The sequence below is a fragment of the Dama dama genome, chromosome 32 (genome assembly GCF_033118175.1).
Source record: "Dama dama isolate Ldn47 chromosome 32, ASM3311817v1, whole genome shotgun sequence".
In the NCBI taxonomy this organism is placed as follows: Eukaryota; Metazoa; Chordata; class Mammalia; order Artiodactyla; family Cervidae; genus Dama; species Dama dama.
In genome coordinates, this window is record NC_083712.1 from 30,326,773 (window position 1) to 30,398,861 (window position 72,089).

The following is a 72,089-nucleotide window of genomic DNA, read 5'->3' on the forward strand; positions in this document are numbered from 1 at the left end:
GGATCATCTGACCTCGCGTCTCCAGCCAGGAGGGGCTTCGGCAGGGGCGGGGCTGGCGGTTGCCTCCTCCGGGACCCGGCCGCGGGCCGTGCGGGGGAGTCCCGGGCGCCGCCGCGCAGCCGGCCCCGCCCCGCGCCCGCCGCGCCCCGCCCCCGGGGCTTCCCGGGCGCGCGCCGCCCCGCCGTGTCCGCGCGCCACGCCCCCCTGCTCGCGGGCCGCGTGCGGAGCCGCGCGCCCCGGAGGCTCCGGGACCGTGGCGGCGGGCGGCGGCGGCAGAGCAGCCGTCCGCGGGCCATGTCTTCCCCGGCCGTAGCGAGGAGCTCCCCGGGAGGGAGCCAGGAGGTGGACTCGCGGCCGCAGAGACAGGGCCGGTTCTGGGAAGTGGGCGGCGGCGGCGGAGACCGGCTGGAGCGCGCGGCCGCGGAGTCGGAGCGCTGGGAGCTGCTGCTCCGCCGGGGCGAGCTGCTGGCGCTGGGCGGCCACCTGAAGGGCGCGCTGGAGGCGTACGCGGCGGCACTGCGCCGCGGGGCCCCGGTCAGGCCCGAGTGCCTCGGTACCCTGGTGGACTGCCTGGTGTTCAATTACCGGCTCCGCCACGGCTTGGGCTGGAGCGCGAGCCCGGCGGGGGGCGCCCACCGCGGCGTTAGCGCCGGCGGGCTGCTCAGCTGCCTGGGCTGCCGGGGCTTCCTCAGCGAGCCGGTGACGGTGCCCTGTGGCCACAGTTACTGCCGCCGCTGCCTGCGGAGAGAGCTCCGCGCGCGCTGCCGCCTCTGCCGGGACCGGCTGCCGCCCGCCGCGGCCGCCGATGCCCTGGGGACCTCCCCGCGGCCACCTCCGGCTGCCGCCGCCACCGCCGCCTCCGGCTTCAGGACCAGCGTCGTTCTCAACCACCTGGCCGAAAAGTGGTTCCCGGGCCAGCGGGAGAGAGCCCGGGCGGCCGGCCGGCTCGGGGAGCTGCTGCACCAGGGGCGCTACCGGGAGGCCCTGGCCGCCGCCTGCGAGGAGCTGCGAGCAGGTGAGCGCGCGGGCCCCGTGACCGCACCCTTCCTTCCCCGACGCGCGGGGCGGCCCCAAGCTCGTCTGCGCCCCAGGCCGGCTGCCGCCCAGGGCTTGCGTCTCGGGGTCCCGGGGTGTGTGTTTTGAGGGGGGTGTGTGTGGGAAGGGGCGGCGCCCCGAGGTGCTTCGGTCACAATGGGGATCGCCCTCGAGCCGACTGTGACGCGGCGCGGGGTTCCCTCCGCCTCGGCCTGGCGCTGTGGCGGGCGCGCCCCGAGCGGAGCGGCGCGGAGCGGGTGGCCGGGCGAGGCCGCGCGAGCGCGGGATGGGGAGGGAGTTGGGCGAGCCTGAGCGTCGGCTCGCTTCCTGCCGCGCTCTTTCCGGTAATTGGCCGCCCGGGCCGGGTCCGCGGCGGGGAGACGCCTTGCCGGGGCGGGGAAGAGGATCCCCAGCCGAGGCTGGGCGTGCAACGTATATACCTTGGTCTCCCGCAAAAGTCACCGGGGCAATTGGAAGCCGCGGGAGGCAGAATTGCATAAGCCGGGGTGGGTGGGGGTGGTGGAGGGCGTTGTGTAACGGGTGACGTCGGGTGGGCGTGGCGGGAGCTGGGCGCCCGCACCCCGCACCCGGAGGCCCGGCTGGAGCTGCCCAGGGTTGTCCCAGTCTTAAATGGGAACGCCCGGAGACTTGCTGCCTCTTGATGGTTTCCACCTGTCTGTTTCACAGCGTGCTTATTTCAGAAACGCGTGTGCTTCCTTTCGAATGCACGTAGCTCACGGTGAAGATAATAAAGATAGTCGCTGATGGAGTTCGTGGCCACGCTTGTGTTTGCCTTTCCACACTCTTGATCATGCTGTGGCGGGGAGGAGCCTCTGAAGATCTTCGGTCTGTTCCTTCGCCGCCAAGAAGCAGTGTCAGCCTGCTAACCTAGGCTAGCCACTTTTCTTAAGGTGGTTTTGGGCTGTGGAGACCTTGGCGGAGTTAGTTAGCTGTGTAAAATGAAGCGTTGTTCTTTAAATCGGTGGTTTTCTACTTTGGGGTTTCCCTCCACCCCCACCTCTGGGACGTTATCAGGGGCCATATCTAGAGACATTTTTGGTGGCCACCCCTTGTGCGAGTGGAGTGGTGCTGGTACAAATAGTGGGCAGAGGCCACGCAGGCTCTTCAGGATCCAGTGATGCGCCGGACAGTTTCCCACACAATGATCAAGGCCCAGTGTCAGTTTTGTCCCTGTTAAGTGTGAAATAAGCATATTTCAAGATATAATGGAATAATACTTGGAGAATTAATTACCAAGAAAGTAGGTATCCAGAAGATAAACTGTTGTGAGGTTTGAGGTGCATTTGTAAACTATAACTGAAAGCATCTTCTTGGAGGCTTTTTTTTTTTAAAACTCTAAGCGCCCAGTCATTTTGAAGTAGTCACTATGTTAAGTGGTTTAATACCTTTAGAATTCAAACCGCAAACTTGGCATGCTTTCATATGCTTTCAGTATCTTTATGGGGAGTAGCAGTTACAGAAGTAGCATGATAGACCCAGAACAAAACAGAACTATTTGGAATACAGAATTCCTCAACAGCTCAGTCTCTCTGGATGAATCGAGTTTGAATGGTCAACGAAGGACAGACCATCTAGGACACGTTCCTCAAAATGAAGAAGCAGAAGCTGGGGCAGTGATATGACTTGTCACCAGCCACACAGCCAGCTGATGTGTGGAGTAAACACTGTGTCCTGCATTTATTTCTCCTAAATGTTGGACCAGGGTTCATCCTACTGTTATGGCTCATCCGGTGAAAATGTGTAACATCAATTACCAAGGAAGCTTTTTGCCACTAGTGTGAAATAAAGGAGAAGCTTACTGACAGCCCTATTCATTATTAACTCTCACTGATTTAAATGGTTTGACCGCTTAAATTAGGAATTTTGAAAAAATTCAGGTCCTAATCCACAGAAGAACAGGGAGTACATTTACTAATTAAGATCTAGCTTAGCGTTCTATGACCAATAATCTTTTAATTAAAGAAGATTTGGGGCCTGGGATTGAGGATATTATTTTTAACAGGAAAAGACTGAAATACCTACTCGTTCTCCTTTTTTTCAATTTGCATAGACTACATGTGGGAATTTTGTCCATTCAGCTGCTTCATTCTACTTTTGCAGGACTAGAACCCAAGACTCCTTTGACCTCGTCCATTTTCTCCTCATTTTTAGGTCTTTGAAAAATCTTTTAATTCCATACTCCAAAATGTTTCTGATTGGTACTAATGAGGATAAGTTTTTTCATCCTTTGAATTTTTAGTACAGAGTAAGAAGAAAAAAATCTTAGAGCTAACAAATTATAGTTGATGGAGTGCAGATATTATGTGTTTAGCAGTTTACGAGCGTAAATAAAAAGGTTTAGTAGAGTTATAAATCTACTTGTGCAGTTAAGGTTTAACTTTTTGAGAGCTGGTTAGCTAGAAAGGCATTTGAAATGTGTTTGTGTAATTGGACAGCTGTACCCAAGATAACTTCATTATTGCTAACAGTGGAAAAAGACTATAATTTTTTCGTATAATTCTTAACAGTGAAACAAGTAAATACTATTAACTAGAAAAAATAATCAGTCTACAGTTAGCCCACACACATCCAAATTTAAGCCCTTTCAACAAGAAAGGAAAGCTAGAAAACTCTGCCAGAATCAGAACGTTCCCATTGAGATTACATAAGTTTCTGTTGAATTGAAATATATTTAGATAACATTTAATCCATTGATCTTTTGGTATTAACTCTCAGATGTTTCATAACTTTGTCTTTTTAGTATTCAAGGATATTATGTAAAGATCTTTTCTGCATTGGTTCTTTATACTTAAGACTCTTGAAATAATCCCACTCACCTATGCTCTTCTTTGTTTGATTTTTAATGAATTTTTACACTGACTTGTCACTCTCCCCACAAAGAAGACCAACAGAACAGTATAATTTATAATTTGAAATGGTTAGAAAGTAAATAAAAGTCACAGGGAAGAGAACATTTTATTTAAAATACTTGGGGAAAAAAAGTTTTATTTTTAATATTTAAAAATATATTTGGCTGTGCCGGGTCTTATTTGCAACGTTCAGAATCTTCTGTGTTTGTTGAGGCATGTGGGTTCATTTTTGTTTTGTTTTGTTTTTAGTTGTGGCGTTTGGAATCTGTAGATGCGGCATGCAGGGATCTAGTTCCCTGACATGAGATTGAACCTGGGCCCCCTGCATTGGGAGTGCAGAGTCTTAGCCATTAGACCACCGGGAAGTCTCTGTTTTAAATATTAATTGTGTATTCCTTGTCAGGTATTTCAGAATGTTTTATATCCTTTCATTGTCACAAAGAATCCTGTGGAGTACGATTATCCTCAGAGGGAAATTGAGGCACCTGGGGTGCCTCGTACAGCCTGGTAGTTAGAGCTGTGCATATTGGTGTCTAAGGACCTGGGTTCGAATCCCAGTGCAGTCTCCACCTGCTCTCAGGCCTTGGGCCTGTGTCTAACCTCCCTGTTTTGCTTTTCTTATCTGAAAAGTGAGCAGGGTGTCTACCTCATAGATAACAACCATAACAACGGCCTAGGGCTGTTGTGAGAATTAAGAGAGTCAAAACATGTGAAGTGCTCTGAATGGTGCCTGGCGGATAAATACCCAGTAAATATTAACTAAAATATTTTTAAAATGTAAAATTTGCACCCCAGCTAGAAGATGATTTAGCTCAAATTGAAGTCTAAATCTTATAATGTCAAGTCCTGTTCTTTTTTCTCTACCACATTAATATTACCAGTGCATGTGTGCGGGCTGTTGTTTCAGTCTTGCCCAGCTCTTCATGACCCTATGGCAGGTAACCTGCCAAGTTCCTCTGTCATAGAATCTCCAGGCAAGAATACTGGAGTGGGTTGCCGTTCCGATCTCCAGGGGATCTTCCCAACTCATGGATCCAACTTGGATCTGCTGTTTTGCAGGCAGATTCTTTACCATCTGAGCCACCAGGGAATATTAACAGAGTGAGGGTTAAATCCTGATTCTGGCCTACATATGTTAATTAGTAGAAACATTTTAGCATACATCAATAAAATATAGATGCTGCAAGGCTTTCCTACTAAAAAGATTAGTCAAATTATGTGTATGTTAGTCACTTCGTCATGTCCTACAGTTTGTAACCCCATGGACTGTATCCCGCCAGGCTCCTCTGTCCATGGAATTTTCCAGGCAAGGATACTGAAGTGGGTTGTCATTTCCTTCTCCAGGGGATCTTCCTGACCTATGCCTGCATTGCTGGCAGATTCTTTACCATCTGAGCCACCAGGGAAAAAAGATTAGTCAAATTGTAGGTAAATACTGAATACATTTAAAGAAAATGTAAAAGGTTTTTAACATTTTATTAGGTTAACATGAAGAGATTTTAATTTATCACCGCGAAGAGTCGGACAAGACTGAGCGACACTCAAGCTTCACTTCAAACTTATGTATCCCTTGGAGTGGGGCACGGCAACCCACTCCAATATTCTTGCGTGGAGAATCCCATGGACAGAGAAGCCTGGCAGACTACAGTCCATAGGGTCACAAAGAATTGTACACGACTGAAGTGACTTAGTATGCAAACTTATGTATGCCCTAACTTATTCTGCCAGATACTTGAAACAGTAAACAGTGACATTTATATGGTGGTTTATAACTTCATAACACATTTTCACTTCCTTAACTGAGTCTTACTAAAGATCATTCGAAATAGAAGAGCATGTGTTAGTACCCCGAATTCACAGAATGTAAAAGAGAGCTCCAAGAAAGTGACTTCTTAAAGGCAAGCAAGTAACCAAGTTACAGCTGAAAGCAGAAACTGGGCATGTGAATATTGCTTCTGAGACTGATTTTAAAATGATCATATAAAGCATAAATCTTAAGTGTTCTTGTTATTTATTTAACAAGTGTTTATTGAGTGCTTGCTATATACTAGGCTTTGTTTTAGGTGTTGGAAATACAGAGGTAAACAAAATCAGGTGCCTGTCCTCAAGAGAGTTTGTATTTTTTGTTTCTCCTAAAGTTGCAGCAAATTGGTATTTATTGAAAACAGTCAGAAAAGGGGCTTATTGCTTAACTGATTTCTAACAAACTGAGTGTATATCTGGTATATCTCTGATTCATCTTTCCTTTAATTCAGAAGTCCACTTTTAGGATTTTTGCAGTGCCTCGGGGTCACTATTATAACAGCATGTTCTCACTGTTATAGAAAATGAAAAAGGAGGTTATATAAATAACTCTTAAGTGGTCTGTTTAAAATAATTTCTATGTTTTTACCTTCTATTCATCAAGCAAATGATGAAAGATTTACCAGAGCTCAGTTAACACAGATTTCTCATTATTTGTATATTAAACTTTGGTTTACTCAGAATTGTTTTTATATTTAGTGAAATATTTCTGCAGGCTTAGATGTATTCAAGTATAATTTTAAATGTATTTGTATAATATTCTGCCTCTAATGGCTTCCCTGGTAGCTCAGTTGGTAAAGAATCCCCTGCAATGCAGGAGACCCCGATTCGATTCCTTGGTTGGAAGATCCGCTGGAGAAGGGATAGGCTATCCACTCCAATATTCTTGGGCTTCCCTTGTGGCTCAGCTGGTAAAGAATCCACCTGCAATGCAGGAGACCTGGGTTTAATCCCAGGGTTGAATCCCAGGGTTGGGAAGATCCCCTGGAAAAGGGAAAGGCTACCCACTCCAGTATTCTGGCCTGGAGAATTCCATGGACTGTATAGTCCATGGGGTCGCAAAAAGTCAGACATGACTGAGAGACTTTCACTACTGCCTCTTGCATTATAAAGATATTTTTCAAAATTGTCAATATGTTTTACTATAGAAGGTGAATGATTTAAGAGAACTCTAAAATGCTAAGCAGAAGTTTCTGTTCAATTTTTTTTCTCTTTTTCTTGGCTTATTAATAGAATAGGATCATTCTTTTTTGCTTTCCTTCCTTTTGTCCAACCTGCATTACTAATCCCTAAAGATATTTCCTCTGTACATAGAATTCTCCAAGTAAGAATAGTGGAGTGGGTAGCCATTCCCTTCTCCAGGGGATCTCCCCGACCCAGGTATCAAACCCATGTCTCAGGCATTGCATGTGGATTCTTTATCCTCTGAGCCATCAGTTCAGTTCAGTTCAGTTGCTCAGTCGTGTCTGACTCTTTGCGACCCCATGAATCGCAGCACACCAGGCCTCCCTGTCCATCACCAACTCCTGGAGTTTATTCAAACTCATGCCCATCGAGTCGGTGATGCCATCCAGCCATCTCATCCTCTGTCGTCCCCTTCTCCTCCTGCCCCCAATCCCTCCCAGCATCAGGGTCTTTTCCAATGAGTCAGCTCTTTACATGAGGTGGTCAAAGTACTGGGGTTTCAGTTTCAGCATCAGTCCTTCCAATGAACACCCAGGAATGATCTCTGAGCCATCAGAGAAGCCCAAAGATATTGCTTATCTGGCTAAGGTTTATTTGAGTAAAAGATGTAGAAAATACTCTTCTGATACCTTGTATTAAGAACTGATTTCATTTCTTTATCAACTTGTTTTGAAATATTTTGTAATATTAACAATAACTGTTATTTATTGAGTGCTTATGTGCCAGGCCTTGTGTTAACTGTTAACATACATCCCTTAAAAATTTTTTTTATTTATTTGGCTGTACCGGGTCTTAGTTGCCACACATAGGATCTTTGATCGTTAGTTGTGGCAGACTGGATCTAGTTCCCTGACCAGGAATCAAACCCATGCCTCCTGCATTGGCAGAGCAGAGTCTTAGCCACTGAACTACCAGGTAAGTCCCCTCACAACAGTCTTAAGATGTTGGTATCTTGAGCATTTTATAGATAAGGAGTCAGAGGTTCAAAGAGTTAAGTAAATGGTTAAAAGTGGATCAGAACCCAGATCTGAATCCAGTGGTTATGATCTTAATTAGTATGCCAAACTGCTATTCCTGGACTTTATTAATCGCTAATAACTTGTCAGTCAGCAGCTCTTAGTGAAACTGTGATAACCAAGTTCTATAGAAAAAATTTGGTATTTAAGTTAGCCATTGGAATTCTTAAACTAGCTGAACATATAAAAAGAAAAGACACTCAAGAGGGATGATAAACAGGAAATGAACAGGGAATTTTTATACTTACACATAAATAATTCAAATAGCCAATAAATAGTTTAAGGTCAAACTCACTGAGAAACGGTACACTAAAATAATGATGTTGTTTTTCATTTGTATTTTTAAATTAATTTATTTTAAATGAAAAATGAATATTTTTTAATGATAAAAAGTGCAATTCACAAAGAAGATAGATGTAAAACCATTAGACACCTAGTAACAAAGAAACAGGTGCATCAGAAGAAATATAAGGGAAAAGAAAAAATACATAATCATACTGAGATATACAAACTTTTCTCTAAGAATATTTTATGAAGTGCAGAAAAAATAAGAGAGCATCTTGAATGATGTCGTTAATAACTTGAATGTAATAGATTTATGTTTAATATATATTAATCTTATATCCTACACAGATATATTTAAAATTTTGTATCTCATATGTTGTTATTAGATGTCCATAGGAGATTTAGAAAAACTGGCAGAAAGATAAACATTACTAAATTTCAAAAAGTAGAATTCTTGGTGTGTGATTTGGTTATATATATACCCATATTATTTTTTCAATTTTCCATTATAAGGTATTGGCTATAGTTCCCTGTGCTATGCAGTAAACCTTTGTTGCTTGTTGCAACATGTTTTTAAAAACATGTTTTTAAAATTAGAAATCTAGCATTCTATTCATAATAAGTTGAACAAATGGAATCAAAATGTCAAAAAATCTTTTAATTAGGCCAAAATTCATTTTCTAAAATATGTTATACATATTATTTATGTATATGTATACAAAAGCTTTTCTACTGTGCTTGAGAAAGAACATTAAAAAAAAAAGGGGGGGGGGAGATGGAGAAATTGGAAATCATAAAGTAAATGAAATGGGAGCACTGAATATGAAATAGAAAAAGTAAAGCAAACTAGATAAAAGTAAAAGCTCCTCATATAGTCCAGTTGTTTTTAAACATGGCTGCTTGTTAGAAACATATCTGCAGCTCTGGCAAAAAAGAAAAAGCAGTATCTGGGCATTTTTTCCCCCCAAAATCCCATGATAATTCTGATATGCATCTGGATTTTAAAAAGTTTTTATGGATTTTCCTATTAAATGGTAGTTTTGGTGATCCAGAATTCTATTTTTCTGTTGACCAATCATGATACAGTGTTATTAAGTGGGTAATAGTTACATAATCACAATAGTAAAAGATGTTTATCAGTTCTCACAATCAACAGCCAGACAAAAAAGAAAAGATAATTACAATTGCAAGCCATAATGGAAACATGACTAACCTAACAATATGAAATAAATACATAACAATTTTGGGGGTCAAGCAGAGTGAAGTGGTAAGTGGAAGTGCACGTGTTTTCATCTGCTCAGCCAGTCTATCTCTTTTGGTTGGTCCTTTTAATTCATTTACATTTAAGGTGATTATCAATGTGTATGATCCTATTACTGTTTTCTTAATTTGGGGGGTTTATTTTCTGTAGATATGTCTTTTCCTTCTCTTGTTTCCTGCCTAGAGAAACAAAGCTGGTTTGGTGGTGCTGAGTTCTCTTTTGCTTGTCTGGAAAGCTTTTCATTTCTACATCAAATCTGAAGGAGAGTCTTACTGGATAGAGTATTCTTGATTGTTGGTTCTTCCCTTTCATCACTTTAAATATATCATGCCATTCCCTTCTGGATTATAGAGTTTCTGCTGAGAAATCAGCTGATAGCCTGATGGGAATTCCCTTGTAGGTTATTTGTCTTTTTTTCCCGTGTTGCTTTTAACATTTTATCTCTGTCTTTAATTTTTGTCAGTTTGATTACTGTGTGTCTTGGTGTGTTCCTCCTTGGGTTTATCCTTCCTGGGACTCTCTCTGCTTCCTGGACCTGGTTGACTATTTCCTTTTCCATATTAGGGAAGTTTTCAGCTATTATCTCTTAAAATATTTTCTCAGGTCCTTTCTTTTCTCCTTCTGGGACTCCTATAATGCAAATGTTGGTCTGTTCAGCGCTGTCCCAGAGGTCAGTTAGGCTGTCTTCATTTCTTTTCATTCTCTTTTCTATATTCTGTTCTGTGGCAGTGATTTCCACCATTCTGTCTTCCAGCTCGTTTATCCATTCTTCTGCCTCAGTTATTCTGCTGTGAATTTCTTCTACTGTACTACTCATCTGTTTGTTTGTTCTTTAGTTCTTCTAGGTCTTTGGTAAACATTTTTTGCGTCTTCTCAATCTTTGTTGCCATTCTTTTTCCAAGATCCTGAATCATTATCACTATCATTATTCTGAATTCTTTTTCTGGAAGGTTGCCTAGCTCCACTTTGTTTAGTTGTTTTTCTGGGGTTTTATCTTGTCCCTTCATCTAGGACATAACTTTCTGCTTTTTCATGCTGATTATGTGTTAGTCACTCAGTGATGTCTGACTCTTTGCATCCCATAGATTGTAGCCTGCCAGGCCCCAGGCTCCTTTGTCCATGGAATTATCCAGGCAAGAATACTGGAGTGGGTTGCCATTCCCTGCTCCAGGGGATCTTCCCAACCCAGGGATCAAACTCAGGTCTCTCACATTGCAGGCAGATTCTTTACCACCTGAGCCATCAGGGAAGTCCTTAACTTTCTGAAATATGGTTTTGTTTTACTTGCTGTGGAATTGTGGTTCTACTTACTTCTTCTGTCTGCCCTCTGATGGAGGAGGCTAAGAGGCTTGTGTAAGCTTCCTGGTGGTAGGGAAAACTGGGTCTTGCTCTGGTGGGGAGGCCTTTGCTTAGTAAAGCTTTAATCCAGTTATCTAGTGATGAGTGGGGTTTCGCTCCCTCCCTGGTAGTTGTTTGGCCTGAGGCAATCCAGCCCTCAGCTCTACAGTCAGCTTAATGGCTACCTTCTAGAGGGTTTACACCAAGGAAGACCTTCCTAGATGGCTGCATCCAGTGTCCCCGTCCCTGTGGTTAGTCCCTGCTGACCCACACCTCCACAGGAGACCCTCACACCAGCAGGTAGTTTTGGTTCGGTCTCCCGTGGAGTCACTACACCTTTCCTCTGGGTCTTGGTGTGCGCAAGATTTGGTTTGTGCCCTCCGAGATTGGAGTCTCTGCTTCCCCCAGTCCTGGGGAAGTCTTGTAATCATCCTGCTGGCCTTCAAGGTCAGATTCCCTGGGGATTCCCAGTCCCTTTGTCGGGTCCCCCAGCTGAGAAGCCTGATGTGGGGTTCCAGACCTTCACAACAGTCAGAAAACTTCTTTGGTATTATGGTTCTTCTTCTTCTCCATTCTGTGGGACTCACCTGGTGGGTGTGGGATTTGATTTTATCATGATTGTGCCCCTCCTACTGTCTTGCTGTGGCTTCGTTTTTGTCTTGGACTGTGGGGTATCTTTTTTGGTAGGTTCCAGTGTCCTCCTGTCGATGGTGGTTCAACAGCTAGTTGTGATTTTGGTGTTCTCACAGGAGGAGATGAGCACACATCCTTCTTCATTTGTATTTTTCTAGGAAACAAAAATAAACAGCTTCTGTGAGTGTAAAATTTTTATAAAAGGAGGATGAACAGAATATATTGAAGACTTTGTATAATACATCTACATAGCTTTCTACATGGAGAAGGAAATGGCAACCCACTCCAGTATTCTTGCCTGGAGAATCCCAGGGACAGAGGAGATTGGTGGGCTGCCGTCTATGGGGTCGCACAGAGTCGGACACGACTGAAGTGACTTAGCAGCAGCAGCAGCAGCTTTCTACATAGTCACTCAGCTTTCTAGAAAATAAGGAAATAAGCTGATATGTAAAAGCTTATAGATAAATGTTCTTTGCATTACTTTTTATAGTAGCAAAAGTTAGAAGTAATAGGGAATTTTACATAGATGGTATATATAATGGAATACTTTACAACCATTAAGTATCTTGTGCATATAATCACATTGACAAAAAAAGCAGATTATACACAGTATATAGGGTATATTTCATAAAACTATACATTAAAAATGTAATCTACCCACACAGATGAGTGGGTAGGTTATATGCCAACACTGGTTATTTCTTAGTTCATGAGAGCATGAATTGAGCTTAACACAACAGATTTTAATGAATTGCTTTGTGGTGGGAAAAGGATCTTTGGTTCTTAATTTTCTGTATTTTTCAAAGTTTATAGGTAAATATTTTATAACGCTTGTTATTCAAAACAAGTTTCTTGTGATGTGTACACAGCTCTTACTACCCATCACCTACTGGAAAACAGACGAGAAGTCCCCACTCTGGAGAACTCTCTTCCCGCAGCCCATGCGGTACCTTGGACCACTTAAAACTAGTTTCCTCAGATGTGTAGCAGAGTTTTATTTCAGTTGTTTTATTTACCTAAGTACTCACAATACCACTGTGTCAAAGAGAAGAGGGAATGAGGGCAAGAATTGATGAGCCCAAGGGGACAGATTTTAATGAATTTCCCTTGCTTCAGCGGACATTTATCAAAGCCAGGAATAGAGGATACAGGGACAGTAAATAATGGAGGGAGCTCAAAAACAGATTTTTTTTAATAATTAAATATATGCTACGCACATACAGGGATGGAACACAATCATAATAGCAAACACTTAAATAGAGCTTATAATGTACCAAGCCCTGTTGGAAGTACTGTGCATGTGTTACCTCTCTCTCGAGGAGCCCTGTGAGCCCTGTTAATAGCAGAGGCGAACAGCAGGGACTCTGGACTCAGGCGACTGGAGGGAGCATCTAGAATCCTTCACTTATGAGCTGTTTGGTCTTGGGCAAGATACTTAAACTCTCTGTGCTCAGATTCTTTACAAAAATGTGAACAATATTAGACCCACATAGGATTGTTCTGAAGGTTGTAGATCATTTAGAACAGTTAATAGTTTTTGTTGTTACCAAATAACTGTATTAACTGGAAAAAAATTATCATCTCACATATTTAAAATTCTTGCCCTTTGCTCCTTTGTGTGTATTTTTGCATTTTAAAAATAAAAAGTCTATTTAAAATTAGTTCAGTTCTTCCTTTGGGGGTAGTTTTTTTTTTTTTTAATTTTTATTTTATCAGCCATAAAAAGGAACAAATTTGAGTCAGTTGTGAGGTGGATGAACCTAGAGCCTGTTGTACAGAGTGAAGTAAGTCAGAAAAACAAATACTGTATATTAACACATATATGGAATCTAGAAAAATGGTACTGATGAACCTATTTGCGGGGCAGAAATAGAGACGTGGACTTGAGAATGGACTTGTGGACACCATGGGGGAAGGAGAGGGTGGGACGGGTTGAGAGAGTAGCATTGACAAATGCACACTACCACGTGTTAGAGAGAGAGCTAGCAGGAAGCAGCTTTATAGCCAGGAAATTCAGTTCGCATGCTTTGTGATGACCCAGAGGGGTGGGATGGTGGCAGGAGGGAGGTCCCAGAGGGAGGGAATACACGCATACCTTTAGTGGACTGACTTCATTGTGCAGCAGAAACCAACACAACATTGTAAAGCAATTACCCTCTGAATAAAAATAAGTTTTTATTTTTAATGGAGTTAGGTTGACAGTGTGTTAGTTTCAGGTATATAGCAAAGTGATTCAGTTATATATATATGTATTATTCTGTTTTAAATTCTTTCCCCATTTAGTTTATTACAGAATATTGAGCAGAGTTCTCTGTGCTATACAGTAGGTCCTTATTGGTTATCTGTTTCAATTGTGGTGGTGGTTTAGTTCTCAGTCGTGTCCAACTCTGTGCAACCCCATAGACTGTAGCCCGCCAGGCTCCTCTGTCCAGGGGGTCTTCCTGACCCAGGAATTGAACTTAGGTCTCCTTCATTTGCAGGCAGATTCTATATCTGTTTTGTAATAAGTTCATTTGTATCAATTTTTTTTTTTTTCCCATTTCACATATAAGCAATATCATATGGTGTTTTCTTGTCTTTTTCTGACTTCACTTAGTATGATAGTCTCTAGGTCCATTCGTGTTGCTGCTGCTGCTATATCATTCTTTTTTTATGAATAATATGTATGCTGAATGCATATGTATGTTCCACATCTTCTTTATCCATTCACCTGTAGATGGACATTTAGCTTGCTTTTATGTCTTGCCTATTGTAAATAGTGCTGCAGTGAACACTGGGGTGCATGTATCTTTTCAAATTCTGGTTTTCTGTGGATACATGTTAAGGAATGAGATTGCTGAATCATACGGTAATTCTGTTTTTAGTATGGAGGTGTTCTCCATAGTGGCTGTACCAATGTACATTCCCAGCAACCGTGTAGGAAGTTTGCCTCTTCTCCACACTTTCTCCAGCATTTATTGTTTTTGATGATGGCCATTTTGACTGATGAGAGGTGATATCCCATTGTTGTTTTGGTCTGCATTTCTCTAATAATTAGCCCTGTTGAACATCTTTTCATGTGCCTCTTGGCCATCTGTATGTCTTTGTTGGGGAAATGTCTGTTGAGACCTTCTGCCCATTTCTTGATGGGGTTGTTTGTTTTGACATTGAGCTGCATGAGCTGTTTGTAGATTTTGGAGGTTAATCCTTTGTCAGTTGTTTCATTTGCAGATAATTTCTCCCATTCTGTTTACACGTGCGCGCTGAGTCGTGTCCAACTCTTTGAGACCCCATGGACTGTAGCCCGCAAGACTCCTCTGTTTATGGGATTTTCCAGGCAAGAATACTGGAGTGGGTTGCCAGTTCCTCCTCCAGGGAATCTTCCCGACCCAGGGATTGAACCTGAGTCTTCTGCATTGGCAGGTGGATTCTTTACCACTGAGCCACCAGGGAAGCCCCCATTCTGTGGGTTGTCTTTTTGTTTTGTTCATGATTTCCTTTACTGTGCAAGAGTTTATGAGTTTGATTAGGTCCCATTTATTTTTGGTTTTATTTCCATTACTCTGGGAGGCAGATCTAAAAAGATATTGCTGAGATTTATGTCAGAGTATTTTCTCCCCATGTTTTCTTGAGAGAATTTTCTAATACCAGGTCTTACATTTAGGTCTTTTCTTTTTAAGTTGGAGTATAATTCCTTTACAGTGTTATATTAGTTTCTGCTGTACAATAAAATGAATCTCCCAACTCATCTCACCCTCCCCTTTCTCCTCTATGTCCACGTGTCCATGATCTGTGACTCCATCTCTATTCCTACCCTGGAAACAGGTTCATCTGTACCATTTTTCTAGGTTCCACATATATGCGTTAATACATGATACTTGTTTTTCTCTTTAACTTCACTCTGTATGACAGGCTCTAGGTCCAACCACACCTCTACAAGTGACCCAGTTCCATTCCTTTTCATGGCTGAGTAATATTCCACTGTATATATATGTACCGTATCTTTATCCATTCATCTGTTTTTGGGCATTTGCTTTGCTTCCATGTCCTGGCTATTGTAAATACTGTTGCAATGGACATTGGGGTACATGTGTCCTTTTGACTTACGGTTTTCCCAGGGTATATGCCCAGGAGTGGGATTGCTGGGTCATATGGTAATTCTAGTTTTAGTTTTTTAAAGAACCTCAGTACAATTCTCTGCCGTGACTATATCAGTTTACATTCTCACCAACAGAGCAAGAAGGTTCCTTATTCTCCACACCCTCTCTAGCATTTATTGTTTGTAGATTTTTTGATGATGGCCATTCTGACTGGTATGAGCTGATACTTTATTGTAGTTTTGATTTGCATTTCTCTAATAATTGGTGATGTTGAGTGTCTTTTCATGTGCCTCTTGCCCATCGATATGTCTTTTTGGAAAGATGTCTGTTTAAGTCTTCCAGCCATTTTTGATTGGGCTGATGTTTTGATATTGAGCTGCATGTTGTCGTTCTTGTTTTTCAGTCACTCAGTCAGCTTTTTGTGACCCCATGGCCTGTAGCACACCAGGCTTCCCTGTCCTTCACTATCTCCTGGTGTTTGCTCAAACTCATGTCCGTTGAGTCAGTGAGGCCATCCAACCATCTCATCCTCTGTCATCCCCTTCTCCTCCTGCCCTCAATCTTTCCCAGCATTAGGGTCTTTTCCAGTGAGTTGGCTCTTTGCATCAAGTGGCCAAAGTATTGGAGCTTCAGCATCAGTCCTTCCAATGAATATTGAGAGTTGATTTCCTTTAGGATTGACTGGCTTTATCTCCTTGCAGTCCAAGGGACTCTGAAGAGTCTTCTCCAACACCACAGTTTGAAAGCATCAGTTCTTTGGCACTCAGACTTTTTTTTTATGGTCCAGCTCTCATATTGGTACACAACCACTGGAAAAACCATAGCTTTGACTCTGCAGCAAAATGATGTCTCTGCTTTTGATGTCTCTTCATTTTCCTTTCTCAGGATTGCTTTGGCTATTTGGGGTCTTTTGTGTTTTCCTACAAATTGTAAATTTTTTTGTTCTAAATCTGTAAAGAATTCCATTGGGAATTTGATAGGGACTGCATTGAATCTGTAGATTGCTTTGGGTGGTGTAATCATTTTCACAGTATTGATTCTTCTAGTCCAGTAACATGGTATATTTCTCCATCCGTTTGTGTCATCTTTGATTTCTTTTGTCATCAGTGTTTTATAGTTTTCTGAGTACAAGCCTTTTGTCTCTATAGGTAAGTTTACTCCTGGGTATTTTATTCTTTTTGTTTCAATGGTAAGTGGGATTGTTTCCTTAATTTCTCTTTCAGATCTTTTGTTATTAGTGTATAGGAATGCAAGAGATTTCTGTGCATTAATGTTGTATCCTGCAGCTTAACCAAATTCATTGATTAGCTCTAGTATTTTTTTTTCAGTGGCATTTTTAGGGTTTTCTATGTATAGTATGATGGAATTTGCAGACAGTGACAGTTTACTTCTTCTTTTCCAGTTTGTACTCCTTTTATTTCTTTTTCTCTGATTGCCATGGCTAGGACTTCTGAAACTATGTTGAATAAAAATGGTGAAAGCGGACATTCTTGTCTTGTTCCTCATCATAGAGGAAATGCTTTTAGTTTTCACCATTGAGAATGATGTTTGCTGTGGTTTGTCGTGCATGGCCTTCATTATGTTGACGTCTGTTCCCTCTGTGCCCACTTGCCGGAAAGTTTTTATCATAAATGGATGTTGAATTTTGTCAGAAGTTTTTCCTGCATCTATTGAAATGACCATGTGTTTTTTTATTCTTTAATTTGTTAATATGGAGTTTCATATTGATGTATATATTTTGAAGAACCTTTGCATTCATGGGATAAACCCCACTTGATCATGGTGTTTGATTAATGTGTTGTTGGATTCTGTTTGCTAGTATTTTCTTGAGGATTTTTGCATTTATGTTCCTCAGTGATACTGGTCTGTAATTTCCTTTTTTTTTTGTGATATATTTGTCTGGTTTTGTTTTCAGGGTGATTGTGGCCTCATGGAACGAATTCCCTCTACATTTTTTTTGGACAAGTTTGAGCAGGATGGGTGTTAGTTCCCTAAATAAATGAAAGAATTGGTCTGTGAAACTGTCTGGTCCTGGACTTTGTTGGAAGATTTTTAATGACAGTTTCAATTTCGTTACCTGTGATTGGTCTGTTTATATTTTCAAATTCTTCTTCATTCAGTTTTGGAGAGTTGTATATTTTTAAGAATTTGTCCATTTCTTCCAGGTTGTCCCATTTTATTGGCATGTAGATGCTTATAGTAGTCTGTTATGATCATTGTATTTCTGCAGTGTCAGATGTTATTTCTCATTTTTCATTTAATTTTATTATTTGCATCCTCTCCCTTTTTTCCTTTGAATTTGGCTAAAGCTAAAGGTTTATCAGTTTTATCTTCTCAAATAACCACCATTTAGTTTTACTGATGGCTGTTATTTTCCTCTTTTCTATTTATTTCTGCTCTGATTTTTATGATTTCTTTCCTACTGACTTTGGGTTTTCTTTGTCCTTCTTGGGTTGCATTAGATGTCAGGTTAGACTGAGATTTTTCTTGTTTCTTAAGGTGAGGTTGTTAGAACTGTTTGAACTGTTTTTGCTGCGTCCCATACGTTGTGGATCATCGTGGGGTTTTTTCTTTTGGTTGTGCTGGGACTTCATTGCTGCTTAGGCTTTTTCTCTAGTTGCAGCGAGTGGCGCCTGCTCTCTTGTTATGGAGCACAGGCTCTAGATGCACGGGCTTCAGTAGTTGTGGCTACCGGGCTCAGGAGCACAGGCTCAGTAGTTGTGGTGAACTGGCTTAGTTGCTGCAGGGCATGTGGGATCCCAGACCAGGGATCAAACTCATGTCTCCTGATTTGGCAGGTGCATTCTTTACCACTGAGCCACTGGAAAAACCCCATTGTTTTCTTTGTCATTTGTTTCTGTGTATTTTTTTTTCTTTGATTTCTTTAGTGATTCTCAGTTATTGGTAGCACAGTGTTTAGCCTCTGTGTTTGTGTGTGTTTGTTTTTTTTTTAAACAGTTCTTTTGCAGTGTCCGATGTAATTTCTCATTTTTCCCCTGTAATTGATTTCTAATCTCGTAACATTGTGGTTGGAAAAGATGCTTGGTACTATTTCAGCTTTCTTAAATTTTCTTAGTCCTGAGTTGTGAGCCAAGATGTGATCTGTCCTGGGGAATGTTCTGTGTGCACTTGAGAAGAATGTCTATATTCTACTGCTTTCGGGTGGAATGCCCTGTGCTGTGCTTAGTCGCTCAGTCGTGTCTGACTCTTTGCGACCCCATGGACCATAGCCCGCCAGGCTTCTCTGTCCATGCGGATTCTCCAGGCAAGAATACTGGGGTGGGTTGCCATGCCCTCCTCCAGGGCATCTTTCCAACCCAGGGATCGAACCCACGTCTCCCACATTGCAGGCTGATTCTTTACTGCCTGAGCCACCAGGGAAGCCCCAGAATGTCCTATAAATAGCAATTAAGTCTGTCTGGTCTGTTGTGTCATTTAAAGTTTGTGTTTCTGTATTTATTTTCTGTCTGGATGATCTGTCCATTGGTGTAAATGGGGTGTTAAAGTCCCACATTATTGTGGTACTGTCAATTACCCCTTTTCTGGCTGTTAGCACTTACCTTATGTATTGAGGCGCTCCTATGTTGAATGCATAAATATTTGTAGTTGTTGTATCTTCTTCTTGAATTAATCCCTTGAACATTCTGTAGTGTCCTTTCTTATCTCTTGTAACAGTCTTTATTTTACAGTCTGTTTTATCTGATACGAGTATTGCTTTTGATTCCCATTTGCATGGAATATCTTTTTCCATCCCCTCACTTTCAGTTTGTATGTGTCCCTAGGTCTAAAGTGCGTCTCTTGTATACAAAATATATATGGGTCTTGTGTTCGTATCTATTCAGCTAGCCCTTGTCTTTTGGTTGGAGCATTTAATCCATTTACATTCAAGGTAATTATCAATATGTATGTCGGTGGGTTTTCTCCTCCTCTTGTGTTTCCCACCTGGAGAAGTTCCTTTAACATTTACTGTACAGCTGGTTTGGTGGTGCTGAATTCTCTTAACTTTTGCTTGTCTATGAACCTTTACATTTAGGTCTTTAATCCATTTTGAGCTTATTTTTATGTGTGGTGTTCTAACTTCATTTTTAACATGTAGCTGTCCAGTTTTCCCAGCACTGTTTATTGAAGAGACTGTCTTTTCTCCACTGTATAGTCTTGCTTCCTTTACTGTAGATTAATTGACCATAGGTGGAAGAAAACTCAGATTTTATAGCTGAAGAAACTGAGGTACAGAGGTAATTTGCCTCAGTTCACAGTGAGTGAGTGGAGGAGCAGAAGTTGAAGCCAGGCTGTCTGGCTTCCAGGCTCTGAATCCTTCTGGAATGCCAAGTGGCAGGAGATGCAAAGGAAAGCATCTTGGAGAAGAGGTTGGTGAGCTGAAAAAGTTGTCCAGACAGAGGGGAGTTGTGTAGGGGTGGTCTCACAAGGAGGAAGCTCTGTGAAAAGGAAGGAGGCATGAAGTAGAAAAAGGCGTGCATGGGGCTGAGTGAGTAGCTAGGTCCTGTTGTACTCACTGGGAGGTTCATATTGATGGGAAATAAGGCTGGAGAGATGGGCAGGTCCCAGGCACGCAGGAACTTGGATGTTGTGGTAAATAACTGTATCTGTGGATGGTGAGGATATAGGTAAAACTGGAGGCAGGGTATGCAGTTAGCAAGCTGTTACAATAGCCTTAGCTTAATTTTTGGCTTTCAAAATGTTGTTATTAGCAGTTGGGTTGGAAAAGACCAGGGATGGATTGGGGAAATACTAGAGGAGGTAAAACTGACTGTGGTGAAGGTTTGATTTGGACAGTCAGTGTTACTAACAATACAGCACACATATCCTTTTGAGGGGGCTGGAGGTGTGCGAAGTGTACTCAGCCTGAGGAAAAGCACAGCAGCCGTGGACTGAGGCGGCCCCCCCCACCCCGCCCCCCGGTGCCTCGTGCAGTGAGGTGACTGGTGCATCCCAGGGTCCGCGGGGCCCGGAACGGAGCAGACAGTAAATGTCTGTCGCTTGTTAAACACTTGAGTTAATGACACAGCCTGGCTGATGGCATCTTTTTCGCAGTTGCCTTTCCCACAAGCGGACACAGAGGGCAGATGTTCTCTATCTTCATACTATTCAGAGGGCCTCAGTCGTGCATTGGTGGTTTTTTGTTTTTTAATTAGGAAGGACTTGAAGGAAACAAGTGGGGTGGCCCTAATCTCTTTAATAATGTACTGGGTGATGAGGCTCCCCCCTCCCGAACAGAGTCATTCAAAATCACTATTCCACTGGCATGTGAAACGCTCAGTAAGAACAGAACCTACAAGGATTTGGGGAACAAGAGTTTTAAGATCTGACCCTCCTGTCGTCTCCTTCACGGGTCCAGCACGCTTCTCATCCCAGTAGACACCAGCTTTCCAGGGAGCCTGGGTAGCTTGAGCTCCTTGTTTGTATCCCTCGGAGGGGAGACGCGTGGTGGACTGACCCGGCGCTTTAAAGACGGGGGTCTCCCTAGCCCCTTCCCGCAGCGCTGCCCTGGGGAAGCTGCGTCAAGGGCAGCGGTGACGACCTCGATCAGAGGGTATGGTACGCACGAGGTCCCCGTGGGCACTGCCTCCAAGGCCGTGCGGGGGGACCTGCTGTAGAAGGAAACACGTGAGAAGAAGAACAGTCCAGTAGGGGACCTGAGTGTGGAGGGGACTGTTTGTTGTGACTGAACCCCCTCTCTCTGGAGGTGCCGGAGCACAGGCGGGTCCCAGGGGCACTGTTGGCAGCACCCCAGCTGTGCCCGACGTGGTCCCCATCCTCTCCAGCCCAGGGAGCTGGACGCTGCCCTAGTGACCACTCCTTGAACCGGCTGGGCACCTGCTGCTCCCTGTTTCCCGGACTCCAGCTGTGCCTGTCCAGTTAGGACCACATGGTGTCATTTCACAAGAAAAGAGGATTTCCTAATGTGACTGTAAGCTCCTCAGAGACAAGGAGAAAGTAACATCTTTGAAACCCCTCCAGCATCTGTCTAGCTTGGTGCTGAGACTCCTCATTCTTGATTGATTAATCACATGCAGCTTTCAGTTTCTATGAGTTTTTGTTCAGATAATGATTTACAATTATATTGCTTTAAGAAACAAAAGATGAAATGTTCCAGACATGTCTTTTTCTGCTTAAGAAGTAAGAAATATTTTCATGAAATACTAATTTTATTCTTAAAATTTTTTCATTGGTATAACTTTGAGGTAACAGTTCGAGTTCTCAAGTACCAGCAACTGGAAAAGGCCTATCTAATTAATTGATAAATCGAGAGTTATCTGTAAAAAAGCAATCATTTAACAACTAGAGTAAACCGGGAAGCTATTAAGGAGTTTTATTATAGTTTTTGTTTTGTTTGCCCAGGACGGCGGGTGGTAAGGTCTTTATGCCCTTCCCACAATGAATGCTTTATTTTATAAGCATACATTTTGGAAGCCTTTAAAGATGAATAATAGCTTTAAAAAGAAGAGTCAAGTTAATGTCATCTATAGATACTGAAAACTGATTTCTGGCTTAGACTTCAGTTTCAGAATCTATGTAACGGTAGTAATTTTTTTTAAAACTTTTTTATTGGAATATAATTGCTTTACAGTGTTGTGTTTCTGCTGTACAATGAAGTGAAGCAGCTCTAAGTATACAAAATCCTCTCCTCCCTGGACCTGCCTCCAGCCCTTCTAGGTCATTATGGAGCACCGGGCTGAGCTCCCGGTGCTACTCAGCAGGCTCCCACTGGCGGTTTCACACATGGAGAGTATATGTGTCAACCCTGATCTCTCAATTTGCCCCACCCTCCCTTTCTCCCCTCTGGTGTCCATATGTCCATTCGCTACGTCTGAGTCTGTACAAAAACAGGGTCATCTGTACCATCTTTGTAGATTCCACATGACCTGTAGTAATTGATTATAGTATCATAAATGAACCAACCAAGTGTCTGAAATTTTTACTGCCTTTGGATACTAGTTTGGTTTCTCAAGTAGAGACAGAAAGCATAGTGAAATTATCACCTAAAGCTTTTTACCCTCAAATACTTGAAATTAAATCTGTTTTGGGGGCTATCCAATCCTGTTCTTACTAATGCCAGGAATTAAAAAAATTTTCCATCTTAAGAAACCTGACTCTTGTCAACCCATTTCCTCCAGAAACTGGACCACCGTGTCTTCTCACCGTGTCTTCTCATAAGACGATGCCTCGGTCAGTCTTTGTAACTATGGGAATTCCATATGCAGCAGTTACACATGTAGTCATTGATAAAGTTTTCAAAATCAGGTATTAAAAAAATTTACCACAAAAAGACAATCTAAACATCTAAGATACATCTTCTGAATCTTTGCCTATGTTAGGAAAACATTCAGTTTCTTAGGGGTGATCATATTATGAAAATATTTTCAGTTTTTTTTTTTTAATTGAGTTTTCTCCACTGAACTAATCTAATCATAAGGATTTGCTCTAACTTAGAGAAGCTCAACATGCCAGTGGGTGCACCTGTACCGGGCTTGGTTCTCTGCCTTTGCTGCCGTGTTATTGACTGGAATCGCTCAGTCAGTTCTTACTCTAGTATGATGTTTCCGTGGATTATACAGTAATCTTTTAAAAATAATCAAACCTTCATAACATTGATTTCAGAGCCCAGTGACTTGACTCTGAAAATCTACAGAGCTGAATCGTATGCTGGTCTCCAAGAGTTTAAAGCAGCCATAGAAGATTTAAATGCAGTTCTCTTTCAACTGCCAAATTGGCCTGAGGTAAAACTAGTGTTTTACATTTGCATACATTTAAAATTTTCAACTGTAGGGAATATGGATTTCAATTATGATTGTAAGTTACAATGAAATGGATTGGGTGATTTCTTTTAAATATGTAGAATAGTTCTGGAAGTCTAAGGTCAATATTTTGAGTGGATGAATGTCATCTGACAGTTATTTATTAGAAATTATTTATTATTTATTTATATAATTTATATATAATAATTTATATTTATATATACATCTATACATATATATATAGAATTTATTTATATAAATTATTATTATTAGAAATGTTTGTTTCCTAACTAGAGAACAACTTGAATTCGAGGCACAGAAAAAAAAAAAAAAGACTTTAATATACAGCATTTCCTCAAAGACATACACCTGGCCCTATTGCAGAGATGGACCCAAAGAGGTTATCAGTGGAGGAGGTTTATTAATGGAGAGAGGAGAGGTTCTGTGGCTGAACAGTTGACTGAGGCATTGTGGTGGGAACTGGGTGATGAGGCAGTCATTTAATACGGTAGATGGGGGCCTTGCCCATGCTCTTTTGAAAAAAGATTTGCGGCATGTATATGTTATATAATTGGTTTACGAATTCTCCTTTTTACCAGTACTGTCAAGGCAAATCAGTCCATCTCCCATATATGTTATTTAAATTAAAAGTCATCTTTTAATGTGACTTTTTTCTGCATTCAAAGCTATGCCTTTGAGGACTATATAGTGAGTATGCTCTAACATTTGTAAATTAATAAAGAAAATGAATCAGAATCCCATGATGACATGACCAGTTGATACAAGTCAAGTCAGTGTTAAGAATACGAGGGAAAATGATTTGTACAGACAGCTTTGGCGGCGACAGTGGTTTAGTCGCTAAGTCGTGTCTGACTCTTGCTAGACCCCATGGGCTGCAGCCCACCAGGCTCCTCTGTCCGTGGGATTCTCCAGGCAAGAATACTGGAGTGGGTGGCCATGCCCTCCTCCAGGGCATCTTCCCAACCCGAGAATCGAACCCAGGTCTCCTGTGTTGCAGGAGAACTCTTTTGCCAAATGAACCACCAGGGAAGCTCTTAGAACCATTAAACAGAAAAGAACCCTCTGGACTTCTCATTGAGAGGATATAATTAGAAATGTAGCTTTGGAGTCATTTTCTGGACCTCATAATCAGAGGTGCATCTCCCGGGTAGGGTGTGAATATGCCTTTAAAATGCTTTGGGCTCCTGAGAGTTATTTAGAGTTTCAAAATGAACATTTCCAAGCAGAACTTTTTTTTTCTTTTTAACCTTACATGATACTGGTATTTCAAAGAAGAATTCCATCCCTAACAGTTGGGTATGTGTGCTTTTGTTGAAGGTCTACTTCAGGAAAGGAAAAGTCCTCCACGATGCTGGGTTTCTAGGTGATGCCTTACAACTCTTTCTTCAGTGCTTAGCGCTTGATGAAGATTTCGCACCTGCAAAGCTAGAAGTAGAAAAGGTAATCCGTCTACCAACTGTAACACTTCCAGTCAGTTTCCCGACAACAGAGGTCTTTTTATCAAGGCCAGTTAGAATCTCGGGGTAAGGACATAAGGGGTGTCCATAAGTCAGATTTAGTAGCCGTCTGACAAGGGGTTTTCAGGTTCAGTATACTTATTAGCATACTGAGTTCTTACCGAAATCAGAACATTTCAGAGAGAGTATTAAATGCATTACTTTTGCCTAGTTAAATTTAGATGTTCTCTAATAGTCTGTTCCATGGGAGCCAGACCAGTCATTCTTAATTAAACATTGTTGTCATGATGTTCCTGCTCAGGAATTTTTATTGGCTTCGTTTGCCTTTCATTTCAGGTCTCAACTTTGCTTGCTTTCTGTGGTTGCCAATAGTACTGCCCCACTCAATTTACTTTTTGCCTTAATTTTCTCAGTACTCCATACATCCCTTTCCAGAGTTTTTTCAGTGGTATGTCAGTAGGTGTTAATTAAAAGGAAATGACTCTGGGAAACACTGGGTTAAACCAGTCAAACAGATTTCTTCAGCCCTTCTCGAAAGTTTTTGCTTTGCTAGCATGACAACAGCGTTCAGCTTTTGCCAGATTTACTCACAGAACATCTGGGAAGACTAGAGTCTCTGAAAACTGTTTTGGGAAAATCTACCCTAATACAATTTCAATGCCCAGTCATCTTGTTCCCTGCAGTGTCCCCCAAAGAGGCCACATCGTTGATTGCGTTTGTAGTGTTTCTCAGAATGTGGCTTTTTGTCAGAGTCATTTCAGTTGCATGGTCAACACAAAGATTTCCTGGGCCCCACCACAAACCTTTGGAATTAGAATCTCTGGAATTAGAGTATAATTTAACAAGCATCTCAGGAGATTCTTATGTACCTTGAAGTAAGAGAACTTTGGAATTTTTCTTGCATTCCAAATGCTTTATGAATAAGCCAACATCCTCCATAAGGCTTGTTTGCATACATGTTCTAGCCCACTGATTTAACAAAAAATGGTTTACTGTTGTGTCTTTTCTTACTGTGCTGTCTTTGCTAGAGTGATCTCCCTGGCGAGACTGCAGACTTTATAAGGGCTTATAATTTTGCATTTTCCCTGCTGCTGGGTATCCTTACTTTTCTGTAATTATTTGTTGGTTAGTAAGGTCAGGTGAATGCAAAATACCTACTGCCTTGAACTATTTTTTCTTTTCTTTTTTTTTTGGGTTAATTGTGGTATAATTTACATATAATAAAAGGCATTTTATAGTTCAGTGAGTTTTGAGAAATTATACATTCATGTAGCTACACCCCAGTCAAGACACAGACTATTTCAGATCACCCTGGAAAGCTCCCTCATCTCCTCTGCAGCAGATTCCCTCTCTCTGTGCTTCCAGAGGGAGCTACTGCTCAGACCTCTAGCGCCACAGACTAGTTCTGCCTGTTCTGGACCTTCACATACAGTATATACTCTTTTTTTGCTCAACGTGTTTTTGAGACACATCCAGTAATTTTTTACTTTTTTATTGTTCACCAGGTATCCTGTGGTATGAACACATCACAGTTTGTGATAGTAACAGTTAGTGGCGATTTTCATTTGGATTGTTTCTAATTGATGCCATGAACATTCTTTTACAAGTCATTTTGTGTTCATACGTTTTTATCTCTCTTCAGTAAATACCTAGGAGTCAATACTTTTTTTTTTTTTTTTAATCAGGGGAAATGTAAAAACATAGCCAAATTTTTTAGTGATTGTTCATTAAATGGTTTATTGCTTGAGCACCTACAGATACACACTTTCATTAATACCATGTATATTTCCTTTTTATTTACATTGTAAAGATTCGTGAAAAATTCTGATTTTTGTGCCTTGAGAGATAGGACAGCTGAAAAACCAAACTTCCAAAGTGAGACTTTAAGAAATGTGTATATGCGGTACATATACACACAGCTTATTTGACAAGCAAACAAATTTGAATCCCTCTCATTTCCTTGAAGCCAGTCTGTTCCTCTGTTGTAATCCCCTTGTTGGAGAGTTTGAGGTGTTCCTGAGAGAAGCACCCAGAGGTTAGATACTGCAGCTGCCTCCGTTTGGGCTGGCTGCCATGCGATGCCCCCGTTAATGCCGGGGGTGGTGACTGACCATACAGGTCACTGGTTCAGGGAGAAGCTAAATTCACTGTAAACACATGGAATTTTAGTTCTGTGGTTAAAGGTCCAAGTTCACATAAACAGTCTAAGTTCAGCCTTAGAATATACATTGGGATGAACCATTAACTATATTGACAGGATGGGACTTGCTGATGGTCAGAGGTAAATATTTTCCACTTCTCTTAAGATCTCTTCTTTCTACAAACCTTATATATACACGTCAGCCTTTACCTTGGGCATCTTCTCAGGCCACCAGTCTTATCACCCCCGAGCTTCCTTTTGAACCATTTCTTTGATGTGGTTTGACCCCCTTGGAGGCACACCTTGGTTTTGGCAGGACTTTTAAAATCAACATGGCAGTCCTTGATTTTTTCACCTAACCTGTTCCTTCCCTGCCTGTTAAAAATAATATTAGCTGTAAGTTTTCTTTTTTTTTTTTTTTAGTTGATGTATAGCTAACTTAGAGTATTATTAGTTTCAAGTGTACAACAAAGTAATTGGATATTTTTATAGTTTATACTCCATATGAAGTTTTCCAGAAATTCTTAAATATTGAGTGAGTGAGGTAAGTGAAAGTTACTCAGTTGTGTCTGATTCTCGCGACCCCATGGACTATACAGTCTGTGGAATTCTCTAGGCCAGAATATTGGAGTGGGTAGCCTTTCCCTTCTCCAGGGGATCTTCCCAACCCAGGGATTCCCACATTGCACGCAGATTCTTTACCAGCAGAGCCACAAGAGAAGCCCTCTTAAATATTAAGTAAGTAAATTATCCTTAATAAAATATTTTATATTTTTCATTATTCTTTTATGATACCTTCCTTACAGATTTTATGTGATTTATTATCACCTGAAAACTTAAAAGAAGGCCTGAAGGACTCTTCCTGGAGTTCATTACCATGTATTAAAAACAAACCTTTCAGTTTTCCTTCAGTGATGGAAGAGTCTCACTCTGCCAGTGAGCTGAGCCCAGAGCAGGTAAGAGGTGAGAAGAGATGGTCATAGGCTTAGTGTATCCATTTTCTTTACAAGATCTTCACTTTCCTAGTTTCAAATATTAATACTAAAATCTATGTAGGTACTTTCAGCTTAGTAAGGCTTGTCTTAATAGGATTCCATCTGTGACCTTTTATTTTACACTAAAAACTTATGTGAAATATCTGCTCATTAATCACAATGTTACATCACCTGAATGTCAGAAATGTTTGTCTCCTGGAAAAAACCAGAACATTGTATTTATCTTACTTTCCTTGTGGTAGAAACAACTATATTAGCATAACTACTTAAACCTCATTATGACAGAAGTCAGCTTGATGTCCAGGGCTCTCTAAGTCCTGGCAAAAATCCTTTACTTGCCAGGGTTTTAGAATTAAAAGTTGATTTTGTTTTAAAGGAACAATAAAATAAACCTTTCAAGACATCACAGTTCCATTTCAGTTTGGTTCTTGGCGAGAGCAATGAGGATAGTAAAAACACAGTCAGTTACCCTCATTTGTTGCATTTTTTGTAGAATGAAGAAATAGCAGAGGTCACTTCAGAGCCTGTCAAAGGAAGCCTAAACCGTGCTCGGTCAGCACAGGCTATAAATTCAACAGACATGCCTGCCAGAGGGGACTGTTTAAAAAGAGTGTCCTCGGAACCCTCACTTTGTATTCAAGAGAAAGGTGTTCTGCTGAAAAGAAAGTTGTCTCTCTTAGACCAGGATGTGATTGTAAATGAAGATGGAAGAAATAAGCTGAAAAGACAGGGAGGTAAAAATTTCACTACATTCACACAGAACACATTGATTTATTCAGAATGGCTTCCAAACTTTTTTCCTAAAAAAGATAACCCCCTCTCTTTGTTTTAATAGAAATTCCCACTGAAGTCTGTACGTTTTCATTAACTTATGGTGATGTCCCAGAAGAATTAATAGATGTCTCAGATTTTGAGTGTTCTCTCTGCATGAGGTAAGTATGTCAAATTTTATGAGATGAATATTTTATATTAATGTAAATAAGTAAAGCACAGAGTAGATAAAGGTAATCTACTCTGTAAGAACTGGACTTCCTTGGACTGCAAGGAGATAAAACCAGTCTATCCTAAAGGAAATCAGTCCTGAATATTCATTGGAAGGACTGATGCTGAAGCTGAAACTCCAGTACTTTGGCCACCTGTCTCGAAGAACTGACTTCTTGGAAAAGACCCTGATGCTGGGAAAGATTGAAGGCAGGAGGAGAAGGGGATGACAGAGGATGAGATGGTTGGATGGCATCACCGACTCAATGGACAACGAGTTTGAGTCAACTCCAGGGGTTGGTGATGGACAGGGAAGCCTGGTGTGCTGCAGTCCATGGGGTTGCAAAGAGTCGGACACGACTGAGCGACTGAAGTGAAGCCTAAGAATAAGCAGTGTGAAGTAACAGAGTAGTGAATTAAAAATAAAAAGATAAGAATTTTAGTGCTCGGTTTTCCTTTCACATCTTGGGCAAATAACAATCTCTGAACCTTATTTAGCTTTTCCTTACTTAGAAGGGGCTTCCCTGGTGGGCCCATTCCTTTTCTTTACCATGACTGAGCAACTAACTTTGACTTTTCACTTACTTAGAAAGTGGTGTTAGGATTTGCGTGTGTGTGTGCGTGTGTGTGCGCACGCGTGTGCACGTGCACAAGTACACAGTCTTTCAGTCGTGTCTGACTCTTTGCGACGCGGTAGACTGTAGCCCACCAGGTTCCTCTGTCCATGGAATTCTCCAGGCAAGAATACTGTAGTGGGTTTCCATTTCCTTCTGCAGGGCATCTTCCCAACCCAGGGATCGAACCCACATCTCTTATGTCTCCTGCACTGGCAGGCAGTCTTTACCACCATGCTATATTTAAGTCTTATAAGAATCAAATGACTAAAATATAAAAAGTATCTGAGGAATTGTACTATAAAAGCTATACATGTTATTACTGAGACTCCATGGTTTTAGATTTGGGTAAGAATACAATGATGTACTGTGTGTATGTGATTTTATCTTGTTTATGTATCTTAACTCCAAAATCCTTTTTAAGTAACATTGGATAAGGATCTCCATTATGTGAATGCTTGTAATTCTAAGACTGGTAATTTGGAAGGAACATTTCCCATTTATATAAATTGTGGTGGAGGCAAGGGAACAGTGTGTAAAGCACCTGGAACTGGCCACACCAGCTATTTCTGAGCCAAGTCTCTTGATTCTGACCCTTGGCTGCTTCATCTTGAGGTGAAGGGATCAGACCCTGATGATTTCTGAAGTACCTATACATCTAACAATACTGGGAACTCCCAAACTGTTGTGTTTCAGGAAATAACTAAAATGTAAGGAAAATTAGTTTTTCCATATTGTTTGAGTATCACATCTGATTTTGAGCATCAGTTTTCTTTAGGATTCAGTGGTAATATTCAGTGGATTATTTTGAATGAATTTCATATAGTAAGGCTTTTATGAGCTTTTTAAGAAAACCAGTTTTAAAGTGATGAGTGTATACAAAACAAATGAATAAGTAATAATACAGAAGTACTGCCCATCTCAGTTTGGACCAGCCCCGTTTCAAGGCTTCAGTAGCCCCTGTGAGTGGTGGTTATATTAGTCAGTACAGTTCCAAGCAGGGTACCCCTGATGATGGTGAACTTTTAACCAGTTCAGGAGGCTGTACCTGGCATTTACCACTGCTCCTTCCCTCCTCTCCTGCCTGTCAAACCCTCCTTCCTCTTCTAAACAGAAGCTAGTGTTATGGTTACATTATTTGTTCAGTTTTTCCAGTGGACAGTTTATGGTGAAAACAAACATATATTCTGGTTGATTTCAGGTTGTTTTTTGAGCCAGTGACAACCCCTTGTGGACATTCATTCTGTAAGAACTGTCTTGAGCGTTGTTTAGATCACACACCATATTGTCCTCTTTGCAAAGAAAGCTTAAAAGAGGTAAGCATTTTTGTATTTGTTTATTGCTCTTAAGTGTAGCAACATGGTTTGCTTTCTATTTAGCCATAGAAATAATGATTATTAGGTTCAGAATAAATTACATTATACATATTGATTGACCCAAAGGGATCATGCATGTCTCTTTACCCATCTGCTAGTATTGGAGGAAAGTGAGTTTGGAGAGGGTGGGACAAAGTAAGAGTCTGAAGACTGAATCCCTATACTTAATTTTTTAAACAGATGAGGTGTGATCAAGTACCTGGTCAGGAATATGTTGATTTTAATGACAGTACTGGGGAATCTCAACTGCCCTGCAGCCCACCCCCATTTTTAGGTTGGATTTTAGGCCTCAGTCAATCCCTTTAACATCTGAACCAATTCTATCCAGCAGAACTTACTACATTGATGGAAATGCTCTGTATCTGTGCTGTCCAATATGGTAGCTATTGGCCACATGTGTGGGAGGGACTACTTTTAATTAATTTACATTTAAGTAGGCACGTGTGAGTAGTGGCTCCCACATTGGACAGCGCAGTTGTAGAAAGTGGCAGCCTGGCAAGGAGCGGGAGGCACAGCTTCCCACACCCCTCCTTGTCTGGCAGGTGGTCTGCACTGATCACCTGCACTAGGAAAACAGCTGGATCTCAGGTGGGTCTCTTCTGTAACCAGTGGGAGGGCAGCACCCTCTTCAGTCCTGCTTGATGTCCTCAAAGGTGAGGCCAGAGCCTTAGAATTCTTGTTGCAGTGGTAGATTGATCCAAGAGAGTGATTCTGTCTCTAGATTTTAAGAAAAAAAGTGTCTTGCAAATACGATGTAAAAATTTGATGAAAATCATTTTGCTATTTTTATTTCCTATGTAAAAAGCATAGCTCTGTACATAGCATGTATATGTATTGTTACATTTCATACAACATAGCAACCCTATATGTAGTAGAACACAAAAAACAATGTTTACAGTTGGGAAACCTAAAATCCTTATTCTTTTTTTTTTTTTTTTCATTTATTTTTATTAGTTGGAGGTAAAATCCTTATTCTTAAAGAGTTTCACATTTCCAACTTTTAGAGTAGCTTATCTGAAAACAGAGTCTAAAACATGCTATCTTTCCTGGTTTTTCAGAGTTTTCAGATATGCTTATATACTTACTATGCTTTAAATTTAGAGTTACTGCACCTTGAATGTCTGAATTTCTAAGGAAAACAAGAGTTACGATGTTATTTAAAAACGTAACTAACATACTATTTAAAAACAACTTTATCCTTTGTCCTGACTTGAAGACACCATGTATAATTGGTAAAGTCTAAATATACATTTACACGGACAAATGGATATGCTCTAGTTTTCTGCTCTTCCTACTTATTTTGCTCATTTTTTCATCTGAATGCATTTCAAGATGTGATTTTTCATAGCAGCATACTAGTCCAATGATACAACATTGTTCTGTTTTGGAGCATTTAAGTTTTGTTTTTTTTTTTTTTTTTTTTTTAAAGTATACTATGGTCAGTGTCTTTGACTCTTTCCTTAGGATAAATTCCTGGGAGAATTACTGAATCAAAGGCCATATATTTTAAGGCTCTTAAAACCAATTGCCAGATTGCCTAGGTCCCAAGTAATGTAGAAATTTAGATTCTTACCAGTAATGGAAGAGAGGCCATATTCCCAAATTTAATACATGAGTCTTAAGTTTTAAAACATCTTTATTAATTTGAAATTGCTTTTATATCTTTAATTTGATTAATTTTATAATAAACTCAAGTTATCTATGTATATGTATATATTATCTGCTCAAGAGTACATCTCTCCAGTCAATAGCCCAGTTGTTCTCAAGGTATGGTCCCCCAACCAGCAGCATCTATATCCCCTAGGAATTTGTTAGAAATACGGATTCACAGACCCTTCCCCAGAGCCACTAAATCAGAAACCCTGGTGAGGGCTCAGCAGTCTACATTTTTAACAAGCCATGGTTCATGCTCAAGTTTAAAAACCACAAGTATAAGCCATTTACCCACCATTCATATTTTCTACTCTGTACTTCATTAGATACTGACAAAACCCTTATTTTTGCTGGATCTAGAGGAAAAGCTGGTTTCTCTTTATCTTGTGGTTGTCTCACAAGAGTTTTCCTCATTACTTTTATTAAGCAAATTGGCATTGGACATATATATACATACACACAGATATATATAGTTTCTTCAGAATTGTGTGTACAGACTCTGAACTTGGTCCCTGGCCCTATGCAGTTGTTAGTTTAGTTACAGATATATAATATATCCCTGTCCAGCTAATATAGTGCAGGATATGGTAGCTGCCTTCTATACATTAAAGGTTATTCCTAGGAGACAGAAAAATAATTAAGGAACACTTTATGCAAAAGGTAAAATTGCAGCCAGACCTTGAAGGATAGTCAGATGGCTTTTGGCAGTTGGAAGAGAGAGTAACACAAAAATGTATCAGGGTGTTAGCGTTCAGAGCATTATGGGAGTGGCACAAATGGACCACCTTACCCAGACGGTGGCTCACATAGGAAAAGCAGCCTCTTGATAAGGGCATCCGTAGTCATCGTGGGATGACAACAGAAGAAAAATCTGAAAGAAAAGTTATCTGGAAACTCTGCCACTGAAATGGGGAACAAAAAAAGGGAGCAGCTTTGCTTTTCTTAAATAAGGCAAATGCATTATTTTTATTCCTTGTCTCTCAATTAGAATGCTAATTTCAGATACACATGCACTGTCAGAAGGAACTTACCTTTGGTGTGGGAGACAGCAGGAGCAGTGCTGACTGCTCTTAATGGTGTGTGATCATAGCAAGACAAGGGTCATCTTACGCAGAACTTGTTTCAGGTTGCAGACGTGTCTTGAATGCTCTTGAGCTAAGCTTCAGGCAGGTTTTCCAGTTTAGCATCATCCATTGTACTGTTCCCCCTCACTAATGAATTCAGAACTGACTGTATAAATATGTAATAAAGGCTTTACTATATCAGTTAAACTGTTTTACCTGTTTTGCACTGTAGGGGAAAAAAAGTGCTGGAATGTAAAATAATATTGTCTTTCAGTATCTAGCAGATAGGAGGTACTGTGTCACACAGCTGTTGGAAGATTTAATAGTGAAGTATCTGCCTGATGAGCTGTCTGAGAGAAAAAAAATATATGATGAAGAAACTGCTGAACTCTCACAGTAAGTTTCTTCTCATACAAATTAACATAATCAAATCAAACTACTACCCTTTGAAATAATGAGGAGAACCCTCCTCACAGCCAGCTGGGTTCTGTCTGGAGTTCACCCCAGTCTAGTCAGAGGCATATCTTAAACAAATATTGGTTAATTTCCCCTGTCTTCAACACTCAGAAGTGTTCAGGTTTATTTGGTAACTTCAGATGTTCTGTTGGGAGTGACTTCCTGACAGCTCTCCACACTGAAGCAGTCTTTTAGGTGAGGGTGGGGGGCTCCCCCAGGGACATCAGGCTGGTGGAGGTGGTTGCTGGGACCTGCGGCCCTCAACCATCAGTCCCCGCCCACCGGAGAAAGTAGAGGGTAAGTGGCCTGGATTGGCAGGGGGAGTAGCCAATCGTTTGCAAGGGGTGGGACCTTGAGACCTGAGACGGAAATTGGAAGGGGTGACTTAGGGGCTAAATTCTCAATGGAGATACTGACCGTTCACATACTTGACTTAGTATCAGGAAGGTGGAAAACCTGGTGGTAACTTTGGGATTCCGTGGTACAGGGTACTACCGAGAGCACATAAAAAGCTAATCAGGGCTGGGTAATCTGGACCTGGTTTTGTTGCTCTCCGTGTTGCTTTCTCACGCTTTTCTTCTTTTCTCTTCCTTCCATGACTTGACCTCTTTCACCATTTTCTTCAGTCTCCAAGTTTCTTTACTGGGTTTCTAATTTCTTAACTCTTTTCTGTTCCTACTTTCTTTTAACTGGACACTGAAGACCAGAAGTGTAGCTGTTTCTAGTTTTCTTTTTTAAATATAAACATTTTTTATTTCTCACTAAGAAAAAAGTAACTGTGCTTCACAGACTTTTTGTTTTTAGTATGTGTCCACCAAATGTCATCGAGTCGGTGGCCTTCAATATAAGAAAGGTTTCTATCTTTTCTTTATAGAAGTTGATAGTGGTTTGTCTTCTGATGGAACTGATATTTTATTGTGCCTTTGTGATAGGAAATATTCTAATGTGTGGATTATACACCTTTTGGACCAACACTGCAAAAAGCTGGATACAAGAAAGTTTCAGATATGTTTTTGAAATACTTAAACACAATGCCAGGACCAGACCCCCCACAAAGAGTGGACTTTATGAATGACAGGAGTAGTGATGCAAGGGAAGCTGGGTGATGGAGAGAAGCCTCAGGAATCTTGCTGTGTACTAAATGGGCTGTTTTCTTAAGAGTAGCTCACTCTCTGGTGCTTACAAGTTTTGCTAATTAAAAGATAGACTGGGTTGTGTTTTTCCTCCCCCATTTTTATGTTCATAAGAGTTGTTAGTGTTGATAAAACACACAGTTTTAAAAGTAGAGGAATTAGGACTTGTATATTAAACGTGTATTACATATAGACTTCACATTGTGGTCTTTTTGAAGAAAGAGTAGAAAATATTAGTTGGGGTTGGGGGAGGGAGAGCCATAATCTGTAACTCAAAGGTAATCACCACTGGCATTTTGACATATATCCTTCCCAATTTTAATATTTAGAAATACATTAGAAACAAAGATAGGATTATTTTACTCCTATTATTCAATACCTTCCTTTTCTCATTAATCTAAAGTCTAAATATAGTATCTCATTTTATGGTTACATCATAATTTATTTTCCTGGTTGCCTCTTTTTTGCTTCTAAGTTTTGGCTACTATACACGTTGAACATTCTTACAATACTTGCAGGAAAAAGTACACCTGTTGGTTCAAAGGATATGAATATTTTTAAAAATTTTTGATGTATATAGCCAAATTCTTCTTCGGTATGGTTGTACTGTTTCAAACTGCCCCCGTCAGCTGCCAGTTTTTCCCCTTACCCTTGCTAAAGGGTTTCTCTAGATTAATGAGAAACTGAGCGCTGCCTTTATCCTTCATATTTCCTGCCAATCTGGGAATTAAAATGCATCATTTTAATTATCTGGAAAAAATTTATGCCATTGAATTACCTGCTTTTGTTAGTGAGAAAATACGTTAGTGACTAAAAATTTTTAAAGATGTGGTTTTTCTCCTTTGCAGGAGCTCACGTATTATTAAGAGTAAGAGTGTTTTATGGATAATAACTCTGTCATGTTACAAATATTTTAAACAGATTTTTAATATAAAATAGTTATAATCAATTGCTTTTGTTTTTCATAAAAGTACATAGCTCTGAGTGATAACTTTGTAAATTCAAATTTACTTGTAAGAGGATTACAAACAGTTTTAGGATTAATATTGTATCAACATAAGTTTAAATGAAGGGGATGCTGATTCTTATTCCTTCCAAGAATAAAAATTACCTGCTTTTAGAGTAAATTTTTGTTTTCTCTTACTGAAAATTTCGCTCATTTTTGTTGTATCTTCTGATATACAATAATGCAATTTTCTTCTTCAGCTTGACCAAGAATGTTCCAATATTTGTTTGCACTATGGCCTATCCCACTGTGCCTTGCCCTCTTCATGTATTTGAGCCAAGATACAGATTGATGATTCGAAGAAGTATACAGACTGGAACTAAACAGTTTGGGATGTGCGTCAGTGATACACAGAATAGGTATGCTTTTTGTCTAAATGTTTTTATTGATTCTTGAATAATCTGTGAATATTGCTGAGAACATGCGTGCTTGTGGCTTGAACTTTGGGTACTAACTGGAGTTTTTCTTTTAGTTTTGCAGATTATGGTTGTATGCTACAAATTAGAAATGTACATTTCTTGCCTGATGGAAGGTCTGTGGTCGATACCGTTGGAGGAAAGCGGTTTAGGGTTTTAAAAAGAGGAATGAAAGATGGATATTGCACTGCAGACATTGAATACCTGGAAGATATTAAGGTATTAAAACCTACCCTTTTTCAGCATTGGTGTACTCTGTCCTAGGCATTGTACAGGCCTGCAGTTTTCTAGGCACGTTAACCAGTTCTTCCTGTTAAAGACCCTCATCAGTACTTAGGCAAATTAGTTCCATTACCTTTTTCTCATTTTTTTTTTTTAAACTTTTTATTTTATGATGGAGGATAGCTGATGAACAATGTTGTGACAGTTTCAGGTGGACCTTCATATCATCTTGCTCTTAATCACTGTGAGTTCCAAGAGAACTTGGGAGACCATAACTTAGACTTTGTTCATTTCTACTGCCTTGACACCCACCACCATGCCTAGAATGTAGTCACATGTGTAGCTGAATGGTAGTTACTTAACAAAAGCAGGGTGTTGAATGGAACTTCCAATCTGACTTATGAAACCTGCTAATTCCTGCCCTTTTAAATTAATTGGTAGTCAAAGCTGATACAGTCAGCAGTAGATTGAACTTTGATGTAAAGGTAAACATGAAATCCTTGAATGGTTCTATATATATTAAGATATGCCTAAGATAACCTCAGTGATAACATACACACAAACTCTATAGACCATCACAGATACAGTACTGTCAGTATAATTATAGGTGATATCTTACCTGGGGAGGGTTAGTGTAATAATTTTCTTGAATAGGGTTAATGCTACCCTTTTGATATTTCTAGTACCCGCTTTAGCATCTGCAGTTAGTTTAGGTACCAGAAAAATGATTTGAGAGATTATAAGTATCAAATTAAAGGCAATTTTCTTTGGAAGGGCATTAGAAAATTATAAAAATCAGAAAATCTTGTATTATCAGTTGTTCATTGGTCTGCTTGATCGTCCCAAGCAGCACTTACTGAGTGTTAGCATTGGGCATTTCTACAAACAGTAGCTCACTGAATTTTCAAAAGTCAGATAGCAGGCAAGGAAAGTAGGATTCAGGAGTATTAATTATTAATAATTTGCCAAGACGATAATTTAAAGCCAGCTTTCTAGCTTCAAGTGCTGTGTTTTATCATTGCACTCTTGATAAGCTTCTCTGCTGATGAACTTCATTAAATCTGATACTGCCTATCCTATTTTATTATAAAGATGCTATGGGAAAACTTTGTGCAGTGAGCTAGAAGTATTGAGTTGGAATTTTGAGTTGATTGATATAGTCTGTGCCTTAGCATATTTGATTAATGGACTCATTTCCTAAAGGTGATATTCTTTGTAAAACTAATTTACATCTCCATATATTGTATTTGCTGACACAATTCCTTGACCATATATGTATATGAAATACAAATATGACAGTATGATAGAACATTGAAAGTGTTAGGGATTTGATGTTTAGAAAACTGAATTCTGTATGTTGTAGTTTTAGGAATGTCTAATAATTTTTCTTCATCTTAGTGCTTCATCTGTGTAATGATTTCTTGTTCATTCCGGGAAAGCTTCTCAAATTTGTTTTTTATATCAAGGGTATTTTTTCCCTTGGTGTTGTACTTCTGTTTTCTGTCTTTCAATAACATTTTAGATTCTGTTATTGCAAGGAAATTCCATAACTTTAAAACTTCTGCCAGCTTTTTAGCTCCTTTTTCTAACCAAACTCATGATTTTTATCATTCCTTGTTTACCAAAGTTCATGGTTTGGCCCCTTGAATTTTATAAGGCTGGAAACTAGATACTTTTTTCTTTTGTAATAGTTTTAACAAGTAACATGTTTATTTTTTTAATCAAGATTTTAAAAATTGAAGTATAGTTGATTTACAGTGTTAATTTCTGCTGAACAGTGAAGTGATTCATTTATACATAAAATATTAAAAAATGTAAATATTTTCCATTTTTATTATAGAATACTGAGCATAGTTCTCTGTGCTATATAGTAGGACCTTGTTTATCCATTCTGTATATAAAAGCTTATATCTGCTAACCCCTGCTAACCTCTCCCTTCATCCCTCCACCGGTCCCCTCTCCCTTGGCAACGACCAGTGTATTCTCTGTATCCATGGTTCTGTTCCATAGGTTCATTTGTGTCATTTTGAATTCCACATGTAAGTGATATCATATGGTATTTGTCTTTCTCTTTCTGCCTTACTTCACTTTACGGTAGTTGCAGCCATGTTGCTACAAATGGCATTTTTAAGTTTTTTATGGCTGAGTAGTATTGTGTGTATGTACCACTTTTTTTAACTTTTCATTTGATTTTGGAGTATAGCCAATTAACAATATTGTGATAGTTTCAAGTGGACAGCAATGGGAATCAGCCATAGCTATATATACACCCATTTCCCCTCAAACGCCCTTCACATTCAGGCTGCCACACAATATTGAGTAGATTTCCCTGTGCTATACAGTAAGACCTTGTTGGTTATACATCAGCAGTGTTTACCACATCTTTATCCGTTCATTGTTTCCATGTCGTGGCTATTGTGAACAGTGCTGTTGTGAACATAGGGGTGTATGTATCTTTTTGAATTATAGTTTTATCAGGAGGTATGCCCAGAAGTAGGATTGCTGGATCATACGGTAATTCCATTTTTAGTTTTCTGAGAAACCTCCATACAGTTTGCCATAGTAGCGGTACCAACTTACATTCCCACCTATAATGAAGGAGGGTTCCCTTTTATTTACAGACTTTTAATGATGGCCATTCTGGCCAGTGTGAGGTGGTACCTCATTGTAGTTTTGATTTGCATTTCTCTAATAATTAGCAGTGATGAGTGTCTTTTTATTTGTTGTCTTGGGAGACTGACTTAACACCTAGGGGAATGTTTTGCCTATGACCTCCTCTAGGAAATTTTATGGTGTCATGTCTTAGGCTTAAATCTTTAAGGCTTTTTGAGTTTATTTTTCTGTAATGGTGAGAGGGTATGTGGCTGTCCAACTTTTCCAATACCCCTTGCTTCCTTTATCAAAGATTGTAGGTTTCTGGGTTTATTTCTGGGCTCTCCATTTCTATTCCATTGATCCATATGTCTGCTTTTGTACCAATACCCCTTCAGTGGCATTAAGCACATTCACATTGTTGTGAAAAAGCAGATGCTTTTTCATCTTTGGTTTTATTTTTCATCTCAAGTTGTTAAAAAATAAAGTTACATTCTTTTGTCTCTTGTGTACTATAGTCTTACCTTTATCAGGATGTTTTTTAGACTCTCATTGTTTTTATACTGAGTCATCCTTGAGATATGAAAGGCTGACTAAGGCAGTATTTGTTCAGATGCATTAATGTATGTGAAATATAGTGCTCTCTGGCACAGAGCAAGTGGGATAGGCGTGTGTGTTAAAGAAATCAATATGAGATGGATGAGTTAATGCTCAGTCTTCCCACCTGTGTTTTATGTGCCTAGTCTTTTGGATCTTAGGCTGGAGGCCAAAGCATTTAATTTTGTATTTGCAATTTGATGAACCAGTAGTCCAAAGGGCATACAGAGGGGATGGAGGTAGGACTTTACAGCAGAATTTCATCATTGCATAATGTATTCCCTATCGTTTGATATTCTGGCTTTATTATGCTAAGTTATTGCATCTTTTGTTTTGTTTTTTTGACCCAACTCCCTGGTAAAAGTTGTAATTACGCTTTTCCTCTGTTCTCTTCCTACTTTTGCTACAGCAGATCTGTACCTGAGACCTCCCCCAATCTTTCCTTTCATTGTAGCAACTGTATTCTTCTGCTTTTTTGTTCCACTGCTTTCAAAGGCCCTTGATCCATAGAGATGAGTTCCCAGTCCCTGTAGACCTTTATTTGAGAACTCACTCTCCATCTTACCCCTCCCAGCTTGGGGCTGTTAGTTGGGTTCTGCAGTGTTGCACTGCTAACTCAGCAAGGCCAGGTTAGCAGTGCTGGGAGGTCAGGCCTTGCTGTCTTTTTTAGTCTGGCCTATTGGTACTGTATGAGGCAGAAATGTATGGTGTGTGAGGTTTATGGTGTTCATAAGAATAATACTGAGCATATGCCCAGAGAAAAACATGGTCTGAAAGGATACATACACCCCAGTGTTCACTGCATCACTGTTTACAATAGCCAAGACATGGACGCAGCTTAAATGCCCATCAACAGAGAAGTGGTACATATCTACAATGGAATATTATTTACTGAGTGCAGTCAGTCAGACAGAGGAGGAGAAGTATCATATGACATCCCTTGTATGTGGAATCTAAAAAGAAATGAGACGAATGAGGTTCTGGTTTCCAGGGGCGGGGAAGAATGTGAGGGAAGAGATAGTTTGGGAGATTGAGATGGACATGTATGCTCTGGTTTATTTACAATGGGTAACCAACAAGGACCTCCTGGAGAGCACAGGGAACTCTACTTAACGTGAGGTGGCAGCCTGGATGGGAGGGGCGTTTGGGGGAGAGTGGATACGTGTATACCTATGGCTGAGTCCCTTTGTGGCCACCTGAAACTGTCACAACATTGTTAATCAGCTATAAACAAATGGAAAGTTTTAAAAAAATAACTCTAATCCAGCATTGGAACAGGTATTCCTTTTTAAATATTTTCCCGCCACTTCTATAACATTGGTAGTGTGGATGGGAAGACTAAATACAGACATCTTACTGTTGTATTTCTAGGTTGAGAATGAAGATGAAATAGAGAACCTCCGGCAGCTTCACGATTTGGTCTACTCTCAAGCCTGCAGCTGGTTTCAGAATTTAAGAGACAGATTTCGAAGCCAGATTCTTCAGCACTTTGGATCAATGCCTGGGCGGGAGGAGAACCTCCAGGTAGGATGACTTTGATACTGTTTCCAAAAGTTTCACTCTGTGTGTAAACCTAAATTGGAAGATTTTTAAGTTTCTTCATCTTATTCAACATTTCCTTTGTCTTGTCCTTAGACTCATGACCGTGTATTTCTAGCACAGTGGTACCCACTGCATCTTATATAGGAAGAGAAAGGAAACAGGTGTGAGCTGAGCTGTCTGTTAGGAGTGTGTGTCGGAGAAGGAGAAAGCCCCTCTAGTGAGGATTTTTCAGAAGGAGGGATATGGAGTCAAATGTGGGACATGGGAGGTCGGATCAAGATCCCACAGACACATCAAACTTACATCTACATATGGAACAATTCTTACAGAACACGTACTGAACGCTGGCAGAAAGACTTCCAAGAGGCAAGAAAATCCCCATATAACCAGGCAGGAAAGAAAAAAAAAAAAAAACGAAGGGAATTGGGATGGGACCTGCACCCCTGGGAGGGAGTCGTGCCGGAGGAACGGTTCCTGGGAGGTCCCTCAGTGGCAGGGAGACCAGCGGGGAAAAGAGGGCGCTTCGGAGGTCAGACCCTGCGAGGAGGACGGCGGTTGGCTGCCTGGGGAGAGCCTGACGGGGCTGGGGTGTGGTGTCCCCTGCCGGGGGAGCCCAGAAAGAAGCCTGGCTGCCAGAGAGGCAGGGCGCCCTTGCTGGGGAGCGCAGGACCACCACAGGAGCTTCTCTCAGGCAGCAGGGGGCTGACTACACGAGCTCCGGGGGTGTTAGCCGCGACCGCAGTCCAGGACTCCGGAGGTGGCCGCACTCGCTGCCGCCGCCGAGGGTTTCCTGAGTGGGCGCCAACCCCCGCCCTTCCAGAAGCATCCACGAGCCGCGTGCCTGCGCGCCCCCACTGAGGGGCGACGACCAGTCAGCCTGAGGAAAGAGGCAGCGGGCGTCCAAACCAAACAGTGCTCCAGCCAAAATCTATTAAACCCACACAAGCTGTGCAGGGGTGCTCCCACTTGTAAATGGCCGTCCGAGACTACAGTGCCTAGTTGTTTCTCCTAAACCCAGAGTAAGAGAAATTGTAAGTAAAATGAAGACGCAGAGGAGGCACTCACAGTAAACAGATCCAAGCGAATTCCCTGAGAGAACAATGAAATAGAGGCCTCTTCAGTCTAGTAGACACCAGGTTCAAAAAGGAGGCAGTGAAAATAATTGAAGGAATTAAGAAGGGCTATCAACATAAATGCAGATTGTTCTAGAAATTAACTAGAAACTATAAAGAGCTGGGAAAAATTAGAAAACTCATTTGCTGAGATGAAAGCTAAGCTGAAGGCAATGAATAGCAGAATGAATCATGAAGCGAGAATAAGAAAAGAAGTGTTCTGGAAGATAGAATAATGGAAATTACCCAATCAAAACAGCAAACTGGAAACCAAATGAAAAAAAAAAAAGCAATATAAGATACCTATGGGATAAAATTAAGTGGGCCAATCTATGCATTATAGGGATTTCAGGCGGGAATGAAAGAGAAAAGGGGATCAAAAATGTATTTGAAGAAATTATGACTGAAAACTTTCCAAATCTAAAGAAGGAAACACATCTCCAGGTACAGGAAGCACAGAGGATCCCAAACAAACCTACAACAAGACATGTTATAATTAAAATGGCAAAAGTGTAAGGATTCTAAAGGTAACAAGAGGAAAACAGTTTATTACAAGGGACCCCCCCCCCCCCATTTGGCTATCAACTGATATCTCTACAGAAATACTGCAGGCCAGAAAGGAGTGGCGAGATACATTCGAAGCCCTGAAAGGAAGAACCTGCAAGGTTACTCAACCCAGTACTGGGTATCCTACTGGATACTCGACCCAGTAAGATTATCATTTAGAATAGAATGAAAGACAATTTCTCAGGAAAGTAAAAAGAATACAGCAATTACTAAATCTATCCTAAAAGAAATAATGAAAAGTCTTCTCTGAATAGACATCAAAAAAAAAAAAGTTCATTCTCTTCAAGTGCACATAGCAGGGCACAGAACTAACCTCTTTCAACAAATAAGAGTATAGAAATCAGAAATCAACTACAAGAAAAGAAGTGAGAATGATTAAATAGAGACTGAACAGTATGCTACTAAAAAACCAGTCGGTCAATGAGGAAATCAAAAGTACTACCTCACACAGGTCAGAATGGCCATCATTTAAAAAGGCCACAAATAACAAATGCTGGAGAGAGAGTGGAGAAAAGGGAATGTTGGTGGGAATGTAATAGTTGCTACAGCCACGATGGAAACCAGTAGGGAGATTGTATTTAGATAGAGAATCTGACACTGTGAACTGCTCAATCCAGATTAGCTTGGTGGTGGTATGTTGCTGCTGGGCCTACATAACTACTTGTTTTGTTAACATAAAAATGTGGGTTCTTCTTAGGCAATCCCTAATGGACCGGCCTGGTGTTGGTGGCTGCTTGCTGTCCTTCCTGTTGACCCCCGCTATCAGCTGTCGGTCTTGTCAATGAAGTCTTTGAAAGAACGGTTGACAAAGATACAACATATACTGACTTATTTTTCCAGAGACCAATCTAAGTAACCAACTGCTTGGATCCTCCTCTAAAATTACCCTAATCTGGCTGGGGTGACGGCCAGGTTGTCCGCTGCCTTTGCACATCCAGTGCTGGTTTAAGAAATGTAAGGAAACTGTTCGTTTTTTTTTTTTTTCTTCAACCTCCTGAGTCATGTGGTTCTGCAAATGAATACCTTCAACTAGGATTTAGACCACTAAGAACTTGCACAGAAAAACACACACCGAATGTGTGTTAAACCTCTACATTGTGATGAAGTTGCACTATGTACCATACTCTAAATGAAATGAGAACTGTGTGTGTGTATGTGGGGTGGGTGCGTGCGTGTGTGTGTCTCTGCACGTGTGAGTAGTATGAGTGCATTTTCTGTGGCTTTAAAATTTTAAAAGAAAAAAAAAAAGCCATAGAGAGCAGTACTTGCCGAGGGTCATTTATTGCCCAAGTTTACAACAGTAGCGATACAAGTTTTTGCAAATTGAATTTGCCTCAGATTTCTCTGTCCTAATGCTTACTTTGCACAAGTATTTAAGCTATGGTATCGAGTATCACTCTTTGTCGGAAATACCGCTCTTGCTGAACTGTCTTGACCATTGACTATGACACAGTTTCTTATTTATGTAAATACTTGCATCCCAACAGCCGACGGGCATCGGATGCAGAACCTAGAGCCAGTTTTCAGGAACAACTGCAAACCTGACTTGGTACTGTGCATCTATTCATAAAACACTTAAAACTGTGAAAATATGGTTTACACTTAACTGTACATAAAGGTAAATGGAGAACTCAGTTCAGTACCAGTTCGTTTGTACATTTTAGCGGGGGGGCTTTTCACATTAACTGCCCATCTGTGTAATTTATAGTTTGACATGATGTGTTTGTTTAAAAAAATTACATAGTATAAACCCATTAAGGATCTGAGGGAAGAGAAGAAGCTTAATGTAGAACTAAGCTTTTAAAGTATGTGTTTTTTTTTTTTAATCCTGGTCTTGGTGCAAATGTTAGTTATGCCTTATTCATATCACAGTTAGGTCACTATGCTGTGACATGGTCTGTATTCATGCTGCCCTAGATACTTTTGTAATTATTTGTTGCAGACTTGTGACTATCCCTCTTAACTTTCTTTTATGTAAGTAATTTGTAAAAAGTTTCTTAAAAATTTTGCTTTTGCTTATTTAATTTTGAATAAAAGCTAAATTCATAATACTTTTTTCTTAATTATTAGGTCAATGTCAAAAAAAGAACATGAGTTTTCTTTACTGTTTTTGTGTTATGAGATGTAAATAATACAGCTTTCAAAATATTTTTGAAATACTTTTTTTTGGTCATCTTTTGACCAAACAGTGAAGTGTCTTAAGGAAGCTCTAGTCCCATCCTCTAAAACACATTTTGCAACCTCTTAAAAGATCTGTCCCTAGTTGCTATATTATGCAGGGAGCTCAACCTGGTGCTTTGTGACAATCTAGAGGGTGGGTCGGGGTGGGAGGGAGGTTCAAGAGGGACAGGACACATGTATACCTTTGGCTGATTCATATTGATGTATGGCAGAAATGAGCACAACACTGTAAAATGATTATCCTATCCTGCAATTAAAAATAATTTTTTAAAATATCTATGTCCCTTAAGGATAAAGATAAGACTCTTACTGACTCCTCTCGACTAAACAGTTTTAACTCCTTTGGTCTCCAGTTTCTCAGCTAGAATTTTTCAACTATAAATAAGTTATCTTAATATCAAATGTTTTTATTTTTCAAAAAGGCAGAAATGACTGCCTAGATAGAGGGCCACCCTTTGTCCCCACAATTATGCTACTCAAGAATCTTGAATAGTTGTACAGAAAATGTTCAAAGAATGAGCAATTTCCCAAAAGTACCGTGTGAATAGTTTCTCAAGTATTAGATTGAACTTTCTCGTAATAAACTATCTAATGTCTGTTAAATAACTTAAATAGTGTCTGGGTGGTATCAATGAAGAGTTTACCTATATAGTTCTCAAATTACGTATCACATGGCAGTAGGAATTGCCTGGTGTTAGATCTCCATCTGTGGTATGTTTCTGCAGTGTGTCCCCACACACACGGCAGCAGTACATGGTCTCTGTCTACATACACATGCTTTCTAATGGAAATGGTCTCTGTCTATATACACATGCTTTCTAATGGAAATTTACGGGTTTTATTTATCATTGACCCTGGTTTTGTGGTAAATGATCTCCAATAGTTACTATGTCTATAGATTTTTTTTTTTAATCTTTGGAAATCTTTTTCCTCCTATAAATTCCATTCAGTTTATCAGGAAAAAAAAAAGCAGAAGAATCTGACATATTTTCTCTTGTCACTTTAAGTGACTAACTTTTGTCATGAATTCCATATTTCAAGCCAAGGTAGCTGGTTGTTGCGCTTCCCTTCTTAAACACCTGTCTCTACATGTGCAGTTCTATTCCTCAAGGTCAATTTGAATGCCTTCACTCAGGTAGAACCCTCAGTCCATAACACTTTCCTTATACTTTACTTATAGCATTTATGGGGGATACCGGAATTAAATGCATAAAGCCTCTTTTTGAGTATTGAGACTAATGTCTAGCAGTTTAGACAGACTTAATCTCCAAGACATAGGTTGACCACTCAACAGAGTTGAAATAAATGCCAATTAAAAAAGGAAGTTGGATAAAGATGGTTAGATTGAGAAAGTACCTTTGTCTTGTTTTCCTCCCCAAGTTCAAAACAGTGACAGTAAAGAAAATGAAATATAATAGCTGCAAAACCAAAATCAGTGTTTCCTGGGGGAATTTCTGAGATTTGGAAACAGGATCTGATATAGAAGACCAGAGGAGAACATAGCTTTATAGAAATGGAGGACTACAGGGGAGCCCCAGACTGGTAGAAAATCTCGGGCAGATTCCTTGGGGAGATGGCTGGATAGTCTGGCCTGTCCCCACTTGGCCTAGGCAGCAGGCAGCAACAGCAGCTGTTCTCAGGCCAGAGCACTGAATGTGGGCGTTGGGCCAGAGAAGACCACGAAACCATAAATAGCTACAGATCCCCAATGGGGTGGCAAGCCCTCAGGCACAGACAGCAAGCTACCAACCTCCCTCACGTAGGCTGTGTTCCAGCCTTCTCCACGGTCAGCAGAAGCAGGCTGCCTGGGACTGAACCAGCGAAGCCACAGGAAGGAACAAAGGCAAGCAGACAGTCAGCTCCTACGAATTTGCAGAAAAACACTCTAAACAAAGCGACAAATCCAGTGCCCTTTGATTGGAGGGTGTGCAATTCCAAAAACTACCTGGGGATCTAAAATATGTTCCTCAGACAGTCCTTGGCAACCAGTGAATGGGTCATAAAAATAAGCAGATGAGTTAAACAGAAGAATGAATTCAGACAGGATGAAGGGATGAGGTGGAGGGTGGGTTGGGGTCCTTTCCAGAACACAGTGCAGAGGTGGGCAGAGGCAGTGAAGGTGCTCAGTTGTGTTCAACTCTGTGTCACCCCATGGACTGTAGCCTGCCAGGCTCCTCTGTCCATGGGATTCTCCAGGCAAGAGTACTGGAGAGAGGTGCCGTTTCCTCCTCCAGGGGATCTTCCTGACCCAGGGATGAAACCTGCGTCTCCTGCAATAGCAGGTGGATTCTTGACCACTGGCACCACCTGGAAGCCTAGTTTTTTGAATCAGTGAATGAATCATAAAAATAAACTAAGCAGGTGAGTTAAACAGAAGAATGAATTCAGACAGAGGAGGAAGGGATGAGGTGGAGGATGGGTTGGGGTCCTTTCCAAAACACACTGCAGAGGTCAGTAGAGCAAAGCAGGAGGGAAAGATCAAGACGTGGCAGAGAGATTCTAAGTTTTCACATCCATCTGTACAACTTTAAGAAGAGCAGAGAAGAAACAAGTAATTGACTCGAGAGTAATAAAATAACCTCTGGGCTTTCTTGGGGAATGGAGTTCATCCATTTAAATAGGACAATAAGGCAAACTTAGGTGACTAGGAACAGACAAAATAGCAATAACTCAAATTGGCTCATCGATCCACAGGGAGATGACCAGCTCAATGAGATGAATTTTCTTCCTAAGCCAACATGTAAATGCCAACATTTTTTTTAAAGAGAAGACATTTATGACCAACTTAATAAATGAGTTCTCTTAGAGACCTGCTTCCAAATAGTTTTTGGCTGTTCACCAAAATTTAAATGTATCCTTGAGGAAATTTTTTTTGTCACAGTAGGATATTGAAAAGGATATAGGCTTCATTTCAAAATGTGGTAGACACTCAACATTTAATCCTCAGAAAAGTCCTGTGAAGTAGTGTCCTTGTAAGGATGAAGAAACAAACACTTAAGTAGTTAAGTAACTTGTCAAAGGATCACACAGCTAATGTATGGTAGAACTGACTAAACCCAGGCAGTCTGGCTCGACCTTAACCCCACCATCAAGTTCTGAGACATCAAAGAAGGTCTGAAAGTGACTGAAGTGACTCTCTGGCTTAGAGGCTTTCCACTCGGGAGAGGGGTGCATTTTACAGTAATGGCATTAGAACTTGTGTCTAAACACCTCACCAAGATAATGAGAGCCAGATCAGGCTCAGCCCTATATTTTGGGGAGCAGTGTAAATTACTAACAACCTTTTTAGAAAGTAGTATTGCAGGGTATGTATATCACAGATCTTTAAAATGCTCTTAATCTTCAATCCTAAAGGAAATCAACCCTGAATATTCATTGGAGGGGTTGATGCTGAAGCTCCAGTACTTTGGCCACCTGATACAAAGAGCTGACTCATTGGAAAAGACCCTGATGCTGGGAAAGATGGAGGACAGGAGGATAAGGGGGTTTCAGATGATGAGATGGTTGAAATAACATCACCAACTCCATGGACATGTGTTTGGGCAAATTCTGGGAGACAGTGAGGGAATCCTGGCATATTGCAGTCCATGGGGTCTCAAAGAGTCAGACACAACTTAGCTACTGAATAACAGCTGGAGGAAGCTGCTGTGTGGCCCAGGGAGCTCAGCTTGCTGCTCTGTGACGACCTTGGAGGGTGGGAGGGGGACTCAAGAGGGAGGGGATGTGTATACATATAACTGATCCACTGCGTTATACAGCAGAACCTAAGACAACATTGCAAAGCAATTACACTCCAATTAAAAACAATAATAATTTTAAAAGAACAATATGGAGGTTCCTGAAAAAAAACTAAGGATAGAACTATCACATGATCCAGATATTCTATTCCTGCACATATATCCATAGAAAACCATAATTCAGAAAGATACAGGCAAAGCCACAGTAATCAAAATAGTATGGTTCTGGCACACAAACAGAAATATAGATCAACAGGAGACAGAAAGTCCAGAGGTAAACCCACACACCTATAGTCACCTAATCTACGATAAAGGAGGCAAGACTACACAGGAGAAGAGAGTCTCTTCAGTAAGCGGTGCTGGGAAAACTGGACAGCTAAATGTAAAAGAATGAAATTAGAATATTCCCTAACACCATACACAATGGAGAACAGTATGGTGGTTCCTCAAAAAACTAAAAATAGAGCCACCATATGATCCAGTAATCCCACTCCTGCACATATATCCAGAGAAAATCATAATTTGAAAAGATATGCACCCCAGTGTTCATTGCAGCACTGTTTACAATAGCCAAGACATGGAAGCAACCCAAAAAGTCCATCAACAGAGAAATGGATAAAGAAGATGTGGTGTGTGTGTGAGTGCAACACTACTCGGTCATAAAAAACAACAAAATACTGTCATTTGCAACAACACAGATGGACCTAGAGATTGGTATCTGGAGTGGAGTCGGAGAAAGACAAATGTGCTATCACTTATATGTGAAATCTTAGAAAAAAGGGTACAAATGAACTTATTTACAAAACAGAAATAGAGTTACAGATGTAGAAAACAAATTTATGGTTACCAAATATAAATTTATGGTTACCAAAGGGGAAAGGGGCGATAAATTAGAAGTTTGGAATTAAGATATACACACTACTATATTTAAAACATAACTAAAAAGGAGCGACTGTACAGCCCAGAGAACTCTCCTCAGGACTCTGGAATGGCCTATATGGGACAAGAATCTAAAAAAAGAGTGGTGATAGGTATATGCGTAACTGATTCACTTTGCTACACACCTGAAACTAACACAACATTAACCATACTCCAATATAAAATAAAAATTAAAGTGTACACAGCAAAAATATAAAGCTTTAATGAACTATCACACCATGAAGATATCTGATTTAAGCAATAGAATAAAGCTAGTACCAAGAAATGCCTCTTGCTCTCCTTCCAAATTATTGCTACCTCACCTCCTCCCCAAATGTAACTACTACCTTGATTTCTAAAGTGAAGTCGCTCAGTCATGTCTGAGTCTTTGCAACCCTATGGACTGTAGCCTATGAGGCTCCTCCGTCCATGGGTTTTTCCAGGCAAGCATACTGGAGTGGGTTGCCATTTCCTTCTCCAGGAGATCTTCCTGACCCAGGGATTGAACCCTGGTCTCCCGCATTGTAGGCAGACCCTTTACCATCTGAACCACCAGCGAAGCTGATTTCTAAAACCACTGTTTTTGAATTTATATAAATGGAATTCCATAATATTTATTCTTTGTGCTTGCTTTATTTCAATCATTATTATAGCTTTTTCATTTTCTTTGTCATACTATTTTATGAGCTTACCATTTACCACGATTTTTAAATTTTTCTACTATTGATAGACATGGTTTATTTTCAGTTTTTTTTTTTTTTTTTTTGCTATTTTGAGTCATGCATTTGTGTATCTATCTTAATGAAGACAAACACGCTGGGGAGGTTAAAAAAGGCTGTGAGGCTAAGTGTGCCGGAATCACTTTCGACTGCTAGGAAAACCCAAGGATTGGCTGGCCTTGGGTTTTGTGCCATTTTGTTGTATTAAATTAATGGAGTACTGTTTTGCAATGTAACCCAGGATTAGGAAGGAAGCAAATGTTTTTCAGTTATCCTGTAGGCACGGGCAAGTCTGAGAGATGTCTGACTTTTTATCCACGTGGGGTCAACCTACAATTTGGAGTGAAGTAAATATGCATAAACTCTGCATGTTTTGATTGTTAACCTAATACCTACAATCTTAACTGTGAGTTTAGAATTTAGATACGGGGATCTTCAGATTGAAACACAATGCCAGCTTTTCTTAATCAAGGAGAAAACAATTTCTTAGCAAGGTAAAATTTCCTGATCTGTTAATAAAGATGTGTCAAGGAACACCTATACTCCACTTTTGCATGGGATAATCTGGTAATTTGTTAAATATCCTGAATTTCTAAAAATTTCTGTCTAGATTGTTAACTCAAACCTCTTCCCTTGTAGAGACACATAAGCATCCCCTGGTGGCCAACAAGATAACTGCAATCTGAGATGTCATGGTTTTAGGAAAGGCTCATTCTAGACTATTTTCCTGCACAGTCCTGTGGGGGGAAATCAAAGAAATAGGGGGACTTGCTTGTAAATATCAAAGCTCACACCTCCTTTCCTACCTCACAGTGATTACCAGAAAGACTTGCAAATGCAGCAAAGAATACTGCCCAAACCTTAAAAGCAAGGGTTAGGCTGACTGCTCACCATATAGACTTAGATAATTGTTTTTGGTGGCTTGGTTTTAATGTAATTACAAATATATAACACCTTTTTATATGAAAATTAAGTAATACATATAATAAGCAACAAGCAAAATTTCCTCATCATTTCTTCCTTGCATTCGAATTTTCCAGCTCCGTAAGGGCTCTGTTCACTGTTTGGACATGTTTTTAGATAGGAGAAGCTTGCTGGAGGTTTTTTCAAGCTAATTTAGAAGAAAATTGGAAAAAAACAACAACAATGTAGCAGGAAGCTCCATCTGTCACATTTCCTCAGTTGTAGAAGTAAGTCTCAATTAAGAAATCTAAAAATTCCACTCATGAGCTTTCAAAGATTCAAAATTTGTAACAATTGACACTAACATATGAATAAATGCCAAATCTCAAACTTCATGCTGTCTATTAAAACAATACCACATAAAGACTATCTGTAGTGAATTTTCACCCTCACCACAATCTTTTATCAGTTTCTCCCCCCATTTGGTTGACTTTTCTTCCTGTTGGTGTTGAAATATGAAAAGGGACAATGGTCCACTGTCAAATCAAACTTTTTAACAGTAAGTCACTCAGTTGTGTCCAACTCTTTATGACCTCATGGACTGTAGCCCACCAGGCTCCTCTGTCCATGGAATTCTCCAGGCTGTAGGTTGCCATTCCCTTCTTCAGGGGACCTTCCTGACACAGGGGTCAAACCCAGGTCTCTTGAATGGGAGGCAGATTCTTTATCGTCTGAGCCATGAGGACTCTGGTCCTAAAGATATATGCATCTCTGTAAGCTAGTCAAACCACACAGATACCCCCTTGGACTATGTTAGACTACTGACTAGATCCTGGTTTTAGGCTGAGGAAGATAACCAGAGGATGCTTTCTCAGCGATCCATGCCTATCATGGTTCTTTGTGGCTCTTAACGATGGGGAGTGTATGTAACTGGCATACCTGTGATCCACTTACATCTTAAATTCTAGCCGTCTTTGCCTCCCTCCCCCAATGTGAGAAGTCACGAGACCCAGGAGAGCTTTGGCTACAGAGCCACCTCTGTCAACATCCCTTCAGGGTGACTGCGAAGCCACAGTCACTTCCGTTTTTATTCACACAATGAACATCGAATATGTCCGGCCAGATGCTTGGCAACAAGAATGAGTAACACAGAGTCCCTACCTTCAGGAAGTTCTCCTTATAATTCGGATGTTTAACAAAGTTAAAAGACAAAACTGATTAGAATAAAATACTGACAACTTCTGAGATAGAAACTTCTGTCCAGAATATATACATAGCTCCTATAAATCAGTAAGAAAAAGCAAATAATCCAATATAAATATTCAAAGGAGATGAATGGCCAGTTCCGGGAAGAAGAAATACAAATCACTAGTACATCAAACTGTGGCACCTCAATAGTCGTCAGGAAAATGCAAATGAAGATGATAAAGAGGACTTCCCTGTGGTCTAGTGGTTAAGAATCTGCCTGCCAATGCAGGGGACATGGGTTTGGCTTCCTCTGGCCCAGGAAGATTCCACATGCCACGGGTCAGCTAAGCCCGTGTGCCACGAATTCTGAGCCCTTGCACTAGAGCCGGTGCTCCACGACAAGAGAAGCCACTGCAGTGAGAAGCCTCTGCACTGCAACTAGAGAAAGCCTGTGCATAAAAGACCCACAGAGCCAAAAATAAAGTTTTTTAAAAAGATAATAAAGAGATGTCATTTTAAGCCTATTAGGTTAGAAAACAATAGAGCATTAGCATCCATTATTAGGTGTGGGGAGATGGCACCCCCAAGCTTAACTGGTGACAGCATAAATTGGTCTGTCATATGGGGCAACCTCTGAATTTTAACTTAAAAATATTCATTCTGTGATCTAGAAATCTTGTCTTGAGGTATATTTCTAAGAGAAATAGCCGAGCATCTGCAAGGAGAGAGCTTACAGAGTAATCTGTTTGTAATGCCAAGACGCAGAAAACACCTCAGTGCTCACCAGTGGAAGAACAGGTAGTTAACATACTATTATTAGTTATTATTATTATATTATTATTATTAGTTCTGGACAACAGGATGTTATGAAGCATTTAAAAAGAATAACCTCTGTTTCTGTGGACATGGAGAGCCCTCCCAGAACATTTCCCAGAATGGGATAACCCATGGCTTTATTGAGAGACCTACTACGTACCCACCGTAATAAATAGGATAGGACCTGCCGAGATACACCACTGCAGGACCACAAGTCACTTCTCTTTGCTCGCTTCTCTTTCTGAAAATTCCTTTAGATGGATTTCTCCACTTAGATTTGTTCTCAACTTCTAGTTTTCTTTTGTCTCCTATTTTCTATCTCCTTTTTTCCTTAACGTTCAACATCCCTGGAATGTCCACAACATTAGCCTTCAAAACTTAATCACAAATTATTTCAGTTGCCATTTTTATAAATTTCAAAGATTTTTTTTTCTGTTTTCTTCCCCTTCCTCCTCTTCTCCCCCCCCCCCCCATACACACTCTCTTCTGATACTATTAACTATAGCTTTTGTTCCCTTCCTGCATCTCCTATTTCCACTCAACTTCTTTTCCCCATTTGTTGGTTTTGGTCTTCATTTTTCATGCCAGTGCTTTTCCTTGAATGTGTGATGACTTTTGGCCATCCATTCATATTTTCGAGAGACTCAAACAAGTAGGGCTGGGTTTGTTAAGTGAAAAGTGAAAGTGAACTCGCTCAGTCATGTCCGACTCTTTGAGACCCCATGTCCTGGGTTTGTTAAAGGCTGGTATAAAAAATTAATAAACAGAAACTTCTATTAAATAGAGTATGGAGACCAGGAGGGAAGCTCTCAGGTCCTGTGACAAGAGCAGACTCTGACAGGAAAAAGAAATATCTCTTCTTTCCTGGTAAGGACTCAACCTGAATATCCACTGGAAGGACTGATGCTGAAGCTGAAGCTTCAATACTTTGGCCACCTGATGCGAAGAGTCAACTCATCAGAAAAGACCCTGATGCTGGGAAAGATTGAAGGCAGGAGGAGAAGGGGACAACAGATGGTTGGATGGCATCACTGACATGAATCTGAGCAAACTCCAGGGGAGAGTGAAGGACAGGGAAGCCTGGCATGCTGGAGTCCATGAGGTAGCAGAGAGTCGGACATGACTTAGTGACTGGACAACAAAAAAGGAAAAGCCGTGGATTCTGTCTGCTGGAGCCCTCCCAACATTCTCCCCCCCTGTAAAAGTGCTCTTCTGCCCTTGCCATGTGGGAGACTCACATGCTGTTTGCCATGGTTGCAGCCCCTTATGTGCAATTCCCTGCTGATCCTGAATGAACCTATCTTTGGAGAAAGAGCCATGTGTTTGTCTCAGGTCCACACTGCCTTCACAGAAGACACCAGACAAACAGCCTTCTTCCTGAGGGATTTGCGTAGCTGCATTTTTCTCCAAGGTCCTTCCTGTCTCCAGAGCAGAAGTCAGGTGCCAAGTGTGGGAATGACATTGAGGGCTCATTGTTCACGGTCTGGATTTTTCTTCACTTCTCCTCTATTTATCTTCTGCTCAACATGGGGTCTGATGTACATGGCACCTTGGGATCAAATCCTAAGTGTAACCCTCCTGACTCCCACAGGTATTAATTCCCCCCTGGTCCCCATTTCCAGCCCCCAGCCTCATGCCTCCCTTCACAGACCAGACCGCCTCCTCCTCTAAGCTGTGGGCCCCTGGGGCCATCTTCAGTTATCAGTTCTCCCATCATGCAAGCCTTTGGCCTGAACTTCTGTTCAGTCATCCCCTCTTAGTATTCGTTGGGAAACTTTTCCACGTAAAAATGATTAACATATTTGGTCATTTTACTTTGAATTGGAAGTCTGAAATAAATCTCTGTAACCTTTAAAAATGGGGTTAGTTGTCCAATGAAGAACAAAGAATGGGGCTTCCCTGGTGGCTCAGATGGTAAAGAATCTGCCTGCAATGCAGGAGACACAGGTTCGATCCCTAGGTAGGGAAGATACCCTGGAGAAGAGAATGGCAACCCAATCCAGTATTCTTGCCTGGAGAATTCCCTGGACAGAAGATACTGGTGAGCCACAGTCCATGGGGTCACACGGAGTCAGATACAACTAAGCAACTATCTTTTTTAACTTTGTCCAATGAGGAAAACCACTCACTGGGGCTATGTCTTTCTTCGCCACTAGATGGTGCTGCCTCATCGGAAGATAAAATGAGGCCAGTCACCTCCACTTCAGTAGGAAATGGATCGCTGTTCTTAAGGATTTCTCATTTGGACAAAACATATGCTCTTACATAAGGCCACAGTGTTTTTTTCTATTCCAGAAAAATATCATCCATATTAGAAGGGGAACACTTTTTACCCATAATCTTTAAAGCCTGAATGACAAATGAGTATTTTTACTATTTGCCAGATGTGAAATCTTTGATCAGTTATTTACCTTTTCCAAGCCTCACTTCTCTAATCTATAAAATGATGAAAATAATAATTATATAATATCTAGTAGTTAAACATTCATAACATATCTCACAGGGGTAGAGGGTGGGTGCACAAAAAATATGCTAAGAATGGCAACACTATTAGAATAAATACTTGACTTTAAAAATGATCACTTCGAAAATCAATTTATGAACCAGGAAGAAATAGAAGATATGAACAGACCAATAAAAAGTAATGAAACCAAAACTGTAATTTTAAAACTCCCAACAAACAAAAGCCCAAGACCAAATGGTTTCACAGGCAAACTCTACAAACATTTAGGAAAAGTTAACATCTATCCTTCTGAAACTCTTCCAAAAAATTGCAGAGAAAGGAACACTCCTGAACTCATTCTTTAAGGCCACCATCACCCTGATACCAAGCCAAAGATCCCCCCCTCCCATAACACACACACAAAATTACAGGCCAATATCACTGATGAACACAGACACAGAACTCAAAATACTAGCAAACTGAATCCAACAGTACATTAAAATGAACATACACATGATCAAGTGGGATTTATCCCAGGGATGCAAGGATTCTTCAGTATAAGCAAATTGATCAGTATGATATACCACATTTACAAATGGAATAATAAAAACCATATGACTGTCTCAACAGATGCCAAAAAAAGCCTTTGTCACAATTCAACACCCATTTATTTTCAGCTGTCGCTGGGTCTTTGTTGCTGCAGGAGGGCTTTCTCTAGTTGTGGCGAACAGCTCTCTAGTTGCAGGGTGCGGGCTTCTCACTGTGGTGGCTCCGTGCAGGGCACGGGCTCTAGGGGCGCAAGCTTTTGTAGCTGTGGCACATAAATTTAGCTGCTCCATGGCATGTGGAATCTTTCTGAACCAGGGGTCAAACTTGCGTTGCCTGCATGGGCAGCTGGATTCTTAGCTACTGGACCACCAGGGAAGTACCAACACCCACTTATGATGAGAAAAAAAAAAAATCTCCAGAAAGTGGGCATAGAGGGAACCTACCTCCACATACAAACTTCCCTCGTGGCTCAGACGGTAGTGTCTGCCTGCAGTGCCGGAGACCCAGGTTCGATCCCTGGGTCAGGAAGATCCCCTGGAGAAGGAAATGGCAACCCACTCCAGTATTCTTGTCTGAGAACCCCACAGACAGAGGAACCTGGCAGGCTACAGTCCATAGGGTCGCAAAGAATGGATACGACTGAGCGACTTCACTTCACTTTCATGACAAATCCACAGCTAACATCATTCTCAATGATGAAAAGCTGAGATCATTTCCCTCTAAGATCACGAACAAGACAAGGATGTCCACTCTCACTGAGGCAGAAATTATAATGAGCCCCAGGCTGAGCAGCTGGAATCTGTCCCCTGCAAGCAGATACTCCAGGATAAAGATAATGGCAGGAGCAAGGAGGATCTGAGTCCTTTCTGGAGAGAAGAAAAAGAGACCACACATTTCTCAGTCTTTAGGTCAAGGAGACCTCCCAAACTACACATACACAGAAAGCTTCCTCAGAGGTCAAGGAAAGCAGGAAGCACCAGACCATAATATGTTCTTCCCAGAAACCCTTGCACTGGAATCCATCTTGGCTAAAAGGTGTGCAGGCATGAGGAGGGGACCCTGAGGTGGACCAGACATGAACTCCGAGCTAGACAAGGCAAGATGGTTGGCCAGAGGGAACCCAGAACCGACCCACGTAAGTGATTTCAACTACTCTAAGAGTGCAACTTCTTCTGAGTCTGCCCGCGTGTCTGTCCACACGTCAGTTTCCTGACTCCCCCACCACCAAGAAACAATTTACTTGTCTCACTGCCTTCCGTCTCTGTTGAAATTTCTTTCCACAAAGCACATGACCCAGGGTCTTGAAACTGGCCACTGGCCCTCCTGGTCTAGTGGCGAGGAAGCCTGGCTTCAGTCCCTGGTCGGGATACTGAGATCCCACTTCAGGCTGTGGCAGGTGGAGGCCACCCAAGGGCATTTGTGGTGCCAAAAGCTGAGAATCCAAGGTAAACTGTGGGCTTCGCTGGCCGTAGCTCAAGGCCCCTGACTTTTTCGCTCTTGCCCTCTTTCACGCTCTGCTTCGCTTTGTTTTCAAGACCCACGGGGCATGATCTCAGCCCACTCCCTATGTTATGACTCCTGTCAACTGAGGGTGGCCAGGGATGTCCCCCAGGCCATGTGGATCCGAACAACACTTGGGTGACTGCTGATGCTGTCCTTTGGGAACTGACAGAAATGTGATTTCTGACCGGGAAGGAGCCCAAGGGGTCTCTCTGTGTATAATTCTCCCCACATCTCTGCCCCATATGGCACCCTGTCTGTGCTTTTCTGTCCCACTGTATTCTCACTTTGTATCCCCATGCGCTTTCAGGGAAGGATTTTCTGGACCTTATTCCTAAACTGCGTCCCTGCTGCTGCCAGAATCACTGTTGCCTGTGTCAGATGAAATTAGGAAGCTCCTGATGATTTTATTTTAGCCACCAGATAGTAGGGTCATGGATTTTGGGTTCTTCTGCCATCTGGTCTTTCAGCTCACTCAGTGTCCAAATATATACCATGAGAATTTCTCTACGCCCCAGCTCCCGGGTCTTGAACCCTGTGTCATCATCTATAGCACCCAACTCCAGTTTCTCCAAGGGTTCCTCTTGGCATCTGTCAGACTCGGGGCCTTGGCAGCCTACACACTGCCATGCCTAGCCTATCAGGCTGGCCGCTGCCCAGAAGTTCTCATTATAAACTTGGTAGATGCTCAACCATGAAGAATACACCCCAGTGTAGGAAAACTTGTCATAGGACATAAAGTCTATAGACAATAGATCTATCCTCAGTGGAATCCTGGCAACAGATTGGCACTGATTCAAATGTCCTCTCTTGGCCACATGAGGAGATACCTTGCACAAGGTACCAAGAATGACCAGAGATGTCTAGTTAGGAATCAGTGGGGAAGTAGAAGACACTCCAAATCCCATCTGCAGTAAGATCAAAGGAAATGTAGAGGATGCTCTGAATCTCCTTCCGGTGCCTCCTCGTGACATTCCCAGGGCACTGGATTCCATGAGAGCTCTTTTGTTCTCAGTTGCAGGTTACCCAACACGGGAGGAAGCCCATCCCTGCTGGAAGAAATCCCTCTGGATGTATGCATAAGAACTGGGAACTTTTAAAATAGACAACGCTTTCAAACTGTGGTGCTGGAGAAGACTCTTGAGAGCCCCCTGGAGAGCAAGGAGATTAAATCAGTCAATCCTAAAGGAAATCAACCCTGAATATTTTCATTGGGAGGACTGATGCTGAAGCTGAAACTCCAATACTTTAGCCACCTGACTGGAAGAGCCGACTCATTGGAAAAGACCCTGATGCTGGGAAAGATTGAGGGCAGGAAGAGAAGGGGATGACAGAGGATGAGATGATTGGAGGGTACCATTGACTCAATGAACATGAGTTTGAGCAAACTCTGGGACATAGTGAAGGACAGGGAAACCTGGGGTGCTGCAGTCCATGGGGTCACAAAGAGTTGGACATCACTGAGCGACTGAACAACAACAAAAGAGGGAAAACAAATTCTGCTGCAACACTGCTTGAGTATATCTTCAGCAATGAAGAAAAATGGCCGGAAAACAGCTCTCTAAATTACAACACCATTCTGCAATTGGATCTTTATTGCCCAAAGATAGGATAGTGGACTGAGATTCCCTATGTTGAAGCCCTCATGGCCCTTTGCCAAGATTCCGCCCCAACTCTTATAAGCAAAAGCCCAGGGGACCAGAAAACTCTCTTGAGATGATCCCCTTCTAATTCCCCCCAACTCCTGAGGAGAAACTGAGCTCCCCCTACTCCTGAAAGCACCCCTACTTCTTCAGAGCACTCACTTCTCTGGGCTCACCCACCTCGCTGGGCCCCTCTGACCCATCCACAACTCCGCGTCCCTATGTCTCTCCCTATAACTCTCTCTTCCTCCTCAGCATGGTTTTGATTATTAAACACCCCAAAGGCCACCTCTAGGAGTGTGGGCATGGGGCTTGTGGGCCAAACTTTAACTTTTTTTTTTCCTTCAAACTGTAACTTTTGGAGCTTCCACCCAGTATCGGGCAGACTGGCTATTACCCCAAGAAGAAGAGACGGGTCCCTCTGGGGTAACTCGCAGTGGAACTTTGTATCATCTAGGATCAGGGGAAATATGACCTCTTAGGGAAGTGGCAAATGGCGCAGGGACAGAGTACGTGTGCCCTATTCTTTAACTGATTTGTGTGCTCAATCTCTTTAGTCGTGTCCACAAAGAGTGACCCCATGGTCTGCAGCCCGCCAGACTCCCTGTCCAGGGATTTTCAAGGCAAGAATACTGGAGTGGGTTACCAGGCTCTCCTCCAGGCGATCTTCCCGACCCAGGGATTGAAACAGGGTCTCCTGTGGCTCCTGTGTTGGCAGGCAGGTTCTTTACTGCTGAGCCACCGGGGAAGCCCTAGTTCTGGCGTAGTTACTCCATTTTGACGTTCAAATGCATTCCCTTTCTCCAAAAACAGAGACTGGGTTGCTTTTCTGAAGATGCTAGTTAGTTGGCTGAAGGGTTTCAGGTCCTAACTCTGGCCTTTGATTTAACTTGGAAGGTTGCCCAATTAGTCCTATCTAGACGTCATACTCCTGAGGAAAAACAGAGAAGATGGGCAGTAGCCCAGGGGCACTGTGACCAGCTTGGCAGGGGCCCACCCAAACATTCTGTCATGAATGGAGATGCCGTCCCAAGTCAGGAGCCCTGTTGGAATTATAATTTCTGGGAGGGAACAGAGTCAGGAAGCATAAAGGGTTAAAGGAGTGACGCAAGAAGAAAAAGAAAATCCAGCCCTCTTTCAGGGACAGCTTGTGGAGGCTTTTAGAAAATATACTGACCCCAATAATAGTGACCCCTCCACTCCTGAGGGACAGTTCCTGCTGGCACAACCGAGAAAGCCAGAAAGAGCCCCCTGAACCATGCCCAGCCTCCAAATAAGCAGGTCTCTGGAAGAGGGATTGACCCTGGTCTGGAAGGGGAAGGGGCGGGGGGCTCCCACTCACAAGATGCTGCACAATTAAGGCAGCCTGGGAGATGTCTGTCTCCATCAAGTAGCCCCCGGTGGTCCCTGACATGGAGGGAGGAAGACTGATTTTTTTAACTGAGGGAGCCACTTACTCTGTCCTGATCTCTCACACTGGGCCTCTTTCCTCTAAAAGCTGCACAGGGACTGGTACCGATGGAAAGCCTCCCACCTGTTATTTCACTGTCCTCTCCCTTGACAAAGTGAACAGGGTTTCAATCCCACATGCCCTTTGGTTGTACCTCAGTGTCCTAACCCACTGCTGGGGAGGGACCTTCTGGACTCCCTTGGGACCATTAAACAAGTAGGACATATGGTAGCCCCACATTTTGACTCTGACTACATCAGACCAACCAAGAGAGCAAGGTCCTATTCCCAGTCATATTCTACAGGGAGTGAACCTGCATTTGGGGACCTAGGAGGACCCAGGAGGGCCTTAAATACCAAATCTGAAAAAATTAGTCTTAGGCCAGAAGCCACTTGCCCTAGTAAGAGACAATATTCAGTAAAGTTGGAAACAAAGAAAGGGTTACAAGCCTTTGTAGATAAATTCTTAACACATGGCCTCTTGGTGCTCTGCCAGTCTCCATGCAATACTCCTGTTTTTCCGATTGTTAAGTCTACTGGGAATATTGAGTGGTACAAGAGCTTAGAGCAGTAAATGATGCTGTGGTCCCTACACACCTTTGTGCACAATCCTCATAAAATATCACCTCAGAGCCCTGAGGATGCTAAATGCGCTACTGCGCTCGAACTCAAGGATCCCTTCTTTTGGATCTTAGTCCGTTCTCACAATATTTGCTTGCCTTCGAGTGGACTAACCACCACTCAGGCCAAATGCAACAGCACCCCTGGACAGTATGACTTTAGGGCTTTCAGGGTAGCACACACTGGTTCCCCCAGGCTCCAGGAAAACAACTATGGGAGACACACCTATAAGAATGGGTGATTCTACTGTATGTACATGATATAATATGTACCTCACCATGGAGGTCTCAGATCAAAATACCACTTAAGTCCTTAGTTTTTGGGGGGCTACAGAGCCTCTCAAAGGCACAACAAATCTCAATGCAATGAGTTAAATATCTGGGATATATTACAAACAGAAATAGACAGTTATATCCATATAGAAAACAAGCTATATTTAGGCTAAAGCACTGCAAAGATCATCCTGCGATATAGGAGACGCAGGTTCAATCCCTGAGTCAGGAAAATCCTCCAGAGAAGGACATGACAAACCACTCCAGTATCCTTGCCTGGGAAACTCCATGGACAAAGGAGCCTGCTGGGCTCCACAGGGTCTCAAAAGAGTGAGACATGACTTAGCAACTAAACAACAACAACGAAGAAACATGTCTGTACTGTTTTGCACATGGTAGGAGTTTGTAGAATTTGGATTCCAAAATTTGGGCTAATGGCGAAGCCTCTATATGAAATCACTAAGACTCAGATAAGGAATCATTACTTTGGAATGAAGAACAGGAAAAGCCTTTTAATGATATCAACCAGGATGTCACCAGAGCCCCTGGTCACGGTCACCCCAATCTGAAAAAGTCATTCATCTTGTATGCAGTTGAAAAGCAAGGCACAGTTCTGGAGTTCTCATGCAGAAACTGGATAAGTTCCTCAGCCTATTGGGTATTTTTCCAAAAACTCGATTTCATGGCCCAAGGTTGGCCTGGCTGCTTCCAGGCGGGAGCTGCCACCACTTTATTAGTGGAAGAAGCTCACAAGCTTACTTTTGGACGGCCACAGGAAGTCCAGACCCCTCATCAAGAGTAAGGGCTTCCAAGATTAAATACCACAACTGGCTAACTGAAGGCCGTCTTACTAACATCACACTGTGCCCCTTCACTCCCAAGAGCTAACCTACAAAACTTACCACAACCTCGTCCTGGCTACGCTTATGCCTGATGAGAGCCCAGAGCCAACACACTCCTGTCTCAGAACCCTTGAACCTGTTCTGCCTGTTCGGTTAAATTAGTCTGTAAGTCTAATCTAACAGACTAGGCCATAGAAAAAACCCTGAAGATGAATGGTTTACTGATGGTGGCAGCTTTATGAAGGACACAGTCAGGAGGGCAGGGAATGCTATTGTGAGCGCTCATAGTATCAGAAAAGCAAAATCTTTACCGCCCAACACTGTAGCCCAGAAGGATGACCTGATAGTTCTCACCTAAGCCTGAACCCTAGAGGAAGGAAAAATTATAAATACATACACAGACTCAAATTATGCCTTCCTTCCTTCACATGCCCATGCAGCTGTCAGGAAAAAATATAACTTTTAAGAACAAGAAATTCCTGTATAAAATATGAAGCTGAGATTTTTACATTTCATAAAAGCAGCTCAAAACCCAAAACAAGGTAACATTCATTCACTGCCACAGGTACTGAAAGGGAACTTCTCAAATTATCCAAGGAAACTACAGGCAGGTTGAGAAGCAAGATAGCCCTAATGCCCATAACAGAAATGGTGCTGACCCCACCCCTTGCTGCTTCTAAACTTTTTGTCAGATACTCAACTTCCAAAGAGACCCGCTCATGAGATGAAGGAGGAACTAAGGAGTAACATGTTCATCAGAAATCACTCATACTTCTTTCTCCCAGTGGAAAATGATTGAAGGGTCAGATGATTCCATCTGGGGAGAAATGCAATGTCTACAATTGTTATCTGTCCTTTTACAGGGAAAGGGCTCCCAGATGTAACCAAAATGATCCTTAAACCTGCAGATTCTGCTCCACTCATAATCCAGGAGGCAACCTCAAGCCTCCCCATCCTGTTAGCTCAGTCCAGCGATGAGAGACTTCTCCAGCAGAGGACTGGCAAATAGATCTCCCTCACAAGCCCCAGGGCTTCAACACTTGTTAGTCTTTTACAGACATTTTCCCTGGATGGGTAGAGGGCGTCCCCACTAGGACAGAGGCGGTGGAAGTGGCTAAAGCACTTCTAGTAGAAATCATTCCTAGGTTCCGTTTGCCTACCACCTTCAGAGCAACGGTGGACTCTCATTTGCAACAGAAATTCCCCACCAGCTTTTACAGATTACCACCTTCATTCATCCTGGAGACCTCAGTCCTCAGGAAAAATCTAACAGTCTAATCATACTCTAAAGAAAGCCCTGGGCAAACTCTGTCAGGAAACATCAGAACTGTGGTAACACCTGCTGTCAAAGCTCTCGTAAGGGTCAGAGCAGCCCCTAAAACAACCACTAAGTTAAGCCTCTTTGAAAGAACCTATGGAAAGGCCATTCTGAGAGAGGCAATTCCTAGGCAGGTTGATAAGAAATCCAGGGTCCCCGAGGAGGAAAAAGGGATCTGGGGCTCTCAAGGAGGAGATAGGGGTCTGGAATTTTCAAGGAGGAGGAAAGGACAAACATATTTTTTTTTGTTTTTCCTCTACATTCCTTAGTCTTAGTCACATAAATCATTTTTTTTCTTTAAGCCCAGAACTGATGATTACACAACAAACAACTCCGTTTAAACTCTGTACTAAGGATTATATAACAACAATGTATCCTGCCTGAGGACAGTTTCTCCTTCCTGAAAACCTGACTAATCCTGATATCTTAGAATGTATATTTTGGGAGTGAGTCTGGTAAAATCTTTCTACTGTTAAATTTTAACCCCCTCATCTTAAAATGTAAATTGTGGGAGTGGGTCTGCCTTGAGATATTCTTTTGATTTATTGTAATAACTAATTTAAAAAGTATATAATTCCCTTGCTTAGACTTGTAAACCCTGGGGAACGGGTGCTCTATTAGACCTGAAAGATGACTTCCCTGACCACCATCTCCTTCCAAATGGAAGGGGCCTTACCAAGTCCTGCTGAGCACCGGATAGCATTTATACTGCAGGGAGCCACCAGCTGGGTTCATCTGCCCAGGATTAAACCTGCCTCCACTGATATGTTACAGGAATCCAAAGACTCACTTATAGCTCTTCTGTGAATCGCCCCCTTCCCCTGAGACCCCAAAGGACATGGAGGACCCTGGACAACCTGAAAATTCCAGGTGGATTTTTTTAGTGAGCCTCTCCAAGACTTAAAGCTCTTGTTCAGGAAGGATAGACAGGGACTTCCCTGGTGGTCCAGCGGTTAAGAATTTGTCTTGCAATGCAGGGGATGCATGTTCAATCCCTGCTTGAGTAACTAAGATCCCACATGCTGCAGAGCAACCAAGACCACGTGCCACAACTCAACAGCCCGTGAGCAGAGGCATTACTTTGCCGGCAAAGGTCCGTCTAGTCAAAGCTATGGTTTTTCCAGTGGTCATGTAAGGATGTGACTGTTGGACCATAAAGAAAGCTGAGGACCGAAGAATTGATGCTTTTGACCTGTGGTGTTGGAGAAGACTCCTGAGAGTCCCTTGGACTGCAAGGAGATCCAACCAGTCCATCCTAAAGGAGATCAACCCTGAACATTCATTGGAAGGACTGATGCTGAAGCTGAAGCTCCAGTACTTTGGCCATCTGATTGGAAGAGCTGACTCATTGGAAAAGACCCTGATGAAAGACTGAGGTCAGGAGGAGAAGGAGGCAGCAGAGGATGAGATGGTTAGGTAGCATCACCGACTCAATGGACATGAGTCTGAGCAAACTCCAGGAAATAGTGAAGGACAGAGAAGCCTGGCTAGCCACAGTACATGGGAACTCAAAGGGTCAGACTTGACTTAGCGACTGAACAACAACAACAGCAGACCTGAGTTACTTGGTGGGATTTTAGAGAACAAAAAGATAGTAAGGTTCTTACATTTTTCCCTCCTCTGCTTTTCCTGTGTAACTATTCTGCCTGGGCTCTCAGGAACTACTTGATTCATCCATAGTTCCCCAGACTGAGATGGAAAAAAAAGAGCCATTTTATACACAAGGAAGAAAACCATGAGACCTCTGGTTTTGTCTTTATGTAAAAATTAACTTCTAAATGAGTTGTATTCAATTGGTTTAAAGGAAAAGGAGAGTTAACATACATTCTCAGAAATATAAAAGTGGCTTCCAGGATACATTTCAGGTTCATGTGATCTGGGAAACAGTCAACATTTAATTAATATCTGGTATTAGAGTTAGCTTAAACTTGTGCATTTAATTAATGCAGACCTGACTTTAGAGTGATCAACATTAAATACAATTATTTTATCATATGTAGGGTTACTGAGTATAATAAATGCACATTCTGTCTGTTGTGAAATTCGTCAACAGGGAAAATAAGCTGATATGATTAAAATTTTGAGTAACTGGAATAAGAACTTTTTGGCGAACTCTGTAGCAGTAATTATCTAAAATACTTTTCAAATGTTGATAAACTGAAACTACATTAAGTTAAATGATAGGAATTCACTCAGCATCCAGGTCATTTCAAATAAAATAAATTATTGGGAATATTAATTGCTAAGCAGGTCCAAATTTGCCAACTTTTGTTTCCTGTGAGAGAAATACTAAAAATGATTTGTGTCACCTTGAGATGTTTTTACCAATCTATACAATGCTAATGTAGAAGACAGTTCATGGTTGTTTAAGGAAAGTAGGATGTGTGTTTTCAGAGAAGAAGGTATGAGGAAAGGAAATGTATTTTGTTGAAAGGGAAAAGGGTGATCTTGTCCTGGAACTGGCTATCTCTGAATGGGGAAAAAAATAAGGGACAAAGTATGGCTACAGAAATTAGCAGAAGGTTTGTGAAAGAGGAACATTGAGAAAAGAAGTTTGTTATGTGGTCAGGGTTTTATAAAGTTGGATTAAATGTAATTAGGTAGACACATTTTATTAAGTATAGGTTGATTGATGCAAGATAGAATCATCAGGCCCTCTCCAATTTTATCATATGTGCCGAAAAGATAGAGGAAAAAGTTTGGGTTCTTCTGCTGTCTAGTCTCTCACCCTACTCTATGTCCAAAAAAATCCCATGAGAATATTCCCACCTCCAGGCCCTCATTTTCTGATCCCCGTGGCATTGTCCACCAGCCCAACTCCAGTTCCTCCAGAAGGTTCCTTTCTGCACCTCTGGGGCCCCCTTCACTCCAGGCTGTGGCAGCTCGCACACTGGTACACCTACCTGCTGGGCTGGCCAGTGCCAAGGAGGCCATCCTAGGTTTAATAGATGCTCAATGTCAAGGCATACACCCCAACACAGGGAAAACTGTTACAGGACATGAACTTCATAGACAACAGACGCCCCTCAAGGAGAGTCCTGCTGACACACGGCACTGCTTCAATGTCCCCTGTTGGGTACCCCTCATGTGAGAGCCTGGGTGGACAAGAGACATCTGGTTAGGAGCTGATGGGAGAGTAGAGGACCCTCAAATCCTATTAGATGAGAAGGGAATTCAGAGGACACTGCAAACCCCTCCGACAAGGCCCTCCCAGTAAATGTCTCCAGGACTCTGGACTTCATTTCTAGGGGCGCTCTTGGCTGCAGGTTACTGAACATGGGAGGACCTTCCTCTGAGCCGGAAGAAGCACCTCGGGACGGTGTCCTTAGTAGCAGTAGTAGTGTGAGTTGCTCAGTCACATCTGATTCTTTGTGATCCCACAGACTATAGACCTATGGGCTTTCCTGGTGGCTCAGACGGTAAAGTGTCTGCCTGCAATGTGGGAGACTTGGGTTCGATCCCTGGGTTTGGAAGATCCCCTGGAGAAGGAAATGGCAACTCACTCCAGTGCGCTTGCCTGGAAAATTCTATGGACAAAGGAGCCTGGTAGGCTACAGTTCATGGGATAACATAAGAGTCAGACATAACTGAGCAACTTCACTCACTCAACTTCACTCAGACTATAGACCACCAGGCTCTTCTGTCCATGGGATTCTCCAGGCAAGCATACTGGAGTGGGTTGCCATTCCCTTCTCCAGGGGATCTTCCTGACCTAGAGACAGAACCAGGCATCCTGCACTGCAGGCAGTTTCTTTACCATCTGAGCCACCGGGAAGATTCCTAATTGTGAATTATAAAAAATAGAAAGAGTGAAAAGGGAAAAACTTAAAATTTGTATTGTAACACTGCCTTGCCTTTATATAAGTTAAGGGGATGCAGAAAAATGGCCTGATATGGGTCTCTAAATTACAACACAAGAGAAGACTCTACACATGGACATCACCAGATGGCCAACACCGAAATCAGATTGATTATATTCTTTGCAGCCAAAGATGGAGAAGCTCTATACAGTCAGCAAAAACAAGACCTGGAGCTGACTGTGGCTCAGATCATGAACTCCTTATTGCCAAATTCAGACTTAAACTGAAGAGAGTAGGGATAACCACTAGACCATTCAGGTATGACCTAAGTCAAATCCCTTATGAATATACAGTGGAAGTGAGAAATAGATTTAAGGGACTAGATCTGATAGAGAGCCTGATGAACTATGGACGGAGGTTCATGACACTGTACAGGAGACAGGGATCAAGACCACCCCCATGGAAAAGAAATGCAAAAAGGCAAAATGGTTGTCTGAGGAGGCCTTACAAATAGCTGTGAAAAGAAGAGAAGCAAAAAGCAAAGGAGAAAAGGAAAGATATTCCCATTTGAATGAAGAGTTCCAAAGAATAGCCAGGAGAGATAAGAAAGCCTTCCTCAGCGATCAATGCAAAGAAATAGAGGAAAACAACAGAATGGGAAAGACTAGAGATCTCTTCAAGAAAATTAGAGATACCAAGGGAACATTTCATGCAAAAATGGGCTCAATAAAGGACAGAAATGGTATGGACCTAACAGAAGCAGAAGATATTAAGAAGAGGTGGCAAGAATACATAGGAGCACTGTACAAAAAAGATCTTCATGACCCAGATAATCACAATGGTGTGATCATTCACCTAGAGCCAGACATCCTGGAATGTGAAGTCAAGTGGGCCTTAGAAAGCATCACTACGAACAAAGCTAGTGGATGTGATAGAATTCCAGTTGAGCTATTTCAAATCCTGAAAGATGATGCTGTGAAAGTGCTGCAATATGCCAGCAAATTTGGAAAACTCAGCAGTGGCCACAGGACTGGAAAAGGTCCGTTTTCATTCCAATCCCTAAGAAAGGCAATGCCAAAGAATGCTCAAATTGCACTCATCTCACACGATGGTAAAGTAATGCTCAAAATTCTCTAAGCCAGGCTTCAGCAATACGTGAACTGAGAACTTCCAGATGTTCAAGCTGGTTTTAGAAAAGGCAGAGGAACCAGAGATCAAATTGCCAATATCCGCTGGATCATCAAAAAAGCAAGAGAGTTCCACAAAAACATCTATTTCTGCTTTATTGACTATGCCAAAGCCTTCGACTGTGAGGATCACAATAAACTATGGAAAATTCTGAAGGAGATGGGAATACCAGACCACCTGACCTGCCTCTTGAGAAACCTGTATGCAGGTCAGGAAGCAACAGTTAGAACTGGACATAGAACAACAGATTAGTTCCAAATAGGAAAAGGAGTACGTCAAGGCTGTATATTGTCACCCTGCTTATTTAACTTATATGCAGAGTACATCATGAGAAACGCTGGGCTGGAAGAGGCACAAGCTGGAATCAAGATTGGCGGGAGAAATATCAATAACCTCAGATATGCAGATGACACCACCCTTATGGCAGAAAGTGAAGAAGAACTAAAAAGCCTCTTGATGAAAGTGAAAGAGCAGAGTGAAAAAGTTTGCTTAAAGCTCAACATTCAGAAAACTAAGATCATGGCATCTGGTCCCATCACCTCATGGGAAATAGATGGGGAGACAGTGGAAACAGTGTCAGACTTTATTTTGGGGGGCTCCAAAATCACTGCAGATGGTGACTGCAGCTATGAAATTAAAAGACGCTTACTCCTTGGAAGGAAAGTTATGACCAACCTAGATAGCATATTAAAAAGCAGAGACATTACTTTGCCAACAAAGGTCCATCTGGTCAAGGCTATGGTTTTCCAGTGGTCATGTATGGATGTGAGAGTTGGACTGTGAAGAAAGCTGAACACCAAAAAATTGATGCTCTTGAACTGTGGTGTTGGAGAAGACTCTTGAGAGTCCCTTGGACTGCAAGGAGATCCAACCAGTCCATCCTAAAGGAGATCAGTCCTGGGTGTTCATTGGAAGGACTGATGCTGAAGCTGAAACTCCAATACTGTGGCCACCTCATGCAAAAAGTTGACTCATTGGAAGAGACCCTGATGATTGTTGGGATTGGGGGCAGGAGGAGAAGGGGACGACAGAGGATAAGATGGCTGGATGGCATCACCGACTCGATGGGCATGAGTTTGAGTAAACTCTGGGAGTTTGTGATGGACAGGGAGGCCTGGCGTGCTGCGATTCATGGGGTTGCAAAGAGTCGGACACAACTGAGCAACTGAACTGAACTTACAATACCATTTTGCAACTGGGTCTTTAATGTCCCAAAATGGATTTGTTCAAGCCTTTGTGGTTCTGTACTAAAACCAACTTCTACCCAGCTCCTGTAAGCAAAAGCTTGGCAAATCAGAAAGCACTCTTGAGATTTTAAATGACTCTCTTATAACTCGCCCCAATTTCATGGGTGAAACCAAGTCTCCACTGCTTCCCCAGTGCCACCGAGTTTCCCAGATCCCTCTGACCAATTCAAAACTCACCTTCCTACGTCCCATATACCTTCATCACACCTGAATGGAGACTCGTGCCCCTGGGGTAACTCATAGTGGAACTTGCTATCACCCAGGATCAGAGAAAATATGTTCTCAAAGGGAAGTGGCAGATGGTGAAATGGCAGAGTACATGTTCTCTTCTCTTTAACTGATTAGGCCCAATGCAAACAGAGACTTTTACTGAAGACACTAGTAAGTTTGCTTCAGTGTTTCAGGTCCTAACCCCAGCCTAACTCTGGGCTTTGATTTAACTTAGAAGAATGTTCAAATAGTCCCATCTATAGTACCTGCTTTGGCCTTGAGGAAAAACAGAATTTGGGTAGCAGCCCAGGGGAACAGTGACCAGCTTGCCAGGGACCAACCTGAACATGTTCTTATGGGGGAGACACAGTCTCAAGGCAGGAGCCACAGTGGAATTATAATTCCCAGGAGGGAATAGAAGTGATGAAACATGTGATCCACTGCGTTATTATAAGCGATGAAAAAACCTATCAAAAAGCCAATTAATATGAAAGGGTCAAAGGAGTAACCTAAGAAGAAAACTACCGCACAACTGCACTCATCTCACACGCTAGCATGATGATGCTCAAAATCCTTTGAGTTAGGTTTCAACAGTTCGTGAACTAAGAACTTCCAGATATACAAGCTGGATTTAGAAAAGGCAGAGGAACCACAGATTAACTGGCAACATCATCTGGATCATAGAAAAAGCAAGACAATTCCAGAAAAACATCTACTTCTGCTTCATTGACTATGCTAAAGCCTTTGAATGTGTGATCACAACAAACTGTGGAAAACTCTTCAAGAGATGGGAATACCAGACCTGCGTCCCACAAAGCCTGTATGCAGGTCAAGAAGCAACAGCTAGAACCTGACATGGAGCAACAGACTGATTCAAAGATGCAAGGAAGTATGTCAAGGCTGTATATTATCACTCTGCTCATTTACCTTATACGCAGAGTGTCTGTGTGCTAAGTTATTTCAGTCATGTCTGATTCCGTGTGACCCTATGGAATGTAACCTGCCAGGCTCCACTGTCCACGGGATTCTCCAGGCAAGTATACTGGAGTGGGTTGCCATACTCTTCTCCAGGGGATGTTCCTGATGCAGGGATGGAACTCGTGTCTCTTACCTCTCCTGCACTGGCAGGTGGGTTCTTTACTACTAGCCCACAAGAGAAGCCCCTGTATGCAGAGTACATGATGGGCAATGCTGGGCTGGATGAATCACAAGTTGGAATCAAGATTGCCAGGAAAAATATCAACAACCTGAGATATGCAGATGACACCATCCTAATGACAGAAAGCGAAGAGAAAATAAAGAGCCCTTGATGAAGGTGAAAGAGGAGAGTGAAAAAGTT

General features: G+C 41.6%; 1 protein-coding gene across 1 annotated transcript; it reads left to right on the forward strand.

Annotated features, from left to right (window-relative positions):
- Positions 1-261: 261 nt before the first annotated feature.
- LONRF1 (LON peptidase N-terminal domain and ring finger 1) lies at positions 262-45,257 on the forward strand. Its single transcript, XM_061134918.1, has 12 exons — positions 262-1,015; positions 23,126-23,244; positions 24,601-24,723; positions 27,687-27,836; positions 28,369-28,609; positions 28,711-28,807; positions 30,672-30,786; positions 33,838-33,959; positions 36,359-36,517; positions 36,631-36,793; positions 41,357-41,509; positions 43,904-45,257. The coding sequence occupies exons 1-12, from the start codon at positions 295-297 to the stop codon at positions 44,060-44,062; spliced, it is 2,322 nt and encodes a 773-aa protein (XP_060990901.1). The 5' UTR covers positions 262-294; the 3' UTR covers positions 44,063-45,257.
- The last annotated feature ends 26,832 nt before the right edge of the window (positions 45,258-72,089 follow it).

Bases quoted from the DNA above. Each gene is read 5' to 3' on its own strand.
- LONRF1 (XM_061134918.1), top strand. From the start codon at position 295: ATGTCTTCCCCGGCCGTAGCGAGGAGCTCCCCGGGAGGGAGCCAGGAG. The intron at 23,245-24,600 runs GTAAAACTAGTG...CTTTTGTTGAAG, and splicing joins AACTGCCAAATTGGCCTGAG to GTCTACTTCAGGAAAGGAAA. The intron at 30,787-33,837 runs GTAAGCATTTTT...ATTGTCTTTCAG, and splicing joins GCAAAGAAAGCTTAAAAGAG to TATCTAGCAGATAGGAGGTA.